The 69,454-nt window shown below is 45.6% G+C and overlaps 6 protein-coding genes across 10 annotated transcripts in view; all 6 read left to right on the top strand.

Moving 5' to 3' along the window:
• The window catches only part of LOC310701529 (uncharacterized protein), a 13,176-nt gene extending 8,992 nt beyond the window's left edge, over positions 1 to 4,184 (top strand). For both annotated transcript variants that reach the window (XM_083492548.1, XM_083492547.1), the window contains exons 5-6: positions 860 to 986; positions 1,560 to 4,184. In XM_083492548.1, coding sequence (XP_083348674.1) covers positions 860 to 986; positions 1,560 to 2,494 — 1,062 coding nt within the window. In that variant the 3' untranslated portion in view covers positions 2,495 to 4,184. The remainder of the gene's footprint in view (positions 1 to 859; positions 987 to 1,559) is intronic.
• A 3,078-nt stretch (positions 4,185 to 7,262) lies between these two features.
• On the top strand, positions 7,263 to 17,788 carry LOC310701202 (uncharacterized protein). 3 transcript variants are annotated; one of them, XM_083491707.1, is made up of 7 exons: positions 7,263 to 7,487; positions 9,410 to 9,532; positions 11,700 to 12,182; positions 12,614 to 12,689; positions 13,030 to 13,112; positions 13,989 to 14,115; positions 16,241 to 17,788. In XM_083491707.1, the coding sequence occupies exons 1-7, from the start codon at positions 7,278 to 7,280 to the stop codon at positions 17,386 to 17,388; spliced, it is 2,250 nt and encodes a 749-aa protein (XP_083347833.1). In that variant the 5' UTR covers positions 7,263 to 7,277; the 3' UTR covers positions 17,389 to 17,788. The 3 variants fall into 3 exon arrangements, with proteins under 3 accessions (XP_083347833.1, XP_083347834.1, XP_083347835.1); XM_083491709.1 differs by having other exon boundaries at positions 7,313 to 7,487; positions 9,474 to 9,532; XM_083491708.1 differs by lacking the exon at positions 9,410 to 9,532.
• A 7,165-nt stretch (positions 17,789 to 24,953) lies between these two features.
• Positions 24,954 to 33,727, top strand: LOC310702036 (uncharacterized protein). The gene is given in 7 exon segments (XM_083493663.1): positions 24,954 to 25,597; positions 27,800 to 28,293; positions 28,485 to 28,566; positions 28,894 to 28,976; positions 30,310 to 30,436; positions 31,739 to 32,730; positions 32,733 to 33,727. Coding segments are annotated over 6 exon segments (1,740 nt in total). The 5' UTR covers positions 24,954 to 25,597; positions 27,800 to 27,891; the 3' UTR covers positions 32,787 to 33,727.
• Positions 33,728 to 46,069: 12,342 nt separating this feature from the next.
• On the top strand, positions 46,070 to 50,510 carry LOC310701912 (neurotrophin receptor-interacting factor homolog). Its single transcript, XM_083493426.1, has 5 exons — positions 46,070 to 46,678; positions 46,861 to 46,948; positions 48,041 to 48,123; positions 49,117 to 49,243; positions 50,261 to 50,510. Exons 1-5 carry the CDS (start codon positions 46,223 to 46,225, stop codon positions 50,311 to 50,313), a joined length of 807 nt encoding a protein of 268 aa, XP_083349552.1. The 5' UTR covers positions 46,070 to 46,222; the 3' UTR covers positions 50,314 to 50,510.
• A 2,883-nt stretch (positions 50,511 to 53,393) lies between these two features.
• Positions 53,394 to 60,721, top strand: LOC310701676 (zinc finger protein 202-like). The gene is made up of 6 exons (XM_083492933.1): positions 53,394 to 53,736; positions 55,390 to 55,900; positions 56,057 to 56,138; positions 56,709 to 56,791; positions 56,999 to 57,125; positions 59,631 to 60,721. The coding sequence occupies exons 2-6, from the start codon at positions 55,502 to 55,504 to the stop codon at positions 60,263 to 60,265; spliced, it is 1,326 nt and encodes a 441-aa protein (XP_083349059.1). The 5' UTR covers positions 53,394 to 53,736; positions 55,390 to 55,501; the 3' UTR covers positions 60,266 to 60,721.
• A 5,095-nt stretch (positions 60,722 to 65,816) lies between these two features.
• LOC310701352 (uncharacterized protein) overlaps positions 65,817 to 69,454 on the top strand; it is a 12,206-nt gene continuing 8,568 nt past the window's right edge. Inside the window, exon 1 of one of the 2 annotated variants that reach the window (XM_083492115.1) lies at positions 65,817 to 66,883. Coding sequence is in view for 1 of the 2 variants with exons in the window: in XM_083492114.1 (XP_083348240.1) it covers positions 69,387 to 69,409 (23 nt within the window). In the remaining variant the exon portion in view is untranslated. Of the gene's footprint in view, positions 66,884 to 68,786; positions 69,410 to 69,454 lie in introns of those variants that run through there. The other variant, XM_083492114.1, reaches the window with a different exon arrangement.

Below are 69,454 nucleotides of genomic sequence, written 5' to 3'. Positions count from 1 at the left end.
TATATATATATATATATATATATAGCTCTGTTCCAGTAACAAGAAGCCGAAAGCACCAGCCTGAAGATGACGAGTGAGACCTCGTCGAAACGTCGCCTAGACACCCCAACTCTTACACGGGAAGACACCCGAAGACACCAAAACCTGCATTCCTGTACCCGTGAAAATCTACGAAAGCATATATATATATATATATATATATATATATAAAATTTGTTGTTTTAATAAAAAATTCTGTTTTGCAATTTTAAATACTCATTTTTACATCCTTAAGCACGTCAAAGAGCAAGTAGATAAATAGGTACCGCTCCGGCAGGAAGGTAAATGGCATTTCCGTGCACTGCTCTGGTTTCACCAGAAGCAGCTTAGTCATGCTGGCCACATGACCTGGAAAAATTTTCTGTGGACAAACGTCAGCTCCCTTGGCCAGTAAAGCAAGATGAGCCACAGAGTCGTTCGTGACTGGACTTAACTGTCTGTGGCCCTTTACCTTTAAGATGTCAATGACTTCCCTTGTAGTCTTTCTATGGTTCATATCACGTATCATAAATCCCTGCATATTTTACAAAAACTATACCATTCAGTATTCCATTATTGCATCCATCAAAGCTTATTTACACTGTTGAATTTATCTTAATGCTGCCAGCGTTTTCAGCTGTAAACAATTATTTCCCATATATTCAATAAACGTTTTCCAATCTTCTCCAAACGTATGTTCTTCTTGTCTTATTCTGTATGTTAAGTCTGCAAGCTGCGCATATTCAGTCAACAACAAACAGTTAACAGGCGGAAAACAACAGAGAAATGTGTAAATAATATTTATGCTGTCTAAGAGAAGAACATTTTTCTTTTTCTTTAGGGTCCAGTTTGCTTTGAAGAGGTAGCAGTTTATTTCACAGATGAGGAGTGGGCGTTGCTGGATGCTGACCAGAGAGCTCTGCATAACGAAGTCATGGAGGAAAACTGTGGGATCATGGCTTTTCTGAGTAAGGCTCCTTGTTGGATGATAATCTCTTTTTTGAAATTCAGTACCAATCTGTGATGATCCTCCAATATTTTGATGTAGCTCAACTGCACATCTGGGGTTCTTACACCCCAACAGATAACCTTGAATGGACAGTATCTGTTGTTTTGACTGTGAATAATCTTTCTCCAGTTTTGCCATTTTGAACAATGATCAGGCTGGTCTGAACTGCCTAGGCCTTTTTAAATGTAAGCTTCAGAGTTGTTAGGGGAGCTGGAAGTAGATTCTGTCAGGTTTATTGTTTTTTATTTTTGCTTCTGTCAGTTTCTGGTTGGCCAAAGAGACTACTGACATCAGAGATGGACTGGATTCCGTGACTGGGCCAAACAAAATCCATCCCATAAAAGAGCCAGGTTCCTCGAATCTCATGTTCCCATAAATATGTTGCGATTCAACAAAGGCAGTGAACCCTGTAGTAAGACCACACATCAAACTCCCTACTATTCTTCTATCACAAATGTTAATTAGCATTGTTCAATAATTTGGGGGCCTATTTCTTCCTGAGGCTCTGATCCGTTTCCCTCTTTATTTACAGGTGGTGATAAACCGGAAATTAAGAACAAGGGAGACAACAACAAAATCCCTTATGAACGTTTGGAGTGTAGAGATGGCTTCAGTCAGAGGTTCCATTCCACTTCCCATCAAAGAAATCCCACTGGGAAGAAATTATATCAATGCTCAGAATGTGGAAAGAGCTTCAGTCAGAGCTCAAATCTCACTTCCCATCAAAGAATCCATACTGGAGAGAAACCCTATCAGTGCTTGGAATGCGGAAAGAGCTTCAGTCGGAACTCGCACCTCACGTCCCATCAAAGAATCCACACCAAGGAGAAGCCATATTACTGCTTGGAATGTGGAAAGAGCTTCACTCGAAACTCAAATCTCACTTTACATGAAAGGATTCACAGAGGGGAGGAGCCATTTAAATGCCTGGAATGTGGAAATAGCTTCAATTCCAAGAGAAGTCTCACTTCCCATCAAAGAGTTCATAGTGGGAAGAAACCGTATCAGTGCTTAGAATGTGGAAAGTGCTTCACCTGGAAGGAAAGTCTCACTTCCCACCAAAGAATTCATACAGGGGAGAAACCATATCAGTGCTTGGAATGCGGGAAGAGCTTTAATACAAGCACAAACTTCCGTCGACATCAGAGAATTCATAGTGGGGAGAAGCCATATCAATGCTTGGAATGTGGGAAATGCTTTAATACAAGCACAAACTTTCATAGCCATCAAAGTATTCACCGTGGGGAGAAACCATTTCAGTGTCAAGAGTGTGGGAAAAGTTTTAGTCGGAAGGAAAGTCTCACTTCCCACCAAAGAATCCATACTGGCGAGAAGCCGTATCAATGCGTGGAATGTGGAAAGAGCTTCAGCCAGAGCTCCAATCTCACTTCCCATCAAAGAACTCACAGTGGGGAGAAACCATATCAATGGCTGTATACAAATTTATTTTTAGGAGATTTTATTTAGTACATGGGTGAGGATTGCAATAGGATCTTATCATTTGCCAATGGAGCGAAAAAGTTGCTGCTGTTTCTCAAAACCATGAACTGCATTTTCAGTGCCCAGTATTACTTCATTTCAAATTATTAATTATTATTATTATTATTATTATTATTATTATTATTATTATTATTATCATTATTATTTATTTATTTATATCCCTCCCTCCCCAGCCGAAGCCGGACTCAGAGTGGCTAACAACAGCTCTGTGAGGTACAAGTCATTGGCCAAGGGATTGAATACCTTCTTCACACCATGGAGATGTGAGGATAAAGGATGTCTGGAGAGAGGATAAAGAGAGATTCAGCAACACTGATGAGGTAGCCATCAACGCAGGGGCTTTCTTTGGCCCAGCAATTCATGTACTTCAAAAGCCTCCAAGTTGCGAATTTGTGATGCTCCTGATCGCCACCATCATCCTCAGCATGTCTAGGATGGTGGTTGCAAAAGATTGTGGCTCCTCCTCATGTCTGCTGAACACACAGGACATCTGCCAGAAAAGCCACAAGTTTCAGGTTTTCCTCTGTGAGAAGGGAAAGGACTCCCATTAGGAAGAAAGAGTCCTCTGTTCATCATACCTCAGAGGTGGTTGGGTGCAACAGCAAGCAACTCCAGTTCTCATCTGCACCTGTTATGATACATGGAAGAAGGCTTAGATTGAACCAAGATTCTGAATAACATGGCTCAACCCAGTGCCAGCATCTTACACCTTATTCCATGCCACATGGACAGAGCACCAGATCTTCACCAGTGGGGCATTTTTGTCAGTGTCTCGCATATTTTCCTTGGGCAGCTGATACTGTTCTACTTCCTCCCTGGTGTTAACTGAGATTCAGTCAGTTATAACAGTCGGCATGTTTTTGAAAGCATGTCTCCAGTCAAGGCCTTGCGACCCTCTTCACCTGAGGCCTTGCACCCCACAGATTGTTGAGTCTCACATGACCAAGAAGGCTTGTTCTTCTTCCTCAAGATGTGTAACCTGCCTACCAATCTGTCACCTTTTGGACCTTTCCCCTCAGCTGTTATCAAATGCAAATGTAACATAAAATGTACTATAAAATACGTTGATGTTGTAAATAGTGTTACGGTATACTGGGGTGTGATGCCCTCATGCGTCACCCCTCCCCCGGCTCCCAAGGATCCTGAGGAGAGAATGAGGTCTCCAGAGATTCCTGATGATCCCTGTTCGCAGAGCGAGTTGGAGTTCTTGTGACAGGATCACTTCGTAGCTGAAATTCCTCTCTGCCTATTGATGTCAGGCAGGCAGTTTTGCTGTACTCTTTTCGGCGCCAGCTTAACGTATGTTTGTTCAGGCAAACCGTTCCGGATGCATGGATGTTGATGTGTTTCAATCTTATATTCTTAATGTTAACATTTTCACGGTTTTAACTCTGCTGTTTAATTTAAACGTTTTTGAATGTTTTCAACGTTTTTTAATTGATAGCTTTGACACTTCTGGTAAACCGCCTAAGAGGTTTTGTTACCATCCGGTGGCATATAAAGTTTTGTTAAATATAAATAAATAAAAACCACCCACTCCAATGTGTGTATAGGGGAAGGGCTTAGAAACCTGTTTTGTTTTGTTTTTCTGAACACTTGCAATAGGGACTTCTTTCGCAGCCAAAGTGTAAAAAAAATATAATACTGCTTTCTTTGGCTCTGTATGCCTGTTGCCTGCTGTAAGCATAGCAGCTCAATGCAACCTGTTATTTGGATCACAGCTGGATTTGGGAGTTGGCATAAGCATTGAAGAATGCTGGAATCGCCCTCTCGCTTTGGCCCTTACTATAGTTTTTGAGATTAATTTAAAGACCAGACTTCCTGTCTCCCAAGATGAAATGAAGCAAGACTTGATAGCAATTAGCAGTACAGTGGTACCTTGGTTCTCAAACTTAATCCGTTCTGGAAGTCCGTTCCAAAACCAAAGCGTTCCAAAACCAAGGCGCACTTTCCCATAGAAAGTAATGCAAAATGGATTAATCCATTCCAGACTGTTAAAAGCAACCCCCAAAACAGCAATTTAACCCCCAAAACAGCAATAAACAATGTACTACAGTCACACAATCAATCAGCAGCTGAACTGCGTTCCACACAGTCTCACACAAAAAAGAGCCGCAAAAACAAAAATGCAAAATAGAAAGCAAGAACAGACAGACCTCAGCGTGTAACACTCAAATCGGAAGTGTTGCACTCAAATCGGAAGCGTTACACTCAAATTGTCAGGGTAACATTCCAAACGGAAGTGTGGCACTCAAAATGGAGCACGTTCGAGTTCCAAAAAAAGTTTGCAAACCGGAACACTTACTTCTGGGTTTGCAGTGTTTGGGTTCCAAGTTATTTGAGTACTAAGGTACCACTGTACAGAGATTGACCAAGTGACGGCCCCTTATCCAAAAGCTTAACTTGCCCTCATTTTCTGTAATTATTTCTGTTTTGCTTAATACCTAGTGTTCGTTGGGAGTGTTGGGCTGATGGGAACCTAGCTGCAGAGGTTTACTGCCTACTGTTACCATGGATTTGAATGATACTGTTTATACATGCTTTAGCCCCACTGAAATCGGTGAGACTAAAAGCAGTCCTGTGACAAATTAAAACAGTAAGAAATTGATTCAAGCAGAAACTCTTGTGGGCTACAAACCCCTTCATCAGATGCATGAAATGCTATCCTCAGTTATGTGGATCCCCATGCTCTGAGGGGTTGTAAATGGTGAGATGAGGGAATGAAATACCAAAAGGTATTTCATACCTTTACATAATGGTGATAATTATGTTCCTGACAGTGTTTATTCGTGCATACTCAAAGCTGTTGTCGATAACAGATATCCTAACACTGGAATGTCAGGTTTAACTTTTCCCATTGCTGATGGTGAGCATATTCCTCAAAACCATCACATGAAATAAAAATAAAATATCCTAGATCTTCATGAAGCAATAATTCAAAGAGTGTGGTAATGTGGCTGCTACTGTCTTCTTCCAATTAGGAGCCTTCTAATTAGGTCACAGTTCCTGTGCTGAAGTAGTCTGTTCCGCCAAGAAATCAAAAATTTAAAGACCTGCCTCTCTCAAATACCGAGAGCTGCAGTTTACCCTTTATAGACCTAGTTTCCAGCACCCTTTGCAAACTGCAGTTCCTGGGATTCTCATGCAGGGAGTGTTTGTGTAAAAACGTGATTTAAATGTACTTGGCTGTGCAAAATACCCATCTCAGCTCCTAAGATGGAAATGGGAAATCGCACGGCACCCTTTCACCTGCTTTGCTGGGGGCAGCCCTGTGTGCTCCACTACAGCTCCCAAAACAACAAACCTCTGATTACGTGAAACATTCAATAAACACACAAGACATAACCAGCTGCACATTTGAAAAAATAATATATACTATTCATTGTATTGAATTGTAGATTTCAACAGAAGTAGCTCATAAAGTTCAACAAAACAAGTAGAAGACCCAGTGGATCAGTTTATTCTTTAATAAGTTTATTCCTTTCACAGAGGAATATTAGCCTTGTTTTGCCGTTCTAGGCTTCATCAGTAGTACAAACTACTATGCTATAAGATCCACTGTCCTGTGATATCATATATGAGTTTGTACTACTGGTGAAGCCTAGGACGGCGAAACAAGGCTAATATTCCAGAAATCCTTGTCTGAGACTCTGTGAAAGGATTCTGTGCAACTGCAACAACCTTTCATGTGGATTCTTGGACTCTATGAACCGACAGGTGGAATAGACACTTTCACATATATGGACCTTATGCATAAACTGATTAGAGAATGAACTGATCCACTGGGTCTTCTACTTGTTTCGTTGAACTTTATGAGCTACTTCTGTTGAAATCTACAATTCAATACAGTGGCACCTTGGGTTAAGTACTTAATTCATTCCAGAGGTCCGTTCTTAACCTGAAACTGTTCTTAACCTGAAGCACCACTTTAGCTAATGGGGCCTTCTGCTGCCGCCGCACGATTTCTGTTCTCATCCTGAAGCAAAGTTCTTAACCCGAGGTAATATTTATGGGTTAGCAGAGACTAACCTGAAGCGTATGTAACCCAAGGTACCACTACAGTGGTGCTCCACAAGACGAACGCCTCGGAAGACGAAAAACTCGCTAGACGAAGGAGTTTTTCGTTTTCTTAGCCACTTCGCAAGACGCATTTCCCTATGGGCTTGCTTCGCAAAACGAAGCTTGCACCGCAAGCTCCGGTGACCTCCAGACCTCTTTTGAAGCAAGGGGCGGCGGGGAGAAGATCGCTTCTCCCCGTTGCCAGCCCCGCAATCTCCGGGGACAGAGGGGAAGGCGCGCGCCTTCCCCTCTATCCCCGGGCCCCTTTTGAACCAAGGGGTGGCAACGGGGAGAAGCGATTTTCCCCGCTGCCCCTTCCCTTGCTTTAAAACAGGTCCGGGGACAGAGGGGAAGGCGCGCGGCGCTTCCCCTCTGTCCCCGGACGGTCTCCATAGGAACGCATTAATTGATTTTCAATGCATTCCTATGGGAAACCGTGCTTTGCAAGACGAAAAACTCAGAAGAAGAAAAAACTTGCGGAACAAATTAATTTTGTCTTGCGAGGCACCACTATACAATGAATAGTATATATTATTTTTTCAAATGTACAGCCGGTTATGTCTTGTGAACTACAGTTCCCAGCACCCTTCGCAAACTATAATTCCCAGGGGCTGAAATGCGCTGGGCATTGCAAGAAGGGGGAGGTGCTTGGATCTGCTGCTTGGATCTGATTAAGCGGAGGCTCCCAGGAATGGAACCCGGGGACCACCTGCACGCCCAACAGGCGCCCTGTGACCAGCGATGTGGCTTCCTAGAGGGGACAGGAAGTGGCAGGGCGGAAGCGCGCTGGCAAAACATCCGGCCTCCGAAGCCTCTTCCTTCCTGGCTTCCCTCTCGGGGTGGAGAACGTGGCCTTTGTCTCTCCTGGACGCCCCACCCTCGCTCGCCCTTTCGGCACCCGGTGAGCCCCCTCTCTGTGACGCGCGTTTTTGGGAAGTGGGGTCCTGGGGGGTTGGGGGGGGTTGGGTGCTGAGGGGGTCAGGGGGACACACCCCGAGTCCCCGGATCAGGGGGTGGAAATTCTCTCCCTCCCTCCCTGTCTCTGCAAAGCCAGGCCTGTTTATAGATAAATGTAGGTAGATGGATGGATGGATGGATAGATAGATAGATAGATAGATAGATAGATAGAGTTTCTAGGTTGCCAGATGCACAAATTGGTGCAGTGCTTCTGCGCATCAAAGGAGGCCATAGGGGGTGGAAGTTCTGTCCCTCCCTCCCTGTCTCTGCAAAGCCAGGCCTGTTTATAGATAAAGGTAGGTAGATGGATAGATAGATAGAGAGAGTTTCTAGGTTGCCAGATGCACAAATTGACACAGTGCTTCTGCCCATCAAAGGAGGTCATTGGGGGTTGAAGTTCTGTCCCTTCTTCCCTGTCTCTGCAAAGCCAGGCCTGTTTATAGATAAAGGTAGGTAGATGGATAGATAGATAGATAGATAGATAGATAGAGTTTCTAGGTTGCCAGATGCACAAATTGACGCAGTGCTTCTGCCCATCAAAGGAGGTCATAGGGGGTGGAAGTTCTGTCCCTCCCTCCCTGTCTCTGCAAAGCCAGGCCTGTTTCTAGATAAATGTAGGTAGATGGATAGATAGATAGATAGATGTGGGCATTAAGTTACTAGGTTGCCAGATGCACAAATTGACGCAGTGCTTCTGCCCATCAAAGGAGGTCATAGGGCGTGGAAGTTCTGTCCCTCCCTCCCTGTCTCTGCAAAGCCAGGCCTGTTTCTAGATAAAGGTAGGTAGATGGATAGATAGATAGATAGATAGATAGATAGAGTTTCTAGGTTGCCAGATGCACAAATTGACGCAGTGCTTCTGCCCATCAAAGGAGGCCATAGGGGGTGGAAGTTCTGTCCCTCCCTCCCTGTCTCTGCAAAGCCAGGCCTGTTTATAGATAAAGGTAGGTAGATGGATAGATAGATAGATAGATAGATAGATAGAGTTTCTAGGTTGCCAGATGCACAAATTGACGCAGTGCTTCTGTCCATCAAAGGAGGTCATAGGGGGTGGAAGTTCTGTCCCTCCCTCCCTGTCTCTGCAAAGCCAGGCCTGTTTATAGATAAATGTAGGTAGGTAGATGGATAGATAGATAGATAGAGTTTCTAGGTTGCCATATGCACAAATTAACGCAGTGCTTCTGCCCATCAAAGGAGGCCATAGGGGGTGGAAGTTCTGTCCCTCCCTCCCTGTCTTTGCAAAGCCAGGCCTGTTTATAGATAAATGTAGGTAGATGGATGGATAGATAGATAGATAGATAGATAGATAGATAGATAGATAGATGTGGGCATTAAGTTACTAGGTTGCCAGATGCGCAAATTGACGCAGTGCTTCTGCCCATCAAAGGAGGTCATAGAATCACGGACTTGTAGAGTTGGAAGGGACCCAAAAGACAATCTTTCAGGGTTAAGCCTTATCTCAGGCTACACATACTGTGCCCTCCTCACATTGCCCTGAGCTGTTTCAATCCTGCTCCCCGAAACCATTGCTCCAGAATGAAAGGCAGAAGGAGGGGGGGGAACCACCCACACAAAGCAAGTTTCTCCCCGCCCTCCTCTGTCTTTGGATGGCTTTGTTCCGCTCTTCTTGTTCTCCTTTTGCAGCAGAAGGAAAGACACAACCTGTTTTGCCAGCCTTGAGAAGCGGCATCAAATAATCCCCACAAGTCTGGGCAGTTTCACATTTTGAACTCGCCTTATTCTGTTTGCTCACGGACTGCCTTGCTCCAGTCACGCGACAAGATAAACCTACCTCATATGGTGGGTGTGAAACTGGAGAAAAGACAGTAAAATGGCTGCAGAAGGGCTTTTGCTTCCTTTAAACAGAGTGATGCGTCTTTGAACGGCATAGAGCCTTGTTTTTCTGACTGCCACTCACAAATTTGTACAGCTCCGACCAATCTTAATGTGATCTGGTTACCGCAGTCCTGTGCCCACTTTAACTCTCATGTAAGACGCATTCTGAGTAGACATGCATGCCATTCTGTTGCAATGTACGAAAGCCCCACATGAAGCACTCAAGAGTCAAGCTGTATTTTCAGTGAGGCTTTATTCCAGCTGCAGTTTTGTATCATAGAATCATAGAGTTGGAAGAGACCACAAGGGCCATCGAGTCCAACCCCCTGCCAAGCAGGAAACACCATCAGAGCACTCCTGACATATGGTTGTCAAGCCTCTGCTTAAAGACCTCCAAAGTAGGAGACTCCACCACACTCCTGGGCAGCAAATTCCACTGTCGAACAGCTCTTACTGTCAGGAAGTTCTTCCTAATGTTTAGGTGGAATCTTCTTTCTTGTAGTTTGGAACCATTGCTCCGTGTCCGCTTCTCTGGAGCAGCAGAAAACAACCTTTCTCCCTCCTCTATGTGACATCCTTTTATATATTTGAACATGGCTATCATATCACCCCTTAACCTCCTCTTCTCCAGGCTAAACATGCCCAGCTCCCTTAGCCGTTCCTCCTAAGGCATCGTTTCCAGGCCTTTGACCATTTTGGTTGCCCTCCTCTGGACATGTTCCAGTTTGTCAGTGTCCTTCTTGAACTGTGGTGCCCAGAACTGGACACAGTACTCCAGGTGAGGTCTGACCAGAGCAGAATACAGTGGCACTATTACTTCCCTTGATCTAGATGCTATACTCCTATTGATGCAGCCCAGAATTGCATTGGCTTTTTTAGCTGCCGCGTCACACTGTTGGCTCATGTCAAGTTTGTGGTCAACCAAGACTTCTAGATCCTTTTCACATGTACTGCTCTCAAGCCAGGTGTCACCCATCTTGAATTTGTATCGTTATAAAGCAGTCTTCTTACATCCAGAAATCAGCATACACAGGTGGGACTACATATAGGTAAGATGCCAGAGAGGGGCTGTCAGCCATACTTTTTATACTAGGTGGCTATAGACCAATTAGGCAATGCCCCGTGTCACATGATGCTGAGTCAGCACTGAGTGTTAACTCCTTGATGCCCACAACACATTCTGCTGTAAGTTAACTATACACTGAATTCTTAATGAACATCTGGACAGCCTCTTTGTAGCTTGTTTTTGTTTTGTTTTTTGCATTTGCCATTTTTTTGGAGGGGAAGAGATTCTTTAGCACCCACCCACAAACACTCCATAGAGGTATTTGAAGAAAATAACCTAATTCCTAATCTAAGATGTACAGGAAAGCTGCATTCTGGTTGCTAGGATGAAATGTGCATTAAATCAGAGGGCGAAATGGCAGCTTTTTAGGTCCCCAGGGATGCCTAACACTTGCCTGGCATCCAAACAACTCACCTGTCAATCACAGCTCCAACTTCAATTTTTTAAAAACAGAACAAAACATGGTAAGGTAGTGAGAAACCAGACCAGCTCCTCTGGTGTCTCAGACAAACTGCCTCTGCAATGCGCTCTACGTGGGGCTACCTTTGAAGGTGACCCCGAAACTACAACTAATCCAGAATGTGGCGGCTAGACTGGTGACTGGGAGCGGACGCCGAGACCATATAACACCGGTCTTGAAAGACCTACATTGGCTCCCAGTACGTTTCCGAGCACAATTCAAAGTGTTGGTGTTGACCTTTAAAGCCCTAAATGGCCTCAGCCCAGTATGCTTGAAGGAGTGTCTCCACCTCCATCATTCTGCCAGGACACTGAGGTCCAGCTCTGAGGCCCTTCTGGCGGTTCCCTCACTGCGAGAAGCTAAGCTACAGGGAACCAGATAGAGGGCCTTCTCGGTAGTGGCGCCCATCCTGTGGAACGCCTTCCCATCAGATGTCAAAGAGATAAACAACTACCTGACTTTTAGAAGACATCTGAAGGCAGCCCTGTTCAGGGAAGTTTTTAATGTGTGACATTTTTATGTATTTTTAATCTTTGTTGGAAGCCGCCCAGAGTGGCTGGGAAAGCCAGCCAGATGGGCGGGGTACAAATAACAAATTACTATTAATTACCTGCATTTTGAGAACTGCCTTCTTAGAAGGTGGGCTGTGTATTTTACTTGAAAATCTTTCTTCCAGAAGGGCTATTGCATAACTATAATACATCCCAGGTTTCTAAAGATACCTCAACAGGGAGTATTTTTCCTCTCCTTACAGCATAGCAATCCCATAACAAAAAAATGTCTTGGTTAATTAGGACAGGCAGAAAATGGCAGAAGAGCGAAGGAGTTCCTTTCGACTTCCTGGAGGCTTCCTTGGAGCGCAGAAGAAAAAGGAAGACTCGGCTGGCCCTGAAGCAGGAAGAGGCTACGATGCCATCAAGACTGAGAGCCGTGGGAGATTCTGGGAAAAGTCAGTGCAGAAAGTCCCGAGTGAGAAAATCACTCTCGGCTCAAATGCCCAGAGCCAGCAGTTCAGGCAGTTCTGCTACCAGGAGGCCAAAGGACCCCGAGAGGTTTGTAGCCAACTCCACCATCTTTGCTGTCAGTGGCTGAAGCCAGATCGACACACAAAGAAGGAGATCCTAGACCTGGTGATTCTGGAGCAGTTCCTGGCTGTCCTTCCACCGGAGATGGAGAGCTGGGTGAGAGGCTGTGGAGCAGACACTTGTTCCCAGGCTGTGGCCCTGGCCGAAGGTTTCCTCCTGAGCCAGGCAGACAAGAAGCAGGAGGAGGCACAGGTGAGTGTTCCATCTAGATAGTCCCCAGGGGGTTCAGAACATGAGGGAGGGTATCTTAAAACTCTGCTATTTGCCCAACTTTTTCAGTAAAGGATCCAAGGAATGATGGCCAGATCCCATTAGGACATGGGTAGGCACCTAAGGCCCAGGGGCCGTATCCGGCCCAATCACCTTCTAAATCCGGCCCACAGACGGTTCGGGAATCAGGGTGCTTTTACAAGAGTAGAATGTGTCCTTTTATTTAAAATGCATCCCTGGGTTATTTGTGAGGCATAGGAATTTGTTCATCCCCCCCCCCCAAAATAAAGTCTGCCCCCCCCCACAAGATCTGAGGGACAGTGGACCAGCCCCCTGCTGAAAAAGTTTGTTGACCTCTGCATTAGGATTTTGCTCCTGTCATTCCTTGTTTTGATTCTTCATTACTGTTTCAGAGACGGAATCAGTTTGCAGAAAGGAGCACGGTTTTTCCTAAGATGGTTCCATTTGGTGCCAAACGGAGTCCACTTGGTAAGGATGAATGGGATGTATATCACTTCGGTCTCCCTCTGTTGAGTGCAAAATAAACCTAGGAGCTGCTTTAATATTTGGAACAAAAGACACCTCTCTAGCTTTTCCCACTGCTTAAACATGCATTTATTTCCAATACACTTTTTGAGTTGAGAACAAAAGCCCAAAGAAGTAGAAATGTGTTTTCACACAACTGAAATACTAACACGTATAAACACATTTCTTTGTAAACACTAAAAAATAAAACTTTTTCCAAGGCCTGTGTGTACTTAGGCATGCATTCGTTAATCTCAGAGACCATCAAGTGCTACTGGCTTCCCACTAACTTTGTCTCTCACAGTTGACAGGGTGATGCCGGCAAGACCTCCTCAGCCATCTCTTCTTCACAATGGAAGGGAAGCAGCTTCTGTGGCACGGCATCAGGTATGGGGAGCAAATCAGTACGGGGAGAGAGTTGGGGAAAGCCAGGGTGCCTCTGTCCCCTCCTCACCTCCCTAGACCTGAATTAATTGTTTTTTCTTAGTAGCTGTAGTATTGCTTATGAATGGAAGCGGCCGCAGAGACCACATAACACCGGTCTTGAAAGACCTACATTGGCTCCCAGTACGTTTCCGAGCACAATTCAAAGTGTTGGTGCTGACCTTTAAAGCCCTAAACGGCCTTGGTCCAGTATATCTGAAGGAGCGTCTCCACCTCCATCGTTCAGCCCGGACACTGAGGTCCAGCTCCGAGGGCCTTCTGGCAGTTCCCTCACTGGGAGAAGCCAAGTTACAGGGAACCAGGCAGAGGGCCTTCTCGGTAGTGGCGCCTTCCCTGTGGAACACCCTCCCACCAGATGTCAAAGAGAAGAACAACTACCAGGCTTTTAGAAGACATCTGAAGGCAGCCCTGTTTCGGGAAGCTTTTAATGTTTGATGTATTATAGTATTTTAATATTCTTTTGGAAGCCGCCCAGAGTGGCTGGGGAAGCCCAGCCAGATGGGCGGGGTATAAATAAATTATTATTATTATTATTATTATTATTATTATTATTATTATTATTATTAACAACACTTAATGCTAACATAGGCTTCTAAACAGCTGGCAACGTAGGAAAAGTGTTTACAGAAAGAATAAGCTTGAAGGAGCGATCATTAAAACACGCAATGAAACGTTTCCCTTAAAACACCCATAATTAAAATGCTCAGCACGATAATGGCATTAAAAAACACAGCAATTAATAGACAATGAACAACAGTAATGAGCAGCAGGTAATCCATATGTTTTCTCTGAGGTGGAAACATTTCCTTTTTCTTTTAGAGTCCAGCAACCTTTGAGGATGTGGCTGTGCATTTCACGGATGAGGAGTGGTCGCTGCTGGATCCCGACCAGAGAGCTCTGCATACGGAAGTCATGGAGGAGACCTGTGGCATCATGGTCTCTCTCGGTAAGTCTTTCTGTTGGGTCACAAGAACTGTTTTGAAAATCGGGTGTGTGATGAACCAATGGTATTGTGATGGAATTCAACCACGCCCCCCACTGAGCCTCTTGGGTTTGCTGATCAGAAGGTCGACAGTTCGAATCCCCGCAACGGGGTGAGCTCCTGTTGCTCTGTCCCAGCTCCTGCCAACCTAGCAGTTTGAAAGCATGCCAGTGCAAGTAGATAAATAGGTACCGCTGCTGTGGGAAGGTAAGCAGTATTTCTGTGCACTGCTCTGGTTTCCATCACTGTGGACAAATGCCAACTCCCTCGGCCTGCAAGTGGAGATGAGCGCCACAACCCCATAGTTGCCTTTGACTGGACTTAATCGTACGGGGGTCCATTACCTTTATTCTAATGCCCCTGCAGTTAACCTGGAATGGAAAATGATCAACCGTTTTGTTTCTGAATATGATGATGATGATGATTTATTACTTGTACCCCACCCATCTGACTAGGTTTCCCCAGCCACTCTGGGCAGCTTCCAACATAATATAAAGCAGACATGTACCACAGGTCAATTGCAATTGACCGGTCGATTATGGGGGCGTTCAGGGTCGATCTTGGTATTTAGTAAAGTGATCACCTGGATGGTCCTTTTCAATCTCCTAAAAAAAGCTCAACAATTCCTGGCAATGACCGTGGGTAGATCACACGATACATCAGATATTGAAAATATCCTGATTCAGGGCTGCTTTCAGGTGTCTACGGAAGGTCATATAATTGATTGCATGTTTATTTATTTTTGTTTAAAGAATACAGAAGAAACAAAACAAGAAAAAAGAAAGAAAAAAAAGATTGAAAACAATCCAAAAACATTGTAAACAAATATTACATACTTATCATACTCACACACACACCCGCAGCTTCCCTACGGAAGGGCATATAATTGTTTATCTCCCCATGGCACGTGCCTCTACCAAGAAGGCCCTCTGCCTGGTTCCCTGTAACCCATGGCTGAATTTCAGCTGTCTATAGCAGTGGTTCTCAAAGGGTTTGGCAGGCCAGCCTTGTGTTGCAGGAGAGGATGGCAAGTGTAGTGGGAAGATTAAAAGACAATCGAAGAAAAAAATTAAACATTTCAGTGTAGCATATAGTAAAATATGGTATCTGGATAGATATCTTATCAAAATATATTTTCTGACAGAGATGAAAGATCAGAAAAGAGAAAGGCTTCTTTGTGTTGATGAGGATACAAGTCTTTGCTTGCCTCAAAGTAGACCTGATATAAAAGCAAGCTCACAGCTCTTATTGAATTTGCATACATACTTAATGTACCTACGCAAGAGGCTAGCTTATAATTAAATTTGGTAAATGATGCCTGTTCTTATGTAACCACATTGTTTTATACTTTTGGGGTGTCCCATGATCATATTATAAAGTAGTTGTGTTCTATTTTATAAATCAAGCACTGATAGGGGGTGTTTCTTTTGTTTTTCCAATGTATTTCTTATCAATAAAAAAATTGGTTTGGCATGAGCAAATTTTTATTCTGAAAGTGTGGCCCAGAGAAGAAGTTTGAGAACCAGTGGTCTGTAGCATGGCACCTGTTCCCTTAATGCCAGTTAAGGGGCAGTTAATTCTGTAGAAATAATTATTATTATAATTATTATTATTATTATTATTATTAATAATTTATTTATACCCCGCCCATCTAGCTGGGCTTCCCCAGCCACTCTGGGCGGCTTCCAAAAGAATATTAAAATACTATAATACATCAAACATTAAAAGCTTCCCAAAACAGGGCTGCCTTCAGATGTCTTCTAAAAGCCTGGTAGTTGTTGTTCTCTTTTGACATCTGGTGGGAGGGTGTTCCACAGGGAAGGCGCCACTACCGAGAAGGCCCTCTGCCTGGTTCCCTGTAACTTGGCTTCTCGCAGTGAGGGAACTGCCAGAAGGCCCTTGGTGCTGGACCTCAGTGTCCGGGTAGAACGATGGGGGTGGAGACGCTCCTTCAGATATACTGGAAAGCTCTGCATCGCATCTAAGTCCGTTCAGTTCTTTCGTTATCACAACTGTTTTTTGACATGGCTCAATAATCTGGAGCCCAACTTCATCCCGTGATTCTAATCAGTTTCTGTTCTCCTTGCAGAAGGTGAAAATTTGGAAACCAAGAATAAGAGAGCCCACAACAATAGTCACGGAGTAGGGGAAGTGAATATATATTTGGAGACGGAAGAGATTCTCAATCAGAGCTCTCAACAAGAAACTGACAGCGAGGAGAAACCATATCAGTGCTTAGCATGTGGGAAGAAGTTTAGCAGGAAGTCAAGTCTCACTAAGCACGAAAGAATTCACACAGGCGAGAAACCATATAAATGCTTGGAATGTGGAAAGAGCTTTCGCCAAATCACCCATCTCACTTCCCACCAAAGAGTTCATACAGAAAATAAACCGTATCAGTGCTTGGACTGTGGAAAGAGCTTCAGCCAGAAGTCAAGCCTCACTGCCCATCGAAGAATTCATACAGGGGAGAAACCATATCAGTGCCTGGAATGTGGGAAGCACTTTAGTCAGATCGCTCATCTCACTTCCCACCGAAGAATTCATACGGGGAAGAAACCATATCAGTGCATGGAATGTGGGAAGTGTTTCAGTCAAAGCTCCCATCTCACTTCACATCAAAGAGTTCACACCTTGGAGAACCCATATCATTGCTTGGACTGTGGGAAGAGCTTCAGCCAAAAGGCAAGTCTCACTGCCCATCAAAGAATTCATACAGGGGAGAAACCGTATCAGTGCCTGGAATGTGGGAAGAGCTTCAGTCAGATCGCTCATCTCACTTCCCACCGAAGAATCCATACAGGTGAGAAACCATATCAATGTTTAGAATGTGGAAAGAGCTTTAATTTAAGGGCAAACTTATATAATCATCAAAGAATTCATACAGGGGAAAGACCATATCAGTGCTTGGAATGTGGAAAGCGCTTCAGTCGGAAGGATAATCTCACTTCCCATCAGATAATTCATACGGGGGAGAAACCGTATCAGTGCTTGGAGTGCGGGAAGAGCTTCAGCTTAAAGCAGAATCTCACCTCCCATCAAAGACTTCATAACGGAGAGAAGCCGTATCAGTGCTTGGAGTGTGGGAAGAGCTTCAGTCGGAACCACCGTCTCACTTCCCATCAAAGAATTCATTCAGGCGAGAAGCCGTATCAGTGCTTGGAATGTGGACAGAGCTTCCGCTGGAAAGAAACTTTCATTTCCCATCAAAGAATTCATGATGGAATGATATTATAAAAACAGTGACAGCTGGCAGTCACTGGACCTGACAAGGCTGTGCCACAAGGTGTGCATCTGAACCCACAAGTTTGTCCAGCATTCATGTAAGATATTCAGGATATTTAAGACCTGGGATAGCTCAGTCAGTAGAGCACGAGACTCTTAATCTCAGAGTTGTGTGTTAGTGCTCCATGTTGGGCGAAAGATTCCTGCATTGCATGGCGTTGGATAGATGACGCTCGTGGTCCCTTCCAACTTTATAGATCTATGAGCGTTTTTACTGGAGTTAAACATACATCCATTATGAATACCTGTTTCTGTCCTTAATCTTATGTCCCATAAAGATGTTGCACACATCAGAGAAATGAAAAAAAAGGTTGTTTTATTAAATGAAATAAAAACGACACAGAATACTGGAGGGGTGCTGTTTCCGTTTGCTATTATGGTATTATGTCTCGTGTTGTTGTTGTTTTAGTATTGTAAACTGCCCTGTTCTCTTCGGGTGAAAGGCCGTATGGAAATGAAATAATATGGGTGTGGTTTTCAAAGAGTGGCTGCAATATAAGTGGGTAGCAAATCGCACAGCATACACACCATGATCTTGAGAGTAAAAATGATACCTTGCTATTCCAAAAACCTAGAAAGTGAGTGTGTTAATTTGCCACAGTGCCCACACTTGAAATAAAGTGACAAAGGAAGGGGATGCACATATCTAGCCCAAAGTATGCAGAACCGAAGTCTGGGAGCAGAGTTCTGTGGCTTTGGTCTGGGAGTTCTGCTCCCCCTGTCCACCTGCAAGGCTACAGCATCTCTCACAGTCCTCCTTTGCGTCCATTTCCAGCAAGGCATGAAGAAGGAGCTTTGAGCTACCCAACCATTGGCAATCTGGGATTTAAGTACTCTTCTGAGCCAATGATTTAAGTACTATTTTGAGCCAATGAATCCTTAAAGCGAAGGGGAGGGGGGTTGCCCTGGATGAGTGAAAGTTATAACACCTTTATTTCTGTGTACTATTCTTTATTTCCTACAAGTTCCTGTCTGTTTGCTATTCTGTTCACTTTGCTAAGTTTGAAGTTGAAAGTACATGACCCTGGTGAGAAATGATTGCTTATTATATAATATAGAATATATAGTAGACATAAAATATTTTATAATGAACCACCAACAATGAGAAGGGTATCTCCCCCTTAAGTCTTCCCAATCCCTTACGCCCTCCTAAATAGTATGAGTAAAACATTTGTTTTGCAAATGAAAACTATAGTGTGGTACTTACTCACAATGATCAAGTCTTGTCCTGGTTCTTCTCTGACACTCCCAGCTGAGCTTTTGAAAGCTTTCTTGACTAAATCACTAGCACTCCCAACGGGTTTACAGGTTACAAACAGCTGGTTCATGACAACACATAGCAGTTCACAGCTGGATGTAAATAAGATGTTGATCGAACACTTGACATGCTTCTTGTTCTTTCTTTTTGAAGAGTGAGGCTGGCAGTTCTAACCACATAATTTACATCTTCCTGGGAGTTATGGCAGGTCAGGGAAGGCAAGGGAAGCTGCTGAGGGAGCAAACATATTTCTGGGCTCTGTGGAAGTGTAGCCTTCAAGGAAAGAGCTGAGCCACACTTGTTCACATGAGGGTCTCCTCATTTAATGGGCTGCACTAGCAACTGGGGGAAGCTAGCAAACAATATAAAATAGGGTGGTCATATTCAGTGGCGTAGCGTGGGGGGTGCCAGGGGTGCCGGCCGCACCGGGCGCAACATTTGGGGGGGCGCATTTGGCCGGCCCCCCTCGAGGAAGCGGGAACCTCTCCAAGGCGGGAGAGACCTTCTCCCCGCGCCAGCCTTCGGATGGCTGTCCTGAAGACTTGTGGTGGGAGCAGTGGCGTAGCCACTGCCATTTGGAGAAGGGGCAATGCTCGGATCGGTTCCCTCTAGCCCTGATCTGGGCCCGGAAACGCTGCGACGGCAGATGCCTCCTTGAAATCAGCAGCAGCCCCGGCCCGATTCCCTTCTCCGCGCCCGGGCGTCATTCCCCTGTGCTGCCCGCCCCCCGGCAGGGAAAGTTGTGGCGTGATAATGGGGGTCACTATGAAAACCTCTCCCCGCGCCGACGGCTGCCGGCCTCGCAGCGCTTGCTGGCCCGCGGCTGCTCTTCTGGGCAGCACGATTTGCTTCCGATCGGGTTCCCTGTAAAACCCCAAGGCGGATCCAGTGGATCGGCGCCTTCTGCAGCGCCGACTCGCCCCGTCGGTTCCTTGCAGCCGCGACTCCGCCCCGTCACCCAGTCCAAGGATTCAAGGCTTTTTTTTTGGCGCTGGAGGCAGCGTCCTTTGCTCCCCCCGCCGTCTCCTAGCAACCCAAAATGCACCTGCCCTGAAATCTTCTCGTCCGAGATCAGGTGTTCCTGGAAGCTGCTTTCTGCATCCATCCCGTGAGTAACGATGCTGGCACGTGTGAAGGATAAAGAAGGCTCCTAGCGCAGGCTTCCAGACTGGGTGGGAGGGTTCACACTGTCGCCTATGTAACCAGGGTGAGGCTCCCCCTCAAGTAAATAAAAATAACTGAAATTGTAGAAATATTGTGACAGATTTTACTGAGCACTTGTAAAGGTAAAGATAAAGGGACCCCTGACCATTAGGTCCAGTCGTGACCGACTCTGGGGTTGCGGCGCTCATCTCGCTTTATTGGCCGAGGGAGCCGGTGTACAGCTTCTGGGTCATGTGGCCAGCATGACTCAGCCGCTTCCGGCGAACCAGAGCAGTGCACAGAAACGCCGTTTACCTTCCCGCCAGAACGGTACCTATTTATCTACTTGCACTCTGATGTGCTTTCAAACTGCTAGGTTGGCAGGAGCAGGGACCGAGCAACGGGAGCTCACCCCATCACGGGGATTCGAACCGCTGACCTTCTGATCAGCAAGTCCTAGGCTCTGTGGTTTAACCCACAGCGCCACCAGCGTCCCCTGCTGAGCACTTGAGGTCAACAGAAATTTAAAACAACTGTGATTGAGGCATTTCATTCCCAAACTGCTAGACCAGTGGTTTTCAGCCAGTGTGCCATGGCACCCTGGGGTGCCTTGAATGATGGTCATGGGTGCTGCAGGCAACACTGGTCTCTGTCCCTCCTTCCTTCCTTCCCTCCTCCTCGGATGCCCTCTCCTGTCTCTGCCTCCCAAAGGCTTGCACAGCTGTTTGTTGCAGCAGCCCTGCTGGCTATAAGCTCCACAAGAGAATGGTGCCTCTGGGAAGCCCCTCTCTTTGGGGCAGGGTTGGGGGGCAGTTCAGAGACCAGGGGCGGCAGCAGTGACTGGCCAGAGGACTCCCAAGGAGAGGGGAGAGGAGAGGGAGCCGAGGGAACAAGCCACAAGGGAGGGGGGGGTTGAAAAAGGGTGAGAGCCTGCAGGTAAGGTGTGATCTAACTGGGCTCCTGAGCCCCACAAGCAGTGCTTTTTTTCTGTGGGGACGCAGGGATACGCATACCCTTAAACATTTTGTGAATCTTTGTACTTCTGTCCATTTACAGTGGTACCTCGAGTTAAGTACTTAATTCGTTCCAGAGGTCCGTTCTTAACCTAAAACTGTTCTTAATCTGAAGCACCACTTTAGCTAATGGGGCCTCCTGCTGCCGCCGCGCAATATCTGTTCTCATCCTGAAGCAAAGTTCTTAACCCGAGGTACTATTTCTTGGTTAGCAGAGTCTGTAACCTGAAGCGTCTGTAACCCAAGGTACCACTGTACTGTATTTATTTTCCCCAATTTGAACTATAAAATGGTGATTTTCTTGAGTCAAAATGAGACTACCCCTAAACATTTTTTTTAGGAAAAAAGAGCACTGCCCACAGGTGTGCCACAGAAAGAATGTAGTTGGCTAAGGGAGCTGTGGACTCAAAAAGGTTGAAAACCTCTGTGCTAGACAGAGCCAAACAGAGGATGATGACTGGCGGTGTCACCAATTGCAGAGGGGGGGGGGGCTAGGGATTCAGTTGCATAGATCCTAATTCAGATTCCACAAATAAGGTTGGTAAAGATGTAAAAAGAGTTTGCTGGATCATGCCAGAGACCCCTCTAGTCCAGTGTCCTGTTTTCACAGAGGCCAACCAGATGCAGAGCATAGCCTTTGTGGCTAGTAGTCATTGATAGCTTAATAATAATAATAATAATAATAATAATTATTATTATTATTATTTATTTATACCCCGCCCATCTGGCCAGGTTTCCTCAACCACTCTGGGCGGCTTCCAACAAAACATTAAAATACAATAGTCCGTTAAACATTAAAAGCTTCCCTAAACAGGGCTGCCTTCAGATGTCTTCTAAAAGTTTGGTGGTAGTTGTTCTCTTTGACATCTGGTGGGAGGGCGTTCCACGGGGCGGGTGCCACTACTGAGAAGGCCCCCTGCCTGGTTCCCTGTAACTTGGCTTCTCGCAGCGAGGGAACCACCAGAAGGCCCTCCATCAATTTACCTCCTGTGGGACATGTTCCATAGCTCAATTGGGCACTGCATGAAGTACAGGACTTTTTTTACCTGTCCTGAATCTTCCGGCAGCTTCACTTGATGTCCAGGAGTTCTGGTGTTATGAGAGACGGAGGTGGGGGGAAATATCCATCCACTTTCCCTGCAAGGCATGCCTTTGTAGACGTCTATCATGCCACCTCTTATCGGTATGTAAACTAAAACATCCAAAATGCTGCAATCTTTCCTTACAGGGGAGTTACTCCACATCCATGATAATTTTTTATTGCACTTAAAAGCAAAATAAAATTGCACATTTATTTGATATTAAAGCAAATCATAACAATACATTTCACAACGCAGAGTACTAACCACTATACGAAACAAAATCAAAAGTTGCACTAAGGCTTTGTCCAATGCCATAATACCACAGAACAAACAGCCACTCCAATTCTCATTCTGCCATCACTGTCATGTTGGCTCCAATCGGCACCCAGCTACCAATGTTGTTTACTAGACATTTTCAATCATGTCCACAGAAAAGTCTGTGACGATGATGGCATTAAATTACCTTGTTCTTCTTCAACAAAAGAGAAAAAGGAGACCAAGTTGTGTCAAACTATCTTTTTACATGATAGTTTTGATTGCCCTTGTTTGTACCTTTTCCAAGTCTGCAAAATCCTGGATTTGAAACTCTTTGCCACAAACTTGCTTACCCAAAAGCAGTAAGGAAAGTGATGGGAAAATTCAGTGGGAAGTGGGATAACCAGTGGCGTAGCGTGGGGGGTGCAGGGGGGCCCGGCCGCACCGGGCGCAACATCTGGGGGTTAGGGTTAGGGGGCGCAAATCCACGGGTTAGGGGGTGCAAATCCACAGGTTAGGGGGCGCAAATTACTTGCCTTGCCTCGGGTGCTGACAACCCACGCTACGCCACTGGTCATATTTCAAAAAGTGAAAATCCGGACACAAAAATTGTTGAGCTCTTTTTTTTCTTTTTGGCCAAAGTTTTTGAGCTATTTTTAAGGAAAATAACCCTCAACAACACTGCTGACATGGGTTGCCGTACATTCGGATTTTCCCGGACTTTTTTTTTCTTCTCTCCGCAATTTTTGCCCAGACACTGCTTCCAACTGCAGTATTTTGGCTATGTCCAGGATATAGAGTGCAAAAGAGAAGAAGGAAGGTTGAAGAAGGGTAATGGGGAAGTCAGAGGTACAGAAATGAGAGTGGTTTGGAGGAAAATGCTGTTGATTTGGTTTGTCTCCTGCTGAAATGGGAGACTCCAAGCTGGGAGGGAGAAGACGGGTACATCTTACTGACTTTTGATGGTTAATAATACAGTGGTGCCTCGCAAGACGAAATTAATTCGTTCCGTGAGTTTTTTCGTCTAGCGAATTTTTCATCTTGCGAAGCACGAAATCCCATAGGAATGCATTGAAATTCAATTAATGCGTTCCTATGGTCAAAAAAAGTCCAAACAAAGCCATATTTGGTACAAGAGTTTATTAAGTGCTCTTTAAAGTCACACATACTGTAAAGAGCATTTCAAAAATTGAAGGAACAATAAATTCAAAAATTGAAGGAACAATAAAAATCATAAAAATTCAGAAAAAAACCACACAACCTTACAGATTCTTGCAAACCCCTCCTCAACTGTTCCCCCAGCCACCCAACACACAGAAATTCAAATCCAGAATTTTTTTTAAAAAAACAGCAGAGTGGCCCAATAGTCACAAAAAATCATAAAAATGCAGGAAAAAAACACACAAGCTTCCAGATTCTTGCAAACCCCTCCCCAACACCAAGTCCTTGAATTCCAAACACCCCAACCCAAAATCCAAAAAAAGTTTTAAAAGTTTAACTTACCAAATGGCTGCAAAAGAAGTTTTGGAAAAGCTTCAAAAATCACCAAAGTCTTCAAAAACCTCAAAAAAGGCTACCACACCGCGTGCTATAAGTTGCTCCTCGAAGTCAAGTTGCAACTGCACCTCTTCAAGCAATGCACCCTGTATTACTGTAACGGTTTTAAGAAAAAGGAAACAAACTTGCAAGCCCATAGGGAAATTCGTCTTGCGAAGTAGCTCAAAAACCGCAAAACCCTTTCGTCTAGCAAGTTTTTCGTCTTGCGAGGCATTCGTCTTGCGGGGCACCACTGTAATTTTATTATTTGTACCCTACCCATCTGACTGGACTGTCCCAGCCACCCTGGGTGGCTTCCAACATATATAAAAAGCATCAAAAAAACATTGCAAGTTAATAATAATAATGTTATTTATTAGGAGGACCCTACCTTCTCCATATTCCCACACCTCTTTCCCTTTTGCTCTTAAAATCCACTCTTATGAATGCCTGTGAGGCCCGTCCCCAGGATCCATGTCCCCCTCTCCCAGTCTGGGGAGTCCATCCTCTGTGCCAGATTCCCATTCAGTCCCAGATTCACCCCAGCCCAGCCCCCTAAGACCATTTCCATGGTCTTCCAATTCCAGCTCCCTAGCCTCCCCCCACACTTTCAGAGGACTCATGGTAGATCAGAGAAAGGGGAAGAAGGCTGCTCAAGGAGCAAACATGCTTTCTGAAAGTGTGGCCTTCAAGGAAACGGTTGAGCCACAACCCCACATGTCGTTCAAATCATTTAATTCCCATTTAATCGGCCGTGCCAGCACTTGGGGGAAGCTAGTCAGGAATATGAAAAGATAACCCAGGGTGTAGAGGGCAAAAGAGGAGGATGAGGAGGAGACAAGACACATCTTGTTGACTTTTGAGGGTTTGGAGGACCCTGCCGTATTCTCTGTCCCCACACCTATATCCCTTCCGCTCTTAGAATCCAGTTCAGTTCATTTTAACCCTTAGAACCAAGCAGAAAAATAAAGTATTTTTGTCATGCTGTAGCTCCATTTAAATCCATGGGACTTTAAAACAATCCTGTGGTGCCTTAAAAGACCAACCAATTTATTCTGGCAGAAGCTTTTGTGGCCTATATTCAACAGAGGTGTGAAATGCTACCCTCAGTTATATGTATACTCAAGTTTTGGAGCAGAAGGGTTGTCAGTTGAATAAAGGAATGAAATACAGAAAAGTGTATATGGTGATAATTATGTTGTTCACAGTGTTTATTCACACAGAGAGACGAAGTCCAGATTAACTTATCCCACTGATGCCAAAGAGACCAAAATTTGACTACCTCTAGATCTAATAATCTTTCAAACGGTATTTTTCACTGGAAAGTGAACTGCTGGAAGAATATATTTTTGGAGCGCAAGGACACATTTGTCATCTGAAAGCAAGACCGGTGTAGATCTGTGCTCCAGCACAATTCTCAAAACAATCACATGAAATTAAAAAAGTGAAATGTATTGGAAGTTCATATAAGGATGTAGCGTCGCTTCAAAGGGCGCAGTAACTTTGCTGGCGTTTGCTGCATCTAAAGAGGAGTCTGGCAGGTGGTCACCGTCCCTGTGCTGAAAGAAAGGTCACTAAACCCAGCCCCTAAACCGCCAAACTACTTTGGGAAGGGAAAAAAAGCTTCCCCGAAACTCTCAAAATAACAAAACAATCCTAGGGGGGGGAATCAACAGCGCCCCCTATTGGGTCTAGTAAACAACGTCAGCTGCGTGGCTTTCTAAGGGTTAAGGAGAACTGAACTGGCTTCCTAGAGAGGAAGGAACTCGGAGAGAAGGGAAGGGAGCGGAGTCCTCCAGGGCACTACATGCCCCCACTCCATAGTCCTTCCTGCCTGGTTTTGGACTTGAAGGTGGGAGATCATCTGGGATTTGGTAAGTCGACCCACACTCTATTTTGTGCATTTGGGGGGAGGGTGCAGCTGATCCATCCAGGGGACCCCCAAGCCCTCAAATCAGGGAGCGCAGATTCCCGCCCTGCAAAGCCAAATTTTGAAACGTTGGGAGAGGCTGCAAAGCTGGTCCGAAACATTTAGCTGACCTAAGCAGAATGCATTTTCAATTATTGCTCCCTATTAGTGAGGACCAGATCCAAGACAGACGGTTCCTTTGCTTCTGCTTCCAGGATCTGGGAAATAGGATTGTCTGCAAGGCAACGAACCTTTAATAATAATAATAATAATAATAATAATAATAATAATAATAATAATAATAATAGTAGTAGTTTATTTGTACCCCGCCCATCTGACTGGATTTCCCCAGCCACTCTGGGCGGCTTCCAACAAAGATTAAAAATACATTAAACTTCCCTGAACAGGGCTGCCTTCAGATGTCGTCTTCTAAATGTCAGGTAGTTGTTTATCTCTTTGACATCTGATGGGAGGGTGTTCCACAGGGAGGGCACCACTACCGAGAAGGCCCTCTGCCTGGTTCCCTTTAGCTTTGCTTCTCGCAATGAGGGAACCGCCAGAAGGCCCTCGCGCTGGATCTCAGTGTCCAGGTAGAACGATGGGGGTGGAGACGCTCCTTCAGGTATACTGGACCAAGGCCGTTTAGGGCTTTAAAGGTCAGCACCAACACTTTGAATTGTGCTCGGAAACGTACTGGGAGCCAATGTAAGTCTTTCAAGACTGGTGTTATGTGGTCGCCCCCAGTCACCAGTCTAGCTGCCGCATTCTGGATTAGTTGTAGTTTCCGGGTCACCTTCAAAGGTAGCCCCACATAGAGCGCATTGCAGTAGTCCAAGCGGGAGATAACTGGAGCATGCACCACTCTGGCGAGACAGTCTGCGGGCAGGTAGGGTCTCAGCCTGCATAACAGATGGAGCTGGTAGACAGCTGCCCTGGATGCAGAACTGACCTGCGCCTCCATGGACAGCTGTGAGTCCAAAATGACTCCCAGGCTGCGCACCTGGTCCTTCATTCTTAGCATAGGCTGAGTTCCAAGAGGTATCAGGGGTAAGGAGTTATTTAGCACCCACCCACAAATTACTCCATAAAGGTGCTTGCAGAAAGCAGCTTCTTCCTGATCTCAGGCCAGCAGGAAATTGGCATTCTTGTTTCTAGGATGAAATGTGCACTAAATGAGAGGAGGAGGAGACTGCAGCTCTTTAGGACCCCAAAGGAATCCTAAGTATTAGCTAGTTTCCAAATGCAGCTGCGGCTTCCTTCATAATTTCAATACACAGGGAGGCAGGGAGGAACCAAACTAACACCTCTGACATTTCAGTGCTCAGGTGAAATCATCTCACAGGCTGAGGAAGAGGCTGCAAGTCTCACATGGAAGAATGCTGGGGCTCAGTAGTGGTCCATGGCCCATAGTTTGAGAGCTGCTGGCTCCTGCCAACCTAGCAGTTCAAAAGCTCGGCAGTGCAAGTAAATAAACAGGTACCGCTGTGGTGGGAAGGTTAGGTGGCGTTTCCGTGTGCTCTGGTTTCTGTCACGGTGTCCCGTTGCACCAGAAGCGGTTTAGTCACACTGGCCACATGACCTAGAAAGCTATCTGTGAACAAGCGCCAGCTCCCTCGGCCTGAAAGGGAGATGAGCACCACAACCCCATAGTTGAATTTGAACGGACATTATTATTATTATTATTATTATTATTATTATTATTATTATTAATACACCGCCCATCTGGCTGGGCTTCCCCAGCCACTCTGGGCAGCTTCCAACAAAATATTAAAATACAGTAATGCATCAAACATTAAAAGCTTCCCTAAACAGGGCTGCCTTCAGATGTCTTCTAAAAGTCTGGTAGTTATTGTTCTATTTGACATCTGGCGGGCGTTCCACAGGGCGGGTGCCACTACCGAGAAGGCCTCTGCCTGGTTCCCTGTAACTTGGCTTCTTGCAGTGAGGGAACCGCCAGAAGGCCCTTGGCGCTGGACCTTAGTGTCCAGGTAGAACAATGGGGGTGGAGACGCTCCTTTAGGTGTACTGGACTGAGGCCTTAACCCTCCAAGTCTCCTTTACCTTTTTTTTTTAAGCTATTGAGACCCATCCACCTTTGCTCAGGGAACATTCTTCCTATTCTGACAACGAAGCAATTTTACAGAAGAACAATGTCTTGGCCTTCTAGGACTTGCTAGCACCTCTCATTAGGACAGACAGAAATTGGCAGAGGAGCAACGGAGTTCCTGTCAACCTCTTGGAGACTTCCTGGGAGCACCGATGGAGGAGGAAGATTCCAGAGGACTTGAAGCAGGAAGTGGCCGGGATGCCATCGAGACTGGGAGCAGTAGAGGATTCTGGGAGAACACAGGAACTAAGGACGCCCTCATCTCGTACGTTCAGCCCCAGTGTTTCAGGCATTTCCTTTACCAGGAGGCCAAAGGGCCTCGGGAGGTTTGCAGCCAACTCCACCATCTTTGCCATCAGTGGCTAAAGCCAAATCAACACACAAAGAAGGAGATCCTGGACCTGGTGATCTTGGAGCAGTTCCTGACTGTCCTTCCATCAGAGATGGAGAGCTGGGTGAGGGAATGTGGAGCGGAGACCAGTTCCCAGGCGGTGGCCCTGGTGGAAGGTTTCCTCCTGAGCCAGGCAGAGGAGAAGAAGCAGGAAAACTGGCAGGTGAGTGCTCCAATCTAGAAAGCAGCAAGAACTTCAAATGTGATTGAGGGTACCTCAAAATTCGCTACTAATTGCAACATTTTTTGAAAGCTTCCAAGGATATACAGTAACCCTTAAGGTTTCTGCTTCTTGTAATGCCTTTTCTAATTTTTCTCCCCATTCCATGTTTTGAATTTTTATTGCCGTTCCAGGGGAAGGTTCTGTTTGCAGAGATGAGCAATGATTTCTCTGATAATGAGAGGACTCCATCAGATACCAGAAAGCACCCACTGGGTAAGCATTGCAGAAATCTATCCCAGTTTGCCTTCCGTGTTTAATTGCAAAATACTTCCATGGGCTCCTTTAGTGTTTGGAGCAGAAGGTACTTCTCTCTAGCCTTTTCCATAGCTCAAAACAACATTTCCCTGTTTTTAAATGTGGGGACATGCAAGTTGAGTTGCGGACAAAAGCCCAAAGCGGGAGAGATGCATTTCCACACTCCTGAAATATAAAATTGGAATAAAAAACTCAACAGATGAGACTATTTCTAAAGCCTGTTTGTAGTTAGACATGCAATGCTTAACCTCTGAGACAAGCTTTCCATCAACTTGTCTTTCACAGGTGATGGGATGATGCTGGGAAGATCTCTTCAGCCATATTCTCTTCACAAAGGAGGGGAATCAGCTTCTGTGGTAACAGATCAGGTAGTGGGGCAAATCAGTGGGGGGGAGAGAGGCTGGGGGCAGCCAAATTGCCTCTGTCCTCGCCTCTCTGAGCCAGAATCAATTTTCTTTCACTTTCCTTCTTTGAAATGTGAGCTGAACGAAAGCTTTGAAAGCCACTCAAGGAAACTTTAAATCCTGAGAATGAGGAACAGCTACCACGCGGGTGTCCCTGTGGTCTAAACCACAGAGCCTAGGGCTTGCCGATCAGAAGGTCGGCGGTTCGAATCCCTGCGACGGGGTGAGCTCCTGTTGCTCGGTCCCTGCTTCTGCCAACCTAGCAGTTCAAAAGCACAGCAAAGTGCAAGTAGATAAATAGGTACCGCTCCAGCGGGAAGGTAAACGGTGTTTCCGTGCGCTGCTCTGGTTCGCCAGAAGCGGCTTAGTCATGCTGGCCACATGACCCGGAAGCTGTATACCAGCTCCTTCAGCCAGTAAAGCGAGATGAGCGCCACAACCCCAGAGTCATCCACAACTGGAGCTAACGGTCAGGGGTCCCTTTACCTTTACCTCGCCTTAACTATCCTTTTAGATGCAGCCAGAATTGTTTCTTAGTAGTAGCAGTGCTACGTATGAATTTAAATAACACTTAATGCTAAGGTTAGCTTCTAAACAGCTGACAAAGTAGAAAAAGCAGTTACAGAAATGAAACAATTCCATTGAAACATTAAAATAAACACCCATAATTACCGTATTTTTCGTCCCATAGGGCACACGGGCCCATAGGACGTACCTAGTTTTTTGGGGGGGGAATAAGGGGGGGGAATTTATTTTCCCCCCAGGCGCAGGGCTGGGGCGGGGGAAGCCCGAGCTTCCCCCGACCCCAGCCCCCAGAACAGGCAGCTCTCCACAAAGCGGTGGGAGAGCTGCGCGACTTCACGCAGCTTTCCCACCACTTGCCGAGAGCTGTGTGAAGCCCGAAGCCTGGGGGGCGCTGAGCTCAGCGCCCCCCAGGCTTCTGGGTCCAGGCAGCTCTCCGCAAGCGGTAGGAGAGCTGCGCGACTTCGCGCAGCTCTCCCACTGCTTGCGGAGAGCTTCCTGAAGCCTGGAGAGCGAGAGGGGTCGGTGCGCACCGATCCCTCTCGCTCTCCAGGCTTCAGCAAAAGCCTGCATTCGCCCCATAGGATGCACACACATTTCCCCTTCATTTTTGGAGGGGAAAAGGTGCGTCCTATAGGGCGAAAAATACGGTAAATTGTACAAAAAAAATTATGCCATTAAAGCAACACAACAGTTTATAGACAATGGACAACCTGGTAATGAGCTGTCTCTGGTGAGCTATCTCTAAGGTGGAAATATTTCCTTTTTATTTTAGGGTTCAGCATCCTTTGAGGAAGTGGCTGTGCATTTCACAGATGAGGAGTGGGTGCTGCTGGATCCTGACCAGAGAGCTCTGCATAAGGAAGTCATGGAGGAGACCTGTAGGATGATGGCCTCTCTCAGTAAGGATGTCTGTTTTATCTCTCTTATGAAAGTCAGGTGTTTATATGTGTGATGAACCTACAACATTGTGCTGGAATTCAGCAGCAGCACCTACGGCATGTAGTATTCTAACGCCTCTGCAGTTAACCTCAAATGGAAGATGGTATATTGTTTTGTCTCTGAATATGATTCCTCCAGTTTCCCCCTTCTAAACAATCAGCAAAGTGGTTTTGACTGCTCTAACCATTGGTCAGTCTTGCCCAGTGTTGTCTCCTCTGGCTGACAGCATCCCTCCAAAGTTCCATGCCAGCACATTGAAGAGTTCCATCTAAGATCTGTTAGATGAGCAAGGGGAACTGGATCTGGCTGGTGAGGCGGATAGTTCCCTGCTCTATGCATAAGCCAACTTTGACAGGTAGTCATTCATATCTGTCTATCAATCTTCTGATGACATTATGACATCAGGTGGCAATTAGAAAGGGGGGAATTCAAAGCCCCCTTGAAGGCCAGCTTTCAGAGCCAATCAGCTGATCAGTGTGGAAAATCCTTTCACATTTACCTGGGGGTTTCTAAAACACCCTAATGCAGCTGATCTTAGTTTGGGCAGATCAGCTGATCAGTGCAGAGAAGGGAGCTGTTGCGTTTCTGACCGCGGCCCAGGAAAGTATAAAGACAAGGAAAAGTTTCTTACCATCCTTTTTTATTTCAATCTTTACAGAGAGGCTATAGAACCCAGACTCTTAGATATTGGTGTTGTCCTGAGTGATTCTCCACCCCCGTCTCTCCCACTTCCTCATTCGTCACTTCTACGGGTGCTGCTACGTGCCCTCTGTCTTTGAGCTCTTTGCTCTCCTACTTTTAAGGCTCGCCGGGTTCTGTGAGATGGTGGGTCTGGAATGCTTTCTAATGACAACGTGTCAGCTGGGTGTTGTTCCAGCTATCCCATGATTTCCCAGCTTTTCCACTCATCTACCTCTGAGCTGCTACCTCCCTCAAACCCCTGTTGCAAATCTGTACTATCTCCCTCTTCCTCCCCCCTGGAAGGGTCCTGACAGGAGCCTTACTTGCGAAGGAGCAGTCAGGAGTGCATTTTAAGCAGCCAGCTGGTTGTGGGGAGTCACATATTTTCGTCTCCGCACTAGGAAGTCATAGCTCTGGGGTTAACAGCCTCTCAGTCCACCTTAGGACCCCTGCCAGAAAGATCTGCCTCACATCAAAGTCCCTTCAGTTCTTCCATTTTTACAACTGTTCCTTGGCATTGCTCAATAATTTGGAACCCAGTTTCATCCTAAGGCTCTAATCAGTTTCTGTCTTCATTGCAGAAGGTGATGAATTGGAAACCAAGAATAAAGGAGACCACGATAATGTCTACGCAGTGAGGGAGCAGAAGGTAAATTTGGAGAGTGGAGAGAGATTCAGCCAGAGGTCCCAACAAAAAACTGATGGTGGGAAGAAACAGTATCAGTGCTTGGAATGTGGAAAAAACTTTAGCAGGAAGTCAAATCTCACTAGGCATGAAATAATTCATTCAGAAGAGAAACCGTATCTATGCTTCTACTGTGGTAAGAGCTTTAAAAGAAGCACAGACTTCCTTAAACACCAAACATTTCACACAGGGGTAACACCTTATCAGTGCTTGGAATGCGGAAAGTGCTTAAGTCGAAACAACCGTCTCGCTTCCCATCAAAGAATTCATACAGGGGAGAGGCCATATCCATGTTTGGAATGTGGGAAGAGCTTCAGTATGAGTGACAGCCTGACTACACATCAAAGGATTCATACAGGGGAGAAACCATATCAGTGCTTGGAATGTGGAAAGAGCTTCAATTTAAAGCATAATCTCACTTCCCATCAGACACTTCACACAGGGGAAAAGCCATTTCAGTGCTTGGATTGCGGAAAGAGCTTCTCTCGGAAGGACCGCCTCACTTTCCATCGAAGAATTCATACAGGGGAGAAACCCTATCAGTGCTTGGAATGTGGGAAGAGCTTCAGTTTAAAGGTAAATCTCACTTCCCATCAAACACTTCACACAGGGGAAAAACCATATCCATGCTTGGAATGCGGAAAGAGCTTCAGGTTGAAGCAAACTCTCGCTTCCCACCAGACTCTTCACACGGGGGAAAAGCCGTATCAGTGCTTGGAATGTGGGAAGAGCTTCAGGTTAAAGCAAATTCTCACTTCCCATCAAACGCTTCACACAGGGGAGAGACCATTTCAGTGCTTGGAATGCGGAAAGCGCTTCAGCCGGAGCTACCATCTCACGGCTCATCAAAGAATTCATAACGGAGAGAAGCCGTATCGGTGCTTGGAATGTGGACGGAGCTTCAGTCAGAGGGCCTATCTCACTTCCCATCAAGCAAAGCATGATGGAATCAAACTGTGAAAGGAATAAATGCTGGCAAGTCATAGGTCCAGACAGGGCTGTGTTGCATGGTGTCCATCTGAATGCACTGAATGTGTCCAGCTCTCACATATATCTCTGTACCTTTGGTGATGAGTTCTGCTCTCCCCACAAATAACCTCTACCAGCAAGGCTACAACATCTCTCTCAGTCCTTCTTTTCGTCCATTTCCAGCAAGGCATGAAGAAGGGTATTCCATTGGAGCTTTGAGCTACTCAACCAATGAAAATCTGGGATTTAAGTACAGTGGTACCTCGGGTTACAGACGCTTTAGGTTGCAGGCGCTTCAGGTTACAGACTCCGCTAACCCAGAAATAGTACTTCGGGTTAAGAACTTTGCTTCATGATGAGAACAGAAATTGTGCTCCGGTGGCGCGGCAGCAGCGGGAGGCCCCATTCGCTAAAGTGGTACCTCAAGTTAAGAACAGTTTCAGGTTAAGAATGGACCTCCAGAACGAATTAAGTTCTTAACCTGAGGTACCACTGTACTATTTTGGGCCAATGTATCCTTACGGGGAAGGGAGGGTCTCCCTGCATGAGTGAGGTTCATAATGCCTTTATTTCATTGCACCATTGTTTCCTACAAGTCCCTCTAGGTTTACTATTCTGTTCATATTTCTAAGTTTGAAGTTGAAAGGAGATGCCCCTGGTTAGAAATGACAGAATGGTTATCTTTCCTGTTTCCTGTATTTTTCCTGTTTCTTGAGTTTTTCTTTGGAGAACGCTAATATTGACCCTGGAGATCTCCATTCTTTCTTTTAATAGGAAAGATACAGTGCTGTATAGGGAAGCTTTTAAATGTGTAACATTTTATTATGCTTTAAAATATGTTGGAAGCCACCCAGAGTGGCTGGGGCAACCCAATCAGATGGACGGGCTATAAATAATAAAAAGTATTATTATTATTTGTTAGTAATTAAACATTGCTGGCAACACACATTTAGTGTACATTTACCCTAAACTTCCAGGACCCATCCCAGGTCATGATTTGTAGAGATGATTTGTGTCATGATAGCTGTACATTTCTCAGAACGAATCCTCACTGAATTCAATGTAATCTACAGATAATTGTGTCCAGAATTGCAGGCTGAATAGGCTAATTGCAGGACTTTTAACAAAGTACCCATCCAATTCTAGGACTATGGGAAAAGAATTCCCCCAGGACCCAGCTTATTTACTCCTATGTCTTATTTCCAGAAAGTGAAATAAAATAGAGAGATATTTAATGGACTGGGACCTGGGAGATCAGGGTTAAATTCTAGTGGAGGCACAAGCTGTTTTGGAGTTGTAGTCCACTTGGTCAGATGAATCATTCTTGATAATCCATGAAAGACTATGCAGTACTGCGTTATCCTTCTATTTATTGATACCCTGCCTTTCCCCCTTATGGGACTCAAGGCAGTTTGTGGATAAGAACAAGAACGGCTAAAACAGAAAAGAACCATCTTTTCTTTAAAACAATTGTTAAACCATAAAAAATAATGACAGCAAGAACAGCACAGCAGCAGCCCTTTCATTCAAAGCAGTCAGTTCCCCAAAGTGTTGGAACAAGAAAGTTCTCACCTGCTGGATGAAGGGAGTTGACTTTTTGAGTGTTTGGAGGGTTTTACACGCTTCTCTCCCCAATCCCAACCCCACAAATGTCCCTACAGCTGTTAGAATCCAGCTCAGTTCATTTTAAACCTTAGAATCCAGAGGAATAAATAAAATTACAGTGGAACCTTGATTGTCGAACGCAATCCGTTCCAGAAGACCGTTAGACTTCTGAACTGTTTGACAACCAAGGCGCAATTGCCGGTCGGCAAATTCCTTTTTAAAAACGGAGAAATGTGCCTTGGAAGCCGTTTGACTTCTGAGGCGCATTCAGAAACGGAAGCATTCACTTCCGGGTTGTTGGCGTTCGGGTTCCGAATTGTTCGGGTTCCGAAGTGCTTGACAACTGAGGTTCCACTGTATTCAGACATGCTGCAGCACCACTGAAATCCAAAACATTCCAAAATGAGGTGTTTGGGAACCAAGGTTTGACACTCTCGTATGTGTGTGTGTATGTGTGTGATGTTTTGGAGCTATTTTTAAGGAAATTCACCAAAATCTAGACTTCTGACATGGATTGCTAGATTTTCCTGGACATTTGAGCAATTTCCACCCGTACACCGTTCCGACAGTCGTATTCCAACTATGTCCGGAAAATTCCAGACATATGGCAACCCTATTATGTATACACATGGTTTGGGGCAGAAGGGTTGTAAAATACAGAAGAGCACATATGGGGACACAATGGTATGGTGATAAGGTAAACGTAAAAGATAAAGGACCCTTGGACAGATAAAGTGACGGGTCAGGGTCTAATCCATACTCACACAAAACCCAGCTGCTGATGCCACTGATGCACTGGTATTGGTAAGTCAAGATTAATTTGCCCCATTTATGTCAATGGCACTAAAATGTGATTGACTTCCTCTCAATTCAACCTGATCAGTTATTAGAAGAAGCCCAGCCCTTTGGGACAAGAAATCTGAAGCATGAGAACCTGGGTTGTCACTCGGACTATGAGCACACCCTGCATTTAAAGCACATATTCCCCCCCCCAAACATCCAAAATATGAGGAGATTTCACCCCTCCCATACCCAAGAATCTCCTGACCATCTCCTGATGATCTCTGCTGACTCTCCACAGAGAAGAGGAGGCGTGTCCTGCCTATTAACTTATTCTGCCCAGCAACATATCTGTGTGTGTGAGAGAGAGTCAGTCAGTCAGTGTATCGGAGAGAGTGAGAGTGTTAGAGATCCTAGAGATTAGATTGCTGCTAAGAGCAGCTGCAGACTCTCAGTGTAGCATTGATTTATGCTCAGAATACTTAGCTCTGTATATAGTTTTGTACCATAGTTGTAGATATAGAATAAAAGGAAGATATTCTACAGAGCTGCTCTCCGAGTGGTTTATACTCTGCAAGACTCTGCAAAACTCTGCTGCACAACGACTGTATTATTGAGACAGTGAATCCGGTGCTCTCAGCTCTAAGCTGTGAGTCCACAGCACTGTGACCGTTTCCTGTGAGAAGGAGGTCTCTGGCGGTGCTACCCAGCTCGCCCAGCCCAGTCGGGGTTGAGGTGCAAGAGTCCAGTTGGTGCACTGGCTCTAGGGCGATGCTGACAGTTTACCCCTCACAGGCACAACTCCCGACACCTTCCAGAAACTACGCTTCCCGGGTAAAAATGCACTTTAGATGTATTTGGCATGTGCTCAAAGCTCCCCTGCGTGGGTCAGAGCATGATCCACCCCCTTTGAGAGGCACAGAGGGAGCTGATCCTGCTCCTTGGCCTTCCCTCTCCACCTGGTTTTCTCAACAGGCAACACCAAGGATTGAACCCTGGAGCTTCTGAATGGGAAGGACTTTCCCTTCCAGCTGCTGCTGAGCTACAGGCAGTCCTGCTGCATAGCTTTCTAAGGGTTAAGGGGAACTGAACTGGTCTCCTAGAGAGGAAGGGAAGGGGGTGGAGTCCTCCAGGGCAGTGCATCCCCCCCCCCCCAAAATCCTTCCTGCCTGGCTTTGGACTTGGGGGGTGGGAGGTGGGAAGGTGGCCTCTGTCTCTCCCAAGATCCCATCAAGGGGTCCTCAGAGATTTGGTAAGTCAACCCCCCCCCCTATTGTGCATTTTTGGGGAGAGTCCAAGGTCTTCTTTGGGGGAGGGTGCAGATGATCCATCCAGGGGACACCCCCCCCCCAGTAAGGAGCTCAGATTCTGTCCCTCTGCAAAATCAAGAAGCTCCCTACTGTTATAAGGTCTCACATATAATAAATCATATGTTCAGATGTCCTAGATCTGGAAGGGCATAGTAATGCTTTTGGGTGGCATGCATATCTTTGGTACGACAAGGCAAAGTCTCATAAACTGTTTAAAAACCATATTGTCAGGAAAGCTCTATTCATTGTCTGGACTAAATACAAGGACTTATTTGAAAGTAAGACCCCGAGGTGGTTATCACCGGTGGAGGCTAAGGCTATAAAATTACGTAATATGGAGAGTGGCTGGTTGAAATATTGTGAGATAATTGAAAGAGATGGTGATACTTGGAGGTTGCAGAGTTTTGAAAAACTGAAAGGAAAGGTGCGAGACTGGTTTCACTATGCCCAAATTTTAGAGACTTTTAAAAAAGACAAAAAAATTGGTTTCCAGGTGGAAAAATCAAAACTAGAGACAGAATTACTTGAACCTAAGACGAAAGTGCTTTCAAGAATGTATAACTTGCTGCTTAAGTGGAACACTCAAGATGAGATAGTTAAATCAGCTATGATAAAATGGGCACAAGACATTGGGTACAACATTATGTCTGAAGACTGGGAAAGGTTGTGGACCACCGGTATGAAATTCACGGCATGTAGTGCCTTAAAGGAAAACATTATGAAAATGGTATACAGGTGGTACATGACCCCAGTCAAACTTGCAAAGATATATCATTTGTCTGACAATAAATGTTGGAAATGTAAGGAGGCTGAAGGAACTTTTTTTCACCTCTGGTGGACATGCCCGAGGGTGAAGGCTTTTTGGGAAATGATCTATAACGAGTTGAAAAAGGTGTTTAAATACACCTTTTACAAGAAACCAGAGGCCTTCCTCCTGGGCATTGTGGGCCAGAGAGTGTTAAAAAAAGATAGAACCTTCTTTTTATATGCAACTACAGCAGCAAGAATTCTTATAGCCAAATATTGGAAGGCACAGGAGCTACCCACGCTGGAAGAATGGCATTCGCAGCTGATCGACTACATGGAATTAGCTGAAATGACAGGCAGAATCCGAGATCTGGGAGAAGACGCAGTGGAAGAGGACTGGAAAAAATTTAAGGACTATTTACAAAAACATTATAAGTTATATGAATGTTGAGAATTTGCTAAGTGTTCTGGAAAAACATGCTTCAGTATTGAAATTGGTAAACGTTGGAAATTAAGTTAAGATTTGGAAATGTATAAATTGTGGACTATATAACTAAATGAAAACACAAAAACATTTGAAATAAGGTATTAATTTGCTGTTTATTCTTATTGTAAAGAAAACAGGGGATGGAGGACGTGGGGAAGTCTGGTTGATTATGAAAATTGATGTGAAAAAGTGAACTTCTTTTTTCTTTCTATAATTTCTTTTCTTCTCTGTAAAACTGCTTTTGTTGTGCCATTGATGATGTATTTTTTACCCTGGAAAAAAGCAATAAAAAATTATGATAAAAATAAATAAATAAATCATATGTTCATAAATTTACAAGGCAAACCTACATAAGTATATAAACTACATATATAGTACAGGAGAGCAATCCTGAAACCCTTCTGACTCTCCCAAATTGACCTCAAATGTATCCCTGCAAGGAGGAAGGAACTGGGAAAGCCTACCTATTGTCTCTTTGCTCACAAATCCTGTCTTAAGGGCATATCTGTGTATGAATAGGGTGAGCCTGTGACCTGGATTCAGGAACTATTTACCATCACAAAAGAATGGCCAGGATGCCCAGGTAAAAGCAGTCAGTGACCATTATCAGGTATCCTGGCAGACAGGTTTTCTGCTGTCTGCTAGACCGCACCTCCAGTGATGTATGTATGATTTTTTTTTGGGGGGGTGGTCTTGAGCTACAGGGGAGTCAATTTTCAAATGTCTATATAAGAGCTTGAACACCATTGTTCTAGGTTCCTCCACTCCCTCCCTGCGTGGGGTGAGCGGGGGACCCTGCTGCAACAGTTTAATAAAGATCATGCTTACTATCTGCTCGACTTCTCAATATTCTCTGGTTGGCCTCTGTTATTTTCTCATACCGATAGAAAACCTACTTAAGGACTCCATATGGGCTCTTAGATACCCCATAAGGGAAAGGGAGCAGTACAGTGGTACCTCGGGTTACAAACACCTCGGATTACAGACTCCGCTTACTCAAAAGTAGTACCTCGGGTTAAGAACTTTACCTCAGGACGAGAACAGAAAACGTGCGGCGGTGGTGCAAGGCCCCATTAGCTAAAGTGGCACCTCAGGTTAAGAACGGTTTCAGGTTAAGATCGTACCTCTGGAACGAATTAAGTTTGTAACCAGAGGTACCACTGTATTTTTCTTATAACACAACATTTAAGGTTCCTCCCCGACATTAGTTAGGCAATGATGACTTGCATGTGCTCATTCAGACATGCAACACATGCAGAGGGGGAGGGGGTGTTTTGTGATGGAATGGAAAACACTCCTGAGAACGGACAAGCGGTCTTTTAAGCAAATGGTCAAATGCAGGTGACAACCTGTCTGAAAGTAAACAAACCTGTTGAATGGGGACAGGAGTGCATGTAACAGAGGCAACACACTGGGCAATTTTAAGTATGTTACACAGATTCCCAGCTTTCATACCTCACAAGCTGAGGAGGGGGAACAATGAGGCTGAGAGGCCCACACACAGGGATGCTGAGGCTCAGTAGAGGTCCAATACTTTGAGAACTGCTGGCTTAGAAAGTGGCCTGCACATTTTGTTTATTAACTATCCTTTTAGAAGGGCTATTGCATCACTATAATCCAGCCCTGGTTACTAGTTGGACTCATCTACCCTTGCTCGGGGAACATTATTCCTCTCTGACAGTGTAGCAGTTTTACAACAGAACAATGTCTTGGCTTTGCGCAGCAGAGACTGTACTTTTTGAGAATACTAAGGAAAAACCATCTTCCGCAGAAACTGCTGCTTGCCTTCTATCACTGTGCCATTGAGGGCGTGCTCACTTATGGCTTATGTGTGTGGTACGGAAGCTGTACTACCCAGGACAGGATGGGGTTGTGCAGGGTTGTTAAGGCAGCAGAGAGCATTGTTGGCTGCCCACTCTCCACCTTAGAGCAGATTTATGCCACAAGGTGCCATAGGAAGGCACTGGACATAGTAAAAGATCCATCGCATCCTGGTCACTGTCTCTTCAAGCTCTTGCCGTCTTAAGCTTCTTCCCCAGAGCGATCTCGGCCCTGAATGGGAAGCCTGGACTTTGAAAGTCATCTATCTCCCTTGCTGTATTATACTGTATTGTTTAATTAGTGTTTTTATGGAGCAGTCAAGTAATTTCGTTTTTCCCGAAGGGGGCAATGACAATAAATGTATTTTTTTAAAATTATTATTATTATTATTATTAGTATTAGTATTATTAAGAAACCATATCAATGGTTGGGATGTGGTGACAACTTTGACAGGAAGTCGAGCCTCGTTTTGCACCAAAGAATTCACACAAGAGGGAAACCGTATAAATATGTACAGAGCATGGAGAGCTTTGCCCGGGACCTGGAATGATCCTGTTAGGCAAATAATAAATAAATAAAACACCATTCTACTTTTCTGATTTTGACACACCTTTGCATAAATGCAAAACCTGGCGTCTCCAGACTAGGTGAAAGGAGCAGAAAGCCTAGAGGGCCCTTTGTTGTTGTTGTTGTTGTTGTTGTTGTTGTTGTTTAGTCGTGTCCGACTCTTCTTGACCCCATGGACCAGAGCACGTCAGGCACCCCTGTCTTCTAGAGGGCCCTTAGCAACCCTCTTAACAACGGAAGTGGGAGCAACGAGTCCAACGTTGCCCAGAGAGCCCTTAGCAACCTTTCTTAACAACGGAAGTGGGAGCAACGAGTCCACGCTGCCCAGAGAGCCCTTAGCAACCTCTCTTAACAACGGAAGTGGGAGCAACGAGTCCACGCTGCCCAGAGAGCCCTTAGCGCCTATCTTAACAACGGAAGTGGGAGCAACGAGTCCACGCTGCCCAGAGAGCCCTTAGCAACCCTCTTAACAACGGAAAGGGGGAGCAACGAATCCAACGTTGCCCAGAGAGCCCTTAGCAACCTTTCTTAACAACGGAAGTGGGAGCAACGAGTCCACGCTGCCCAGAGAGCCCTTAGCAACCTCTCTTAACAACGGAAGTGGGAGCAACGAGTCCACGCTGCCTAGAGAGCCCTTAGCAACCTCTCTTAACAACGGAAGGGGGAGCAACGAGTCCATGCTGCCCAGAGAGCCCTTAGCAACCGTCTTAATAAGAGAGTCTGAGCCTCAAGGAGCAGGGAGGGCGGAAAAATCGAACTAAGCGCAACCCCCCCCCCCAAAAAAAAAACAACGGGGCGCGGGGGCGTTGTGGAGACGGTTGCAGGGCAAAAATAAGGCAGTGCCGCAGAGATGACAAAGGGAGCAAAATAAAAAAATTCCTTCCAGTAGCACCTTAAAGACCAACTAAGTTAGTTCTTGGTATGAGCTTTCGTGTGCAAGCACACTTCTTCAGATACACTGAAACAGAAGTTGCCAGATCCTTCTATATATATCTCACTATATAGAAGGATCTGGCAACTTCTGTTTCAGTGCATCTGAAGAAGTGTAGCTGAAGAAGTGTGCATGCACTCGAAAGCTCATACCAAGAACTAACTTAGTTGGTCTTTAAGGTACTACTGGAAGGAATTTTTTTATCTTGACTATGGCAGACCAACACGGCTACCTACCTGTAACTAATATCAGGAAAATCATAGAACACAAGAGCAATACACTGAATTGCAATTGGGTATAACAGAGACAATACAGATATAGTTGCAGTTAAAAATATATATTAAATCTGGATTACTAAAATATAACCTAAAATTGTCATTTAAAACCTTTTGGTAGTACAGCTTGTTCCCTAAGTTTTATGGCAGTCGCACAGGATTTCGCGCGCATCAATGCCTTTAAAGGGCATCCCCACCCACCAACCAAATTTTCCAAAATTATGCGAACTGTAGCTTCCCTCTCACAAGAGGCACAATTCCCAGCAGCGCCTCTAACAAACTACCGCTCCCAGGATCCTTTTGCAAGGATAACGTGCGGTGTGAATGTGTTTCACGCGTGCCCAGAACCCTGTTCAAAACACCCTTCTGTGTTCAGGGGGTGGCTCCTCCTTGCCTCCTTCATGGACAGGCGCAGAAGGAGGTGATCTTGCTCTTTGGTCTTCCCCAGGACTTGCCCCCTGGCTTTTCATAATTGGGAAACTGCCACGGGTTGAACCCGGGAGCTTCTGCCTGCAAAGAGCAGCCGCCCCGCCTCCTGCCCCTCTCGCCTTTTTGGCTTTGTAAGGGTTAAAGCGAACCGAACTGGATTCCTAGAGCGGAAGGGAAATAGGGCGGGAGATAAGAGGGGGGGGCTTGCAGAGTCCTCCAGGAGAGAAAGCCCCTCCCTCCAAAGCCCCTTCCTGCTTGGCTTCTCCCTGGGGGGAGCAACGTGGTCTTTGTCTCTCCCAGCGCTGCATTGGACCCTTCTGTGAGTTGTTCCCCCTTTATTTTGTGCATTTGGGGGAAGGGGAGTCCCAGGGCTGCAGGAAGGAGGGTGCAAAGGGGGACCTGATCCATCCAGGATGCCCCCCCCCAAACAGGGAGGGCAGCCTTTCTCTCTCCCTGTTTGCAAAGGCAGGAGATGCTATTTGAAATATTGCAGAGAGGGGAGGATTTAAAGTTGATCTCGGTGCAAGTGTATCTCCAATTGAGCTTTGATTAGATTTAGTGGCCCCTCCCCATTAATCAGGCAGTGGCTTCCCCAAGGGTTCTGGAGGACACGCATGTGCCCATTCAGACGTGCAATGCCTGTGAGACGGAGAGGATCATTTCAGACTGAATACAAAGCATTACTGAGAACTATTGGAGGCCTAGTAATCAGAAGAATCAAGTGGCTGTAATGGGGGAGGAGAAGTAATGGAGGGAGCCCCCACCCCAGCCTGCAAAGAACCATAATTCACAGATTGCCCTGTTAAGGGGAAAAGCTGGATGGTTACTAGCTTAGCAAGGGAAGGGAGGTTGGTGGTGACCATTTCTTTTACTGCACCTTCTACGTGAAGCCTTAGAGAGATGCTACCAGTCACAAGTGGACACTACTGAGCAAGACGGGCCAGTGGTTTGATTGGCCATTTCTGCCCTTTAGGATTAACCTCATCTTGGGCTACAGTGGCCATATTCTGTGCCCTCAAGCTGTCCTTGGCCCTTTAATAATAATAATAATAATTTATTTATACCCCGCCCATCTGGCCGGGCTTCCCCAGCCGCTCTGGGCGGCTTCCAAATTTTTTTTATAATACTGTACTACATCAAACATTAAAAGCCTCCCTAAACAGGGCCACCTTCAGATGTCTTCTAAAAGTCTGGTAGTGGTTGTTCTCTTTGACATCTGGTGGGAGGGCGTTCCACAGGGCGGGTGCCACTACCGAGAAGGCCCTCTGCCTGGTTCCCTGTAACTTGGCTTCTCGCAGTGAGGGAACCGCCAGAAGGCCCTTGGTGCTGGACTTCAGCGTCCAGGCTGAACAATGGGGGTGGAGACGCTCCTTCAGGTATACTGGACCGAGGCCGTTTAGGGCTTTAAAGGTCAGCACCCACACTTTGAATTGTGCTCGGAAACGTATTGGGAGCCAATGTAGGTCTTTCAAAACCGGTGTTATATGGCCTCGGCGGCCGCTCCCAGTCACCAGTCTAGCTGCTGCATTCTGGATTAGTTGTAGTTTCCTGGTCACCTTCAAAGGTAGCCCCACGTAGAGCGCATTGCAGTAGTCCAATTTAACACAGCGGACAAATCCTTCCCTTTAGTCAAAAATCTGGAAGCCATGGATAGAAGAATTAAAAATTGAACTGAATATTTGAAAATTAAAAACAGACTCCTGGAGCTGTGGAAGATAAACAATGCCCCAGAAATTATGCACCACCCTCAAGCTTAGATTGCTACATCCTACTTCCCCTCGAGAAATAGCACCAAAAATACTCATTGAGTCCCTGCTGTTTCACTTTTTAAGCTTACATTATTTTTTCCCCCTCACTGATTGCCTTGGTCTAATCACTGAGGTTCAGCTTCACTTACATCACAGGGCTTCTCTGAAGTTATAGAAAAATGAATAAGATGGCTGCTAAAGGCTTTTGGTTTTGCTTCCTTTAACCAGACCAATATATTTTTGTACTATAAAGAGCCACATTTTTCTGCCCCACTTGCAGATCCATACAGTTTCAGCCAATCTTAATGTGACCTGATTACTGTAATCCTGTCGGCATATTAATTTATTTGGGAGTAAGGCCCCAAAACAAAAGGAGATGTACAGTCATACCTTGGTTTTAGAACAGCTTAGTTCTCGAACGTTTTGGCTCCTGAACACCACAAGCCCAAAAATGAATGTTCCAGTTTGTGAACTATTTTTGGAAGCCAAACTTCTGACAGGGCTTCTGCAGCTTCCAGTTGGCTTTAGGAGCTTCCTGCAGCCAATTGGAAGCCGCGCTTTTGTTTCTGAACATTTTGGAAGTCAAACAGACTTCCGGAACGGATTCCGTTCGACTTCCAAGGTACAACTGTACTTCTGAGTGGACATGTACAAAATTGGTCTATAATTTCATTGTACAGTGAATTATCATTGAATGAATAAACAGGTGACATTTCTAAGCCTCCTTCCAGCATTTTTTATTTGCCTTTTTTTTTGCTGGCAGTGATGAATCTACATATAATGATTGTGTACAGGTATTTTGAAAAGTACAGGAAAGCCACCTTGTGTTTGTTGGGATTAAATGTACACTGAATCATAGTTGAAATGGCAACTCATTAGGACCCAAGGGATTTCTTACCATTGGCTTGTGACCAAGCAACTCACTTCTCAGTCACAACCGTTGACTACGCTCACATTGTTTTAAAACACAGTAAGGCAGGGAGGAAGGGACGCGGGTGGCGCTGTGGGTTAAACCACAGAGCCTAGGACTTGCCGATCAGAAGGTTGGCGGTTTGAATCCCCGCGACGGGGTGAGCTCCCATTGCTCGGTCCCTGCTCCTGCCAACCTAGCAGTTCGAAAGCACATCAAAGTGCAAGTAGATAAATAGGTACTGCTCCAGCGGGAAGGTAAACGGTGTTTCTGTGTGCTACTCTGGTTTGCCAGAAGCGGCTTAGTCATGCTTGCCACAAGACCCGGAAGCTATACACCGGCTCCCTCGGCCAATAACGCGAGATGAGCGGGCGCAACCCCAGAGTCGGTCACGACTGGACCTAATGGTCAGGGGTCCCTTTACCTTTTAAGGCAGGGAGGAACATATCAGTTTGCATTTCTTAGTGCAGAAAGAGGGTTCTGGAAGCTTCTCTGTGTGAAAAAAAACAAGCAGAAGGTTCCTGATGTTTGGGTTATTCCTTCACAGTGGCGTAGCGTGGGGGGTGCAGGGGGGGCCGTCCGCACTGGGCGCAACATCTGGGGGTTAGGGTTAGGGGCGCAAATCCACGGGTTAGGGGGTGCAAATTACTTGCCTTGCCCCGGGTGCTGACAACCCACGCCACGCCACTGTTCCTTCAGAGTAGCTGAGTACAGTGGATGCTCGGGTTGCGAATGTGATCCATGCAGGATGCACGTTTGCAACCCGCAGCGGTGCGTCTGCACACACACAGGTTGCGATTCGGCGCATGCGCAACCCCCGAAACCCGGAAGTAACCCGTTCCGGTACTTCCGGGTTTTGGTGGATCTGTAACCCCAAAAAAACGCAACCTGAAGGATCTGTAACCCGAGGTATGACTACAGCTTGCTTAAACTGGTTCTGTTATCTCTTCTTCAAGGTCTTGCTGACTATAAAAAGAGGCCAGAAGGAGCCTGGGTTTCACTTTCTATCTCTCTTCCTTCTGGTGTGGTCAAGGTTTAGTCTTATTATAGTAAGTTTAAGTCTGCTGCAAGTGGATTTCTTGTGGACAGTGCCAATCCTGAATGTATTGGATTCGTGACCATTATGCTCATTTGCCTTCAGTAGCAGTAAAGCTCTGCTGGATGAAATATCAGTTGCCTCTGGTCTATTTTTTCGGAATCCTGCAACGTTTACTCTGCAAGTTTTTACTCTGCAACTATACATTGGAATCCTGCAAGTTTTTACCCTGCAACTATACACTGGAATCTGCTCTGGATCAATATTGAGTAGAATTCCATGACAGAGCTAGGCTGACCGCTCTGGTATTACAGTGCTGAGGTCTGCTTGTCTTACAAGGTGAGGAGGGAGAATGAAGTGACCCTGAGGTCCACCTGGAAGAAGCCTGACGCTGCTCTGAGCCCGGCTTCGGCTGGGGAGGGCAGGATATAAATTATTATTATTATTATTATTATTATTATTATTATTATTATTATGTGGTTCTTGGCCAACGTTTTGAGAAAAGCTGACATAGAAGTTGGCCTGCAAATTTTGCATCAACTTTTCTTCCAGGAGCACTATTGAATTATATAATAATAATAATAATAATAATAATAATAATAATAATAATAATATTGTACCACTATAATCCAGCCCTGGTTGCTAGTGAGACTCATCCACACTTGCTCAGCGAGCATTTTTCCTCTTCTGACAGGGTAGCAGTCTTATAACAGAGCAACGTCTTGACTTTGTAGGATTTGGTAGCACCTCTCGTTAGCACACACAATGGCAGAAGAACGAAGGAGTTCCCGTAGACCTCGTGGAGGTTTCCTTGGAGCGCAGATGGACAAGGAAGCAGGAAGAGGCCGCAATGCCGCCAAGATTGGGAGCGGTTGGGCATCCTGGAGAACCTCGCTGCAGAAAGTCCTGCGTGAGCAGCGTGCCCACAGCTCAGATCTACATCGCCAGCAGTTCAGGGATTTCCACTACCAAGATGCCCAGGGGCCCCGAGAGATTTGCAACCGACTCTACCACATTTGCCATCGGTGGCTGAAGCCAGAGCAACACACAAAGAAGGAGATCCTGGACCTGCTGATCCTGAAGCAGTTCATGAGCGTCCTTCCGCCGGAGATGGAGACCTGGGTGAAAGAATGCGGAGCGGAGACCAGTTCCCAGGCGATGGCCCTGGTGGAAGGTTACCTCCTGAGCCAGGCAGAGGAGAAGCAGCAGGCAGGACAACAGGTGAGAGAGTTTCATTTAGATAGTCCCAGAAGTTTTGGAATCGGAGGGAGGGTATCCCAAAAGTGTCTACTAATTGCCCATTCTCTTTTGAAAAGCATTTAAGGAAGTTTCCCCACCCCCCTGTCATTCCTTTTCTAATCCTTCTTCACATTCTGTGTTTTGAATCATCATTACTGTTTCAGGGAGAGGATTTTGTTGCAGAAATGGAGACTGAGGCAGTCTGTTCAGAGGCAGAGACGGCTGCATCGGACACCAGAGCGAGGCCACTTGGTAATATTTAATGGGATTTATCCCAATTTGATGGATCTTGGAAAGAGGCTTTGGGCTCGTTTAATCTTTTCTGGAATTTTTTTTAAAAAATATTCTTTTTTTTAATACTGACAGCAACCACAAAAAACACATACAACAAAAACCACAATAACACTAATAATACAATTTAACAATTCGGATTTGAGTACTGATATACCTATAACTACACCCTTTTAACAATATTTCCCCACCTCTCCTCCCCCTACTTCCCACCACTTTCTGCCTTATCGCTTAAGTATTCCTTCCAGATTTCTTCATATTTATCCATTCTTAATTTGTGTCGATATGCAATTCGTTCATATGTAACTAGTCTGTCCATATTGTCAGTCCATGTGCTCAATGGGATCTTTTTGCAGCTCTTCCAATTCATCAAAACAAGTGTTTTTGCTTCTAATATGGCACTTTTCTGGAATGACACTTTTCTGGAATAACACTTCTCTTTTGTATTTTCCACCCCCTGGGTAAATATTAATGGGATGTATCTCAAATTAGCCTCTTTCTGTTGAGTGTGAAATAAATGTGGGGGATCCTTTAATTGTTTTATTTGGGGGGGGGGAGACACTTGTCGCCAGTTTTTTCCACAGATGAAAAATGTCCTTGCTTAAAACAACTCACTACTTTATGCATGGGGACCTGCACATTTTGCCCAAAGGAGGAGAGTCGCATGTTCACACAACTGATATATAAAATGGTATAAACACATCTGTTTATAAACACTTTAATAAAATAAAATAAAAAAATCCCTTCCAGTAGCACCTTAAAGACCAACTAAGTTAGTTCTTGGTATGAGCTTTCGTGTGCATGCATGTGTGTATCTGAAGAAGTGTGCATGCACATGAAAACTCATACCAAGAACTAACTTAGTTGGTCTTTAAGGTGCTACTGGAAGGATTTTTTTTATTTTGACTATGGCAGACCAACACGGCTACCTATCTGTAACTTTAATAAAATAAGGTTTTTTCCCCCTAAGGCCTGTGTATACTTAAGCTTGCATCACTTAACCTCCGAGAGGAGCAAGTTCAACTGTCTTCCCACTAACTTTGATTCTCACAGGTGACAGGATGATGCCGACAAGACCTCCTCAGCCATCTGCTCTTCACACTGGAGGGGATGCAGATTCTGTGGCACAAGATCAGGTAGGGGGGCAGATCAGTGGGGAGAGAGGGGCTGAGGGTAGACAGGGTGCCTCTGTCCCCTCACCCGCCTGGCCTGGATGAATCTCTCTTCCGCTTTGCCTCTTTAAAATCTGTCCTCAGCAAAGGCTTTGAAGGCCACTCAGAGGAGGTTTAAATTCTGACAATAATGACCAGCCACCTCTTATTAACAAGCCCTTCAGATAAAGCTAGAATTATTTCTTGGTGATTAAAGGTAAAGGTACCCCTGCCCATACGGGCCAGTCGTGTCCGACTCTAGGGTTGTGCGCTCATCTCACTTAAGAGGCCGGGAGCCAGCGCTGTCCGGAGACACTTCCGGGTCACGTGGCCAGCGTGACGAAGCTGCTCTGGCGAGCCAGCACCAGCGCAGCACGTGGAAACGCCGTTTACCTTCCCGCTATAAAGCGGTACCTATTTATCTACTTGCACTTAAGGGTGCTTTCGAACTGCTAGGTGAGCAGGAGCTGGGACCGAACGACGGGAGCTCACCCCGCCGCGGGGATTCAAACCGCTGACCATTTGATCGGCAAGCCCTAAGCACTGAGGTTTTACCCACAGCGCCACCCGTGTCCCTTGGTGATTACAGCAGTATTATTTATGGATTTTAAAAACGCTTAATGTTGTATTTTAATCTTGTTTTTAAGTTGTATTCATTCAACTTGTTTTTATTATTGGTTGTTAGCCGCCCTGAGCCCGGCCTTGGCTGGGGAGGGTGGGGTATAAATAAAAATTATGATTATTATTAATGCTAAAATAGGATTCCAAAGAGCTGGCAAACAAAAAGTAGTTACGGAAAGATTAAAAATCAAAACACGCATCATGAAAACACATCATGAAAATGTGCCATTATAACGTTAAAATAAACACCCATAATCAGAATGCACAGCAAGGCAATCCCATTAAAAGAACCCAATGATGAGTAATGGATATTCCATATGCGATCTCTGAGGTGGAATTATTTCCTTTTTCTTTTAGAATCCAGCATCCTTTGAAGATGTGGCTGTGAATTTCACGGAGGAAGAGTGGGCTCTGCTGGATGCTGACCAGAGAGCTCTGCATAAGGAAGTCATGGAGGAGACCTGTGGCATCATGGATTCTCTTGGTGAGGCTCCATGCTGTATATTTGTTTTGAAAACCATAATTTTATATGTGATGAACCAACAATATTCTCATGTAGCTGATTAGCACCACCTAGATAACCTGGGATTCTATTTTTATATATGTAATTTTTATTTATGATTTTGTACATTTCAAAAATTTTACAATGATCTTAACATTTCAACTTCCTTCCCCTTCTGTTCCTTTCTCCGGTTCCTTTCTGCGGTTTTTTATCTTTTCTGCATATTCCGAATTACCGTATTTTTCGCCCTATAGGACGCACTTTTTCCCCTCCAAAAATGAAGGGGAAATGTGTGTGCGTCCTATGGGGCGAATGCAGGCTTTCGCTGAAGCCTGGAGAGCGAGGGGGGTCGGTGCGCACCGACCCCTCTCGCTCTCCAGGCTTCAGGACGCTATCTGCTAGCCGTGGGAGACGCAGCTCTCCCACGGCTAGCGGAGAGCTTGCCTCCACTCAGAAGCTTGGGGCGCGCTGAGCTCAGCTCGCCCCAAGCTTCAGGCTTCGCACAGCGCTCCGCTAGCTGTTGGAGAGCTGTGCAACTTTGTGCAGCTCTCCCACGGCTTTCAGATAGCAGCCTGTTCTGGGGGCTGGGGTCGGGGGAAGCTCGGGCTTCCCCTGCCCCAGCCCCGCACCTGGGGGGGGAAATAATTTCCCCCCCCCTTTATTTCCCCTCCAAAAAACTAGGTGCATCCTATGGGGCGAAAAATATGGTAACTTAACTTAATCATTTATTCATCTACTTTAAATGTATACTCTTATAAAACTGTAGGTTATTTCAGTAATCCTGACAGTGTTCTTATCCATTTACAGTTTGTTTGGAAATATTCAGTAAACCATTTCCTTTCTTTTGTAAAAAGTTTGTTATCTTGATTTCTTATTTTTCTGGTAAGTCTCACTGTTTCTGCGTATTCCATAAGTTTTTGAATCCATTCTGCTTTTGTCAGAACTTTTTCTTTCCATTTTTGGGCAAGCTGTGTATCAGCTTTTATGTCTCTTTTCCAGAATGTGGAATAAAGCGGAAGAATATTAACTGGATGTGGGAGACCAAGGATTAAATCACCACTCGGCTACAAAGCTCACTGGGTCAGCCCAGTCGCTGTATCTCAGCCTATGCTACCTCTCAAGATTGTTGTGTGAATAACATTGGGCTACGGAGACCCAGAATGCTGCCTCAAGCTCCTTGAAGGAAAAGTTGGACAGATGTAAATGAAATGCTAATGAACGATGATGATAATTAAAGGTCTTGTTTTCACTTGGTCTGTCACTTACTTTAAATTGGGGGGAGTGGGGTCTGTGTGGCCAGGTTTGAAATCATGAAAAACGCATCCTAAAAGTCAAAGAAAAATCACTCTGGGGGTCGATCAGGATAGTGAGACCTACAAACATTGAACTTTACTTGTAGGTCATCAGCATATCCAGAGTGTGGTTGTCTGCTGGGGAGAGGCTTGCAGTTCACGCATCCGTACTACATATAAGCTCTGTAGACTAGTTCTCATCTGAACCATCTCTGCACTACCCTGCTTTTTGTAATTGTGATTTAAATTTGCCAAAGGGCTTGTCTTCTATCTTCAACACCCTCAAGGTTCACAGATTTGTTGCAGCACAAGCTCTCTTTTTGGAGCCGCAGTTACAGATAGGTAGCCGTGTTGGTCTGCCATAGTCAAAATAAAAAAATTCCTTCCAGTAGCACCTTAAAGACCAACTAAGTTAGTTCTTGGTATGAGCTTTCGTGTGCATGCACACTTCTTCAGATACACTGAAACAGAAGTTGCCAGATCCTTCTATTTAGTGAGAACGTGGGGAGGGGTATTACTCAGAAGGGTGGTGGGAATGGGAGATTGGCAGATAGCTGAGATGAGCCTGTTGTAGACTCTTAACGACTGCAATAGGTCTTACAGGAAAAGGCAAGGGGTGAGAAGGTGAAAAATGGCTTAGTCATGTATAATGAGATAAGAATCCAAAGTGTCTGTTCAGACTAGGTCTCTCCATGGTTTTGAGTTTGGTAATGAGTTGCAATTCAGCAGCTTCTCTTTCCAGTCTATTTCTGAAATTCCTTTGTAGTAAAACAGCTACTTTGAGATCTTGTATAGAATGTCCTGGGAGATTGAAGTGTTCTCCTACTGGTTTCTCTGTTTTGTGATTCTTGATGTCAGATTTATCTCCGTTTATTCTTTGGCGTAAGGTTTGGCCTGTTTGTCCAATATAGAGAGCTGAAGGACACTGTTGGCATTTGATGGCATACACAATGTTAGACGATGAGCAATTAAATAGTCCCGAGATGGTATGTGTGATGTTGTTGGGGCCAGTAATGGTGTTGTCCGGGTGTATGTGGCAGCAAAGTTGGCATCTGGGTTTATTTGGAGCCACAGTACATGTAGTAAACTTCATCAGATGCATTGTTCTTGATAATCTATGAAAGTTTATCCAATAATACATTTGCTAGCTTTTAAAATGTCACTGAATTCTACAGAGCACCAGAGAATTTTATAGAGCCAGTGCCATAGAATGAGCCTCTGGCATAGAAAAGGGACTTTTACTTAGGTCTCTACAGCTTCATAATTTAAGTCCTCCAATCGCTCATGGACCCCCCCCCCCAAAAAAAATGGTATGAGTAAAATTGTTTTGTGAGCAAGAGAATCACTGCTCCTTACTTTGCTGATGATTCTAATTTTTTGGAGTGGTTTAAACAAAGAGATTTCTAAGACCTCGTTGGAGCAAAAAGTAAAACAAAATCTTAATTTCATATATACGCTCATAGAGTCGGACCAGAAGGAGACCCTGGGGTCACAGTAGATGAAGATGTTGATCCAGTGTGCGATGACTGATTCCAGAGCTGTCAAGCAGTCCTCAAAACAACCACATTGAATTAAAAATAAAGTGTTTTGTAAGTTCATACAAGGACAGGGCACTGCTTCAAAGGGAGCATCGACATGGCTGCAATTTGCTGCTTCTAAAGAGGTTTCTGGCGGGTCACGGTTCTTGTGCAGAAATGGAGAGCCTGGCCTCTAAATGGATTTCAGTAACCCAGCGTAGAAATTGTAAGGCCAAAACCCATTAACCTGATCAGTTATAGGCGGTCCAGTCCTCTCAGTCAATAAATCAGAAGCTGGGAACCGGAGGTGTCCCTCAGTCTGCATACACATCCTACATATAATAGAATCACAGAGCTAGAAGGGACCTTGAGGGTCATCTAGTCCAACCCCCTGGAATGCAGGAATCTGCAGATCTCCCATATGGGGACTGAACCTGCAACCTTGGTGTTACCAGCACCATGCTCTAACTGAGCTGTCATTTCTGCCAATACAAAAATCCTGGGAACTGTAGTTTGCCGAGCTACAATTCCCAGCACCTTTAACAAATGACAGTTTCCAAAATTCTTTCGTGGAGGTAAAATGTGTTTTCAGTGTATCTGAAGGGCTAACCTGATCCAAAACACCCACCCACCCCACTCACACACGAAAACAAAGATCACCACAGCCAATCACAAGCAAACAATCACACCCTAGGCCAACCCCAACCTCTCTCACCACCAAAGGAACACAAGTGAACAACACAAGCAATGCTGACACCAAACTCTACATACATTAAACATAATAGAAACACCCGACCCCACCCCTATCCATCTTCCCTCTCTCCACCCCCCTTCTTTTTTCTTTTCTTTTTTCTTCTCCCCCTAATGCCTCAACAAATGAAACGGATTTGTAAAAATGTTACATGGGGGAAAAAACACGAGGCACTACACTTCTGTAAAACAAGAAAATCCTGAATAAAATGTTTTTTAAAAAAATAGGGTCCAGAATGCAGTAGTCTGATTGGTCCTGGAACAATAGGGTCCAGAATGCAGTCTGATTGGTCCACAGGAGCCACCCAATCCAGCTCCAGGTGGAAGTGAATCCGCAACCTGATTGGCCTATAAGTGAATCCCAGAATTAGCCAATCCAATCACGTGGGGCCCATTGTATAAATAATGTATATAAAGCAGACATTCTGGGCTGAACTTCCATTCCTCCTCACCACTATGAGCTGAATAAAGAGCATGAAATTCAATGTATCTGAAGTCCGCCCAGCCCCAGATCAAACCTGTGCTCAGCTCATGATTCCTCCTTGGCTTCTCCTTTGAGATGCACACAAGAGAGATGATCCAGCTGCGTGCCCTTGCTCTCCACCTTGGAATCTTCCCCGTCCTTCCCCACCTGATCTTTTAAAGTTTAAAGGCCACACAGATTGAACTCTCTTGCGTGCCAAGGCAGCGCTTTACCACTAAGCAGCTCTGGCGGCTTGGGGCTTCCTAAGGGTTAAAGTGAGCTTATCTGGATTCCTAGAGAGGAAGGGAATTAGGAGGGCGGGGAGGAGGAGGAGGGTCTGGAGTCTTGCAGAGGAAGAGTGTCTCCCCCCAAAGCCCCTGCCTGCCTGGATCTATCACTTTGAGCAGGGAGGGAGCCCTCTATTTCTCCCAAGCACCCTTCTGAAACCTGGCGGTGAGTCGACCCCTCTCTAGTCTGCGCATTCGGGTTCAGGGGAGTCCCTGGGCTGCAGGGGGAGGTTGCAGAGAGGGGTCTGTGCAGCCGACCCATCCACGGGACGCCCCCAAATTTGGGGGTGGAGGTTCGCCCTCTCTCTCCAAAGCCAGAGGGCCCCTTTTGAAATAGAGAGTGGGGGGGGGTTAAAACTGATGCATGGAAGTATTTCTTCAATTGCACTTTGATTAGAATTTACACACACACACACCAGCAGTTAATCAGTTACAGATAGGTAGCCGTGTTGGTCTGCCATAGTCAAAATAAAAAAATTCCTTCCAGTAGCACCTTAAAGACCAACTAAGTTAGTTCTTGGTATGAGCTTTCGTGTGCATGCACACTTCTTCAGATACACTTCTTCTTCAGTGTGCATGCACACGAAAGCTCATACCAAGAACTAACTTAGTTGGTCTTTAAGGTGCTACTGGAAGGATTTTTTTTATTTCAGCAGTTAATCAGGCAGTGCTATCAAGCCTCCACTCATTTACCCATTCAGGCATCCAACCCTTCAGAAGAGGTGGAGGGGGAAATCTTTTTTTGAGATCGGCTAAGGAAGCATTGCTGAACAAAAGCAGCAGAGATCCAGCTGTTCGGAAGAGAAATTAAAATAGACAAGCAGAGCAGTCCCAAAACCCATCAGAGTGAAGGGCTGTGGGGTGAGTCGGTGGGCAAGTAGCAGCTTCCTTCCTTCCGAAGGGTTTGGAGTGCAAAGTAAGGCTTTTGAAACAGGTGAGAATGGGGTTTTTAAACCACATAGGATAGGCACCTGCTGCCCCCGAACTGTGGAAGCTGATCAGTATAAGAATTGGTGCCTGAGTTTGATTTTCCCATCCCTGTCACTTTTCCATTGTGTGTCATGGGTTGTTTTTTTCCAGACTGTAAACTTGCAGGCAGGGACTGTGTTGTTTTAATACAGTCACTGCTTGTAAGCCACTCTGGGAACCTTTTTAGCTGAAGAAAGGGGTACAAATGCCTAAATAAATAAATAAATAGATAGATACAGTGGTACCTCAGGTTAAGAACTTAATTCGTTCCGGAGGTCTGTTCTTAACCTGAAACTGTTCTTAACCTGAAGCACCACTTTAGCTAATGGGGCCTCCTGCTGCCACCGCGCTGCCGCTGCACGATTTCTGTTCTCATCCTGAAGCAAAGTTCTTAACCCGAGACACTATTTCTGGGTTAGTGGAGTCTGTAACCTGGAGCGTATGTAACCTGAAGCATATGTAACCCAAGGTACCACTGTACTTGGAGGTGCCAGGACTTGAACCCGGGACCCTGTGCATGCAAGGCCATGGTCCTTAGGGATGAGGAGAGCTATGGCTGGGAACTTTCAGAAACAAGGGATGACAGTGTTAAAGAGAGGGAGGGTGCCCCAAGGGGAAGGAGTGGCAGGGAACAGACCAGTAGAACAGATACCACACCTTCTTACATTCAACCAGACTGCTGCTATTATTATTATTTAGCTCTATTGCCTGCCCTCACTAAAATGCCCCATGGTGGATTACAGCAATACAGAATATATCTGGTTGCTAGCCAGACTCATCCACATTTTCCCTGTCCTGGCAGTGTAATAATTCCATAGCGTAACAATAATTCAACGGCTTGCCTTTTCAGGACTTGGTAGCACTTCTACTTAGGATTGTCTTTTTCTTGGAGACAGAAACTGGAACGAGACGAAGGGGTTCTTTTGATTCTGTTCAGTTCTTCCATAAAAGAAGTATCAAAGATGGATGAGGATTTAGGAGGTTGTCCCAGTATCATCCAGGCAGGGAGCAGCGGAGGATCCTGGGACAGAACCCGACTGAAGATCCCGGGTGAGGAGGACACCCTTAGCTCACATGTTGAGCACCAGCAGTTCAGGCATTTCCACTACCAAGAGGCTGAAGGACCCCGAGAGGTTTGCAGCAAACTCCACCGTCTTTGCCACAGGTGGCTGATGCCAGAGCGACACACTAAGACTCAGATCCTGGACCTGGTGATCTTGGAGCAGTTCCTGGCTGTCCTTCCACTGGAGATGGAGAGCTGGGTGAGGGAGTGTGGAGCAGAGACCAGCTGTCAGGCTGTCGCCCTGGCCGAAGGTTACCTCCTGAGCCAGGCAGAGGAAAAGAAGCAGAGAAGGCAGCAGGTGAGAGTGTTTATCCTGGTTACTTCCATGTGATTGTCAAACCTTTTCAGGAAAGCATCCAAGGATATCCGGTAACCCTGAAGGTTTCTTCCTCTCTCATTCCTTCTTTTTATTCTTCTTCCCATTCTGTCTTTTGAATCTTTGTTGCTCTTTCAGGGAAAAGATCTGTTTGCAAAAATGGATGTTGATTTCTCCGAGTGGGAGAGGACTCCGTCAGACACCAGACAGAGGCCACTGGGTAAGGGTTGATGGGATCTATGGTCCCCCTATTTCGAGTGTGAAATAAGTACGTGGGCTCCCTTAATCTTTGGGGTGAATGACGCTCTTCTCCAGCCTTTTTCCAGAGATGAAAAATGGCTTTATTTACAGTGTTTTGCTATGTTATCCATGGAGACCTGCACTTTGACTTGTGGTCAAAAGCTGATACATTAAAAGAAGTGCTTTCACATAATACTAAATGGGTTTAAACACATATACAGTCATACCTCAGGTTGAAGTAGCTTCGGGATAAGCATTTTCAGGTGACCCGGAAGTAACAGTGACCTGGAAGTAACGGAGCACGTTACTTCCAGGTTTCGCCACATGCGCAGAAGCTCAAAATGACGTCATGCATGGAAACGGCGAATCGTGATCCGTGCACACGCGGACGCGGGTTGCGTTCACTTCAGGATGCGAACGGGGCTCCAGAACGGATCCCGTTCGCATCCAGAGGTACCACTGTATTCATAAACTCTTGAAACATAAGCCTTTTTCTAAGGCCTGTTTGTAGTTCTTGATACTGACTTCCCACCAACTGTGTCTCTTGCAGGTAACGGGGTGATGCTGGCAAGAGCTCCTAAACCATCTCCTCTTCACAGCAGAGGGGAAGCAGCTTCTGTGGCACAAGATCAGGTAGTGGGGCAGATCAGTGTGGGGAGAGAGGCTGGGGGCAGCCGGGGCACCTCTGTCCCCTCCTCACCTTCCGGGGCCTGAATGAATCTCTCTTACCACTTTGCTGCTTTGAAATCTGTCCTTGGCAAAGTCTCCAGAGGGTGCTGAGTAGAAGTAGTTAATGTTTATGCTGTCTGTGAGGGGGTAAATGTTTTATTTTTATTTTAGGATTCATTGTCCTTTGAAGATGTTGCTGTGTATTTCACAGACGAGGAGTGGGCGCTGCTGGATCCTGATCAGAGAGCTTTGCATAACGAAGTCATGGAGGAGAATTGTGGGATCATGGCCTCTCTCAGTAAGGCTCCCAATTGAATCATAATATCAACTTTGAAAATAGTTACCCATATTTTTCGCCCCATAGGGCGCACTGGCCCATAGGGCGCACCTAGTTTTTTTGGGGGGAAATCGGGGGGGGGGAATTACCCCCCCCGCAGCCATCCCCAAGCTAGAAGAGGGAGATGGAGCGCTCCGTCTCCCTCTTCTGCCTTCAGGAACAGCCTCCCTAGCCTCCATGGGGCAGCGGCTTGCCCCATTGTCCCCAGAGCTTGTGGGGCTGGTGGTGGGGAAAAGCTTGCTTGCTTCTCCCCACTGCCAGCCTCCAAATCAGGTCGGGGAATAGCGGGATGGCAGCGCTCCGCCTTCCCGTTGTCCCCCGAGCTTGTGGGGCTGCCCGATATCTGCCCGAAGCCCGGGGTGCGCTCCGGAGCGTGGCCCGTGCTTCGGGCTGCAGGCTGCCACCCGCAAGCCTTGCGAGCCCGGCGGGAACTCCTGCCGGGCTCGCAAGGCTTGCGGATAGCTTCCTGAACCCTGGAGAGCGAGAGGGGTCGGTGTGCACCGACCCCTCTCGCTCTCCAGGCTTCAGCAAAAGCCTGCATTCGCCCCATAGGACGCACACACATTTCCCCTTTATTTTTGGAGGGGGAAAAGTATGTCCTATAGGGCGAAAAATACGGTACATGTGTGATGTATCAACAAAATTATCATATAACTCGAAAGTTATAGCATCTGGATTCTATATGCCCCCACATTTAACATTGAATGAACAGCAATCTATTGTTTCATCTCAGAATATACTTTGTCCTATTATGTCCTTTTAAACAGAGATCAAACTGGTCTGAACTTCCCAGGCCTTTTGAAATGTAAATTTCGGAATTGTTATGGAAGTAGAAGTAGCCTCTCAGTAATTTTCTGGTTGGCGAAAGAGACCGCTGACATCAGAAATGGAGCAGATTTCATGATTGTGCCAAACAAGTATCCATCTCAGAAAAGAGGTGGGCTTTTGCTAGTATCAAATTCCCATAACATTTTAAGCTTTTCCCCTCCTGGAAACATCAGGACAGGAGTCCAAATATGCTCTCTTTAACAACCAGCCATGTTCAAGGAACTGCGCACTTGCTCCAAAATCGAAGACAGGTAACATGTAACAAGCAAAGTTAGACTGGTTTTAGTAAGAAAATTGTGTTTTGTTTGATTGTGCTTTTTGTGATGGATGGACCTTGGAGACCCAGAAACCAATCTGGGCTGAGTGGTGTGTCAACCAATCAGGAGGGAATGGAGAGTTAAAAGATAGAAGCTGACAATTTAACTGTTAGATAGGGCTTGGATTGGGTTTAGAAAGGTCTTGGCTAGAGATTAGCCGAGTGTTTTGGGTTTTGCTAGGTGTGGCAACTCAGATCATTTCCCTGAGTAGAAGGAAAAGATCCTAGAAGATGGTTGGAAGTGTTTTACTGGCTTAGTAGAACAAATAGCCATTCTAGGGCCAAGTCGAAGAAATAGCTATTTTAGGAGGAATCAGTTTAATTAGAAACAGATTTAAAGTGGAAGTTTTGAGTGAAATTATTATTTCTGTAAAGTTGATTTGACTGAAACAAAAGTGTTGTGCCTAATTAGAGTAACCATTAAGCTTTAACCCTCATGGACTGTATAGTGGTGCCCCGCAAGACGATTGCCTCGCAAGACGGAAAACTCGCTAGACGAAAGAGTTTTCCGTTTTGGAGGTGCTTCGCAAAACGAATTTCCTATGGGCTTGCTTCGCAAGACGACAATGTCTTGCGAGTTCCTGTGGGTTTTTTTTTTCCTCCCCCCCCTTTTTCTAAGCCGCTAAGCCGCTTATCAGCTGATCCGATCAGCAGATAAGCCACTAATAGCGCTAATCCGTCAATGGGCTTGCTTCGCAAGACGAAAAAACCGCTAGACGAAGAGAATCACAAAACGGATTCTTTTCGTCTTGCGAGGCACCACTGTATATGAAATTTTAGTTTTGTTTCCAATGTCCCTCATCCTTACTTTGATCCTCCGGTTGAGGGATAAGTGGTCACAGGATTTTCTTCCACATTCCTAAGAGTCCTTGCTGCTGGGTATTTGTAAATGCTACCAAATACCGAGGAACTAGACATCTCAAATGTTACTGACAAGGAAGTGTCGATGTTTTAAAACACCTAAAACCTGGTCATGTTACCTCACTCCAATATTTTCTGAGGGAGCTTGCCAAAATTATTTATATTTTGAAATTTGGCTTAGCTTTGTTTTATAGGCTACTGTTAACGGGCCTCTTTTTTTCTCACAACAACCAAATCCAACAGTGTAGCACACCAGCTCTCAGATAATGCTAGCAACTCTGTGCAATAAGATCTGCCTCCCATCTAAGTCCTTTCAGTTCTTTCTTTCTCACAGACATTCTGAGGGTTGGACGAGATGACCCTTGGGTCCCTTCCAACTCTTATGATTCTATGGTATTTTCCAGTAATTTAGGTCTCCATTTTCTCCTAAAGCTCTAAAAAAAATTCTGTCTCCATTGCAGAAAGTAACAAATTGGAAACAATGAACCATGAGAAAATTCACACAGTGGAGGAGCCATCTAAATATTTAGAGTGTGAAGAGATCCTGAGTCAGAATTCCCACGAAAGAACTGCCAGCAGGGAGAAACCATATCACTGTTTGGAATGTGGGAAGGGCTTCAAGTGGAAGAAAAGTCTCACTTCGCATCAAATAATTCATACAGGGGAGAAGCCATTTGAATGCTTGGAATGTGGGAAGAGCTTCAGCTGGAAGGAAAGTCTCACTTCCCATCAAAGAATCCATACAGGAGAGAAACCACATCAGTGCTTGGAATGTGGGAAGAGCTTTAATGCGAGCAGAAACTTGCGGCGCCATCAAAGAATTCACAGTGGTGAGAAACCATATCAGTGCTTGGAATGTGGGAAGAGCTTTACTAGAAGCACGAGCTTCCGTTGTCATCAAAGTATCCACAATGGAGAAAAACCGTATCAGTGCTTGGAATGTGGCAAAAGCTTTACGAGAAGCATATACTTCCATCACCATCAAACAATGCACAGTGGGGAGAAACCGTATCAATGCTTAGAATGTGGAAAGAGCTTCCGATGCAAGAGAAGTCTCATTTCCCATCAACAAATTCACACAGGGGTGAAATCATAAAAGCTGTGCCTTCTGGTGTAACCAAGTTCTGGTTTTCTCTCCATCTTCCTCTCTTGCAAATTTACTGTGGGCACTTAACCATTACACTTGTACAAATACTAAACTGATAAGACAATCACTTTAAGCTTTCCAGTTCTAGTGGTAAGGGGCAAATGATGAGGAAGAGAGAGAAGGCCACCAGTTGCTTCCTGGTGGCCGTGGGAGATGTTTTGTTGGGGCAGAAGTGCAGAGGAAGTGAGTGGAACCGTTCATTGTTGACAGTTGCCCTCCAGCCAGAAAACTTCAAGACCGGCATTGCTGAAGCAAACTGTGAGGGTGCCCTCCTTCAAGATTGTGTGTGGAGTACTTTCTTTTGTGGGTTGAATTGTCTGAGGGCACCTGGTGAGAGGAAGTAGTACAAGGGGGAGGTGTTTACCATTCCACCCGCACAGGACGCGGGTGGGGCTGTGGTCTAAACCAGTGTTTTTAAACCACTGTTCCGCGGCACACTAGTGTGCCGCGAGATGTTGCCTGGTGTGCCGCGAGATGTTGCCTGGAGGGAGGCGGGTGAGTCGGGCGGCGAGAGGCGGGGCGGCGGCGGCGAGGAGAGGCCGCCCAGCGCGGGGCTCTCGCCGTCTGCCTGCCTGGCTGCCTGCGAGCTCGGCGGGCAACGCCTCCGTCCGCAGCGCCCGCCTCGCGGCTCTCATTCCCTGCCCCTGCCAAAGCTCACCCAGCCAAGCCGCGCTCTCCTTCCTGCCTCGCTTTGCTGTCTCCTCCCCCCCCACCCCCAAAGCTTGGAGGTTCCCCGGCGCCGACCCGCAGGTTTGACCCCCTTCTCACACCTGTTCGCGCTCCTTGCACGGAATGGGGCGGATGGGGAGGAACGGGGCTCGCCGCTGCCTCCGCTCGCCCTCCCCCCCTCCGCCGGCGGTCCCGCGATTCTTGGCTTTTTGGCGGTTGGCACAGAAGGAAGGCAAGGGGGAGGGAAAAAAAATTGAAACTTACACTTTCGTGCGTCCCTCCCGGCGTGACGCTGCACGCTGATGTCACGGGGCTGTAATGGTGGTGTGCCTCGAGATTTTTTTCATGAAACAAGTGTGCCTTTGCCCAAAAAAGGTTGGGAAACACTGGTCTAAACCACTGAGTGTCTTGGGCTTGCCAATCAATCGTAAGGTCAGCCATTTGAATTGGTGCAACAGGGTGAGCTCCCGTTGCCCTGTCCCAGCTCCTGCCAACCTAGCAGTTCAAAATCATACCAGCATGAGTGAATAAGTAGGTACCGCTGCAGCAGGAAGGTAAACAGCATTTCTGTGCGCCCTGGCTTCCATCGTGGTGTTTCGTTGCTTCAGAAGGGGTTTAGTTATGCTGGCCCCATGACCCGGAAAGCTGTCTGTGGACAAATGCCGGCTCCCTCAGCCTGAAAACTGAGATGAGCGCCGCACCCTATAGTCAAATTTGACTGGACTTAACCGTCCTTTACCTTACCTTTTACCATTCCACCAATTCTTTGGTGAGAGATAGCAACCTGCTATTTAAACACAGTGCATTCTTAGGAAATTGTTTGTTAGGTGAGCATTCTCAGAACAAGCCAACAATTTCATATATTCCTATGGGGAAATTTCTAATTGTACTAATCCGTCATGTTTGGATAAGTGAATTTTCATATAACAAGCGTTTGGATAGCAGGACCTACGTGTATTGTCAATGAATGTTTTCATTGCCTCCTTGATGTTTTTCCACTATCCTTTTGTTCAGAGGAAGGAGTGGCTGAAGACATTAGTTACAGATGGAGTGTGAGATATTGGAGTGTTTGGATGGTACATCTGTGGGTATGTGTGGATGTGTGAGCGGTGTGTGAACAGAGGGACACTGAATGAGCAGTACGTGTTATATGATCTTTGTAGTTGTAGGGTTGAATTTAGGTGTGATCTGTAGTACTTTGTGAATCAGGGGGCTGATTTGGAAGGCTGAAGACTCTAAAATATTCCCTGAATCTAAATACAGTGGTGCCTCACAAGACGAAATTAATTCGTTCCGCGAGTTTTTTCGTCTAGCGAATTTTTCGTCTTGCGAAGCACGGTGTCGGAAAAGTTTTGGGAAAGCTTCAAAAATCGCCAAAAACCTCAAAAAAGGCTACCACACCGCGTTCTATGAGTTGCTCCTCGAAGTCAAGTCGCAACTGTATTAAGGGTGTTAAGAAAAAGGAAACAAACTTGCAAAAAACGCAAGACGTTTTCGTCTTGCGAAGCAAGCCCATAGGGAAATTCGTCTTGCGAAGCAGCTCAAAAACTGCAAAACCCTTTCGTCTAGCGAGTTTTTCGTCTTGCGAGGCATTCGTCTTGTGGGGCACCACTGTATGTTTCTAAGTGTTTGTTCTTAAAGTTTGCAATGATTTTGTTTTTAAAGATCGTATTGTTTTATCCAGTGCTCTTTTTTAAGGAGAAAAGGTGCCGGTACTCACCATGAGGTTGTTACAGTAAGTGCCACACTTTTTAGAAAGGTGCTAGTACCGTGTACCCCAGAAAAAAGCACTGGTTTTGCCACATTGCAGTTTTGTTTAACAGGATAGTATTATATTGTAGCTTCCCAGTTTCATTGCTACATGGTTTGTAATAGAAATTTAATAAATAATAATAATAGTTAGCCAGCTAGGGACTGTCTTAAGTTTAAAGCAGTATATAAAATGAAATAATACATAGAATAAATAAAGGTGTCTTGTTTTGGTTCAGAAGAGGCCCCTGCTGTCACTGTTGCTTCTCTGCTAGGACAAAAGTGTGGTTTCCACCTGTTCTCATTCTCTTCCTCCTCCTCATTTGCAACAAAGCAGTGGACATTTAAACATGACAGTTGTCAGTTGTATAAATCCTTAGGGTGGCATTCAATTATATTTGTGCTCCTCCTGCTGCATGCACCCATGCCATCCCCAGATCTGCTCTGAAGGGATGAGGGATGAGTCCCATAACAGAGTGGTGGAATCCTTGGAGAGTATGACTATGACCTAGGGGACCAGGGTTCACTCAGTCACAAAGCTCACAGGATGATCTTGGGCCAGTCATGGTCTCTCAGCCTACCCTACCTCCCAGGGTTGATGTGAGGATAGCATGTGGAGGCACTGGCACCATCTCCAGGGGCCCAGGCACCCACAAAAAAATTGCTGTGGGTACCCAGCCTCCACCCATCACCTCTGTGGCTGCTGTCGCCCACTGCCAACTCCCAAGAAGAACCTCGTACACCACCATTGTTGTTGTTTAGTTGTTTAGTTGTGTCCGACTCTTCCTGACCCCCTGGACCAGAGCACGCCAGGCACTTCTGTCTTCCACTGCCTCCCGCAGTTTGGTCAGACTCATGCTGGTAGCTTCGAGAACACTGTCCAACCATCTCGTCCTCTGTCATCCCCTTCTCCTTGCGCCCTCCATCTTTCCCAACATCAGGGTCTTTTCCAGACAGTCTTCTCTTCTCATGAGGTGGCCAAAGTATTGGAGCAAATATAAGAGGAGTGTGGGAGCAATCCCTTCCATTGCGCAAGGAGAAATCCTAACACAAAAGAAATGTTCTCTATAGTGCTACCTTGAAATCAACCTTATTGGCTCAGGGAAATGTCTTAGCTTGGTTCAGAGTGGCTATCTAGCCTGGGCCTCTCCCAGAACAGCCATTTGTCATACCCTCCCCTACCCAAGCCCAACACTTGGAGCGAGAGTGTCCTTTAACTCAAAGCACTAAACACTTTTGTTTTATAAAAGTTCTCTCAGCCTCCCTCCTGCCATGTTCCTTGTTTGCCTCATGCCTGTCACCTTATAGGGTTCCTGGCTCTGGGCTTCCAAAACCTCAAGCAATCTCCTAACAACTGGTAAAAGGTAAGGTAAAGGACTCTGCTGGCGCCATATAGAAAATTATATCTGTGACTGACTTTGTCGCAGTCTTGGTAGCCTGGCCAGACATGAGGACGTAGGAACAAGTTATTATTATAGTAAAAGCTGGTTATAACACGTTCTTCTGTGGTTTGTTATCAGTAACACTTTGCGTTTCATCACATGTGCTTATAAGTCTTATTCTGAATCCTATTCCTATCCAATCTTGCCTACTCGCCACTCAGACCAGCCACCTTTTCCCTTTTCCCTCCAAAACCCAACTGTCTTTTTCTCGCCCACCCACCTGTTCTAACTGTCACACTTCAACCTCAGCCAATCAGCACAGAAGACACCCCATCATTCCATCCCTCTCTCCCTCCCCTTCCCTTATGTGTTTTAATAGAGAAACCCGTACAAGTCAGTTACAATGGCTAACGGCACAACATCTGCTGAAGTCCATGAGGGTACCGCCTATTAAATGCATGCAAGGTTGTTGCTTGAGTTGGTTAAGTCTTCTTAGGGGTGCCACACTGGAGGCGAACAATTGAAATTGAAATACAGTGGTGCCTCGCAAGACGAAATTAATTCGTTCCGCGAGTTTTTTCGTCTTGCGATTTTTTCGTCTTGCGAGGCACGGTTTCGGAAAAGTTTTGGAAAAGCTTCAAAAATACCAAAGTCTTCAAAAACCTCAAAAAAGGCTACCACACCGCTTGCTATGAGTTGCTCCTCGAAGTCAAGTCGCCAACTGTATTCACGGTTTTAACAAAAAGGAAACAAACTTGCAAGACGTTTCCGTCTTGCGAAGCAAGCCCATAGGGAAATGCGTCTTGCGAAGCAACTCAAAAAACCAAAAACCCTTTCGTTTTGCGAGTTTTCCGTCTTGCGAGGCATTCGTCTTGCGAGGTACCACTGTACATTATTGTCACTTGTACAACTTGGATACAGTGAGATTACACGAGCACCCCCCACTCAGCTCTTTTAGTCTTAATTCCCCTCGTTTACTGACGCACACCCACCAAACCTGAAAGTCAGTTGCCCTGTTGTTCTCTTTTCATTCAGCAGCCTAACAGCCCACGGATAGAAGCTGTTCTTTACCCTGTTGGTGCGACTAATCATGCTTCTACATCTTCTGCCTTAGGGCAGGAGATCAAGAAAGTGCCAGCCAGGGTGTGAATCATCCCTGAGAATTTTCCTCACTCTCCTGAGGCAACGTTCTTCCGCTATTTCATCCAGCGGATTCACGGGACAGCCCATAATATCTTGTGCTGTATTCACCACCCTCTGTAGGCACTTCCTATCAGTTGATGTCAAACCAGCGTACCACACCATGATGCAGTATGAAAGGACACTTTCTCTTGTTGACTGGTAGAAGGAGATAATCAAATGTTGATTGACACTTGGGAGCAAATAAATTTCCAGACCTATGGAAAAAAAATATTCCCCTCCCTAAACCCTGGAAAGGCTTGCTGTAGCCCGGAGCTTTCCAAACTGTGTGTCATGACACATTGATGTGTCAGCGGCAGTTTGTAGGTATGTCCTCCTCCTGGCTTTGGAAAGGGGTTAGTTTAACCTCTGGTTTGCTAGTAAAACAAGTATTATTATTATTATTATTATTATTATTATTATTATTATTATTTATATACCACCCTATATCTGAAGATCTCTGGGCGGCTCACAGAAAATATTACAACATATATAATCAGAATAAAAACAACAACCCACTAAAAAACCCAACATTACCGTTTGGCGAAATGATGGGTGTCTAAAACGTGTGTCACTAACTTGAAAAGTTTTGAAGCCTTGGCTCTAGCCAAAGATCTCTCTGGCAGGATGATATGTCACAATGGAGGGTGTGTCACCGTTACTTAGCAACCTTGGACATGGAACCTCTATGGACACGTGCATTTATTATATTATAATGTAGAGAGAGAGACAGCTTTCAGTGGATTAAGCTGTGTTATCTATTTCCATTTTCCTTTTAAAAAAGAATTCTAGGGAATGCAATTACCAAACTTGCCCCATTGTGCAATAAAACTTTGTCTGGGCACCCTCCTAAAATCTGCTATGGAGGTTTGGGGGGAGCCCCTATCATTTGGATAATTTACTGCAGCTCTTCTCTCCCAAGCCCCCACCCCGCCAAAAAAAACTTAGCTTCCTCCCATCAAATATATTGAAAACCTTCCAGCTTTGTGGGGAAAGCTAATTTTGCGGCTCTGCTGGGGCAGTTATGTCAAGAATGGGTGGTCTCGTCTGAATCTCTCCTGGCTCACTGGGCAGGTGTTTTCTCCATGTAAGTTAGAAGCCACAGATCAGCAACCAAGTATTGTATAATAAATCAAATCCACCCGCCCCCGCCCCCCAAGGCCTGCAGGCAGGGGCAGCATTTATTTCAATTTTGTGATCGCAGTGGGGAAACGTCCTCCCATTCACCGAACAACTTCTTATGGCCGTTTCGTTTTTGAACCTGAAGTGTCGCTGAGATGTTAAAAATACCCATCTGTGCAATGTGTGCGCGGTGCTCTTTTCCTCTTTGGCTCCTGCTTTGAGAGAGATGCAGGCAAAGAGAAGTGGTCCAGTTGTTTATCCTCCTTAGGGTTAAAATGAACTGAACTAAATTCCCAGAGAGGAAGGGAATTTGGGGGGAGACAAGAAGTGGGCGAGGTCCTCCAGAGCAAAAAGCACCTCCTTCCCAAGTCACTTCCTGCCTCGGTTCTCATTTGAAGGGGCGTGGGTCTGTGAAAGTGGCCTTTGTTTCCCCAATTGATGCAACGCTGGCTCTTCCTGAAATCTGGTGAGTTTTGTCACCCCTGCTCCATTTTGTGAATTTGATTGAAAAGGGGGGGGGTGTCCCGGGGCCGCAGTGGATCAGCTGTTCCAGTGGGGATCACCCACAACACCCAAGTCTGAGAGCGGAATCTTCTTTCAGCCCTCCTCTCTGCAAAGCCCCCTTTTGATACGTTGTGGGTGGGAGAGCATTTTAGGTGGGTCTGCAACGCTGAGTTGATCTCCATGGCCGGGTGTCTTCAACTGCAATCGAAATACAGTACAATTAATGCCCTCCCCCACCCGCCCCATGCTCCCCCTTTTGATATTTTTAGGTGTCAGTTTTCCATTTTAATTTGGTTAGATCAAGGGAAGTAATAGTGCCACTGTATTCTGCTCTGGTCAGACCTCACCTGGAGTACTGTGTCCAGTTCTGGGCACCACAATTCAAGAAGGACACTGACAAACTGGAACGTGTCCAGAGGAGGGCAACCAAAATGGTCCAAGTCCTGGAAACGATGCCTTATGAGGAACGGCTAAGGGAGCTGGGCATGTTTAGCCTGGAGAAGAGGAGGTTAAGGGGTGATATGATAGCCATGTTCAAATATATAAAAGGATATCACATAGAGGAGGGAGAAAGGTGGTTTTCTGCTGCTCCAGAGAAGCGGACTTGGAGCAATGGATCCAAACTACAAGAAAGAAGATTCCACCTAAACATTGGGAAGAACTTCCTGACAGTAAGAGCTGTCAGACAGTAAGAGCTGTAAGACAGTGGAATTTGCTGCCAAGGAGTGTGGTGGAGTCTCCTACTTTGGAGGTCTTTAAGCAGAGGCTTGACAACCATATGTCAGGAGTGCTCTGATGGTGTTTCCTGCTTAGCAGGGGGTTGGACTCGATGGCCCTTGTGGTCTCTTCCAACTCTATGATTCTATGACCTCCTCCCACACCCCCACACCCTGTTGTAAATAAAAATATGCCCTTTTCCCTTATGGGGTATCCAAGAGCCCATATAGAGTCCTTACATAGGTTCCCTATTGGTAGGAGAAAATAACAGAGGCCAACCAGAGAATATTGAGAAGCAAAGCAGCTAGTAAGCTTGATCTTTAATTGATCTGTTGCAACAGGGTACTCCCCTCACACGCAGGAGAGGAAGAGGACCCCCCCCAAAAAAAAATGTTGTGCAAGGGCTTATAAAGACTTTTGAAATTCCCATTCTCTAGATCAAGACCACCCCCAGAAACATTATGCATACATCACAGAAGGGGTGTAACCTAAGACCACCCCTCAGATACATCCCACCTACATCACAGAAATTTTAATGTTGTTTTTCTCCTGTCACAGTTTATCTCCTGTCTGGCAAGTTACTTGATTGGATTGCCTGGGGAGCCTGGCCATTCTTTTGTAGTGGTAAAATACTTATTTCCTGGGCCAGGTCACAGGCTCACACCTTATTCATATCTTAAATGTGTCCTTAAGACAGGATTTGTGAGGAAAGAGACAATGGGGAGGCTTTTCCAGTTTAACCTTGCAGAGAAAGGATTTGGTCAGTTTAGGAATCAAAATGGTTCCAGGTTGGTCTTCCTGTGTTGATCTATATAAAAAAATTCCTTCCTTAAAGACCAACTAAGTTAGTTCTTGGTATGAGCTTTTGTGTGCATGCACACTTCCTTCAGATACACTGAAACAGAAGTTGCCAGATCCTTCTATATAGTGAGAAGGTGGGGAGGGGTATTACTCAGAAAATTTGTTGATCTATGTATGTGCAGTTATGAACATTACCATATATCTAAGACCATAAAATTCCTATCACACCCTTACCAAGGCTCACGACTGACATGCATGTTCCCATTCAGAAATGCAAGCCCCCACGATGTAGAGGGGGACCTTTTCAGACTGAATACAAAGCACACACACACACACACACACACACACACACACCGGAAAACTACTGGCAGTCTTTTAACTGAAGAAATCTAAGCCAATTTGTTGCAAGGTAGAAAGGGTGTGTAAGGAAGGCTGTATTTCACACAGGTGGCCCTGCACCGTGAACCATAATCCACAGATTCCCAGTTTCCATTGTACTTTTATTTTAAAGGAGAGTTAATTCCTAGCACATGTAGAAATATGAGGCAAAATGTATAATTTTAACTTCTTTCTCCTCCCCACCCCCCTCAGAAACTAGCCTTCTCCCACCTTTTGGTTTTCTGCTTTGCCCCTCCCTGGAAAAATTCCTCTAGACCCCCACCACCTGGAAACCCATCACAATGGAAACTAAAACAAAACAGATAAATGGCACATTCCAAATCTGTTTGCACATTGATGGGGTGGCATGACTTTATCTGCCGCCCCATGAATCACACCTGCTGGGGGAGAAGCGGGGGCAGGCAAAAAGCATATTGAGGGTGAAAAATGAATTTAAAAGCCATAGATGAAAACCAGGCCTAGTTAAAGATCCATGGATATAATGGTGGAAGACAGCTTGATAAAGATGCAGTGTGTTTTTTCCAGCTTATGAGTTTGTGAAGGAGGACATGCATAGCTCCAGACATGTACAGTAGGTAAAAGGTAAAAGGACCCCTGGATGGTTAAGTCCAGTCAA

Source organism: Podarcis liolepis (assembly GCF_965112155.1).
Source record: "Podarcis liolepis genome assembly, chromosome: 2".
In the NCBI taxonomy this organism is placed as follows: Eukaryota; Metazoa; Chordata; class Lepidosauria; order Squamata; family Lacertidae; genus Podarcis; species Podarcis liolepis.
The sequence above is the reverse complement of the archived record's forward strand: the minus strand, read 5'-3'. Positions and strand labels throughout refer to the sequence as shown.

Bases quoted from the DNA above. Each gene is read 5' to 3' on its own strand.
- LOC310701912 (XM_083493426.1), top strand. From the start codon at position 46,223: ATGGCAGAAGAACGAAGGAGTTCCCGTAGACCTCGTGGAGGTTTCCTT. The intron at 46,679-46,860 runs GTGAGAGAGTTT...TTACTGTTTCAG, and splicing joins AGCAGCAGGCAGGACAACAG to GGAGAGGATTTTGTTGCAGA. The intron at 48,124-49,116 runs GTAGGGGGGCAG...TTTTTCTTTTAG, and splicing joins ATTCTGTGGCACAAGATCAG to AATCCAGCATCCTTTGAAGA.
- LOC310701202 (XM_083491707.1), top strand. From the start codon at position 7,278: ATGGAACCCGGGGACCACCTGCACGCCCAACAGGCGCCCTGTGACCAG. The intron at 13,113-13,988 runs GTATGGGGAGCA...TTTTTCTTTTAG, and splicing joins CTTCTGTGGCACGGCATCAG to AGTCCAGCAACCTTTGAGGA. The intron at 14,116-16,240 runs GTAAGTCTTTCT...TTCTCCTTGCAG, and splicing joins TGGCATCATGGTCTCTCTCG to AAGGTGAAAATTTGGAAACC.
- LOC310701676 (XM_083492933.1), top strand. From the start codon at position 55,502: ATGGATGAGGATTTAGGAGGTTGTCCCAGTATCATCCAGGCAGGGAGC. The intron at 56,139-56,708 runs GTAAGGGTTGAT...TGTCTCTTGCAG, and splicing joins CACCAGACAGAGGCCACTGG to GTAACGGGGTGATGCTGGCA. The intron at 56,792-56,998 runs GTAGTGGGGCAG...TTTTTATTTTAG, and splicing joins CTTCTGTGGCACAAGATCAG to GATTCATTGTCCTTTGAAGA.